This window comes from Lampetra planeri, chromosome 55 (genome assembly GCF_965212315.1).
Source record: "Lampetra planeri chromosome 55, kcLamPlan1.2.h2, whole genome shotgun sequence".
NCBI lineage: Eukaryota > Metazoa > Chordata > Hyperoartia > Petromyzontiformes > Petromyzontidae > Lampetra > Lampetra planeri.
The window spans coordinates 3,549,043-3,621,131 of NC_136161.1; the positions used below are offsets into that span (position 1 = coordinate 3,549,043).

At 50.3% G+C, this 72,089-nt stretch overlaps 1 protein-coding gene across 1 annotated transcript; it reads left to right on the top strand.

Moving 5' to 3' along the window:
• Positions 1–16,464: 16,464 nt before the first annotated feature.
• LOC144735434 (uncharacterized) lies at positions 16,465–22,173 on the top strand. Its single transcript, XM_078617838.1, has 3 exons — positions 16,465–17,047; positions 17,278–17,381; positions 20,223–22,173. Exons 1-3 carry the CDS (start codon positions 16,595–16,597, stop codon positions 20,242–20,244), a joined length of 579 nt encoding a protein of 192 aa, XP_078473964.1. The 5' UTR covers positions 16,465–16,594; the 3' UTR covers positions 20,245–22,173.
• The last annotated feature ends 49,916 nt before the right edge of the window (positions 22,174–72,089 follow it).

Here is a 72,089-nt window from a genome sequence, read left to right on the forward strand (position 1 = left end):
CTATGTAGTGAAAGGTTGATGGCACGCTGCACGGCTCTTGGGAATAGAATAACGATCGACCCCGATTGCGAAGTGGTGAAATGACATTTAGAACACGATACGTTTAAGGCGTTTTTGAGTACGACGTTTCGCCGGTAATTGCATCCAGCATCATCGGGAGATGACGAATTGCCCAATGATGCTGGATGCAATTACTGTATCAGCGAAACGTTGTACTACTCAGATTGCAAATGTTATTGTTTCACTCTTAAACACACCGGCGGGCAAAAAGTAGTGAACTATTTGTCTTTTGTCAACGTGACACTTTTTTGCTGATTGGCCGTGTCGGGTGGTAGAGGGTTATGACACATTAATAAATAACGCGATCTAACCCAAAAACGTTTATTATGAATATTGGTCGCGAAAGCCTATGTGTTAAACTGAATATAGATTAAAGTTATCAGGCTACACTCTGTACTTCAAACAAACATGGCTTAACTGTTTTTGAAATCACCAAAATAAAGCTATAAAAAATGTAACAGTGATCATAGAAACTGTGATTCAAATTTAAGAATAAACGATATACATAACATATAAATTTGCAGCCATAGTTGGCAGCATGAGTCACTCCATAACAGCAGGAGTATCAGTAGGAGTATCAGCATTTTTCAATGCACCTTTAAAGATCAGCACACTATAATCAAAACTCAAGGTCATACTTTACTTGTATGATATGCCTTTGTCTTTTATTGAATCCGATGAGTCATAAGCATATGGTTAATGGTAGAAAAACACGTATTTATTTGTACATAGTAAGGCACTTCACAAAACACAGACGGTATATCATTTCTAATAGGAAAAAGGGGGAAATGGGGAGAAGGGAGGTAGGGCAAGTAAGATCCGGGGCGAAAGAACAACAGCGTGCGGGCGGTGCCGCAAACAACCGCTGGCAGCCAAATCGCTGACAGGACACTTGGTAGGCGCAGGTGAAACTTGCACTTTTTGCTGACCAACACCCCCCTATCAAAGAGCCTCTTTGTAAACGATGTTTCTGGTCCTGCCTGCTGGTGCAAAGTAATGTAAATATTTGTCACTGTCTACACGAGAGCATCCAACATAAAGTTGGCCATGAGCAAAGCACTGAGTTGCCAAATTCAGTCCCACCACTTTTAAAGATTGTCCTTGCGCCTTGTTAATGGACATCGCAAAGCTTGTCGAGATGCACGATGTTCAGGGTTTTCTTCAACCCGTGCTGCTGCAGTGCGGTTTCTGGCTTGTCGAGATGTACTGTTCAGGATTGACCTCAGCATTGGCTGCTGCAGTGGCTGTGCAGTCAGCAGCTTGTTTTAGTGCACGCTGCTCTTCAGTTTACTCAGCCTGTGCTACTGATGCGCCTTCGTTGTTTGTTGGAGAACGTTGCTGCTGCTGCAGTGTTTGTTTTGCGTGGTACAGCGCCACTCTCTTTTGTGTGTCTTTTTTTCTTGGAGAGGATTTATTTCTTTTTGGCATTTTTGCCGCGAAAGAAAACCTCACTCCCTCCCGTCACCACTCAGCAAGCTTGTTAGCGTAATCGGCCTGGCCTATCTCTCTCCTCCTGTGATTTTTACTTCCAAGTGTTCCTCAGAGGAGAATTCATGCATCTGTAAATATGAGCAGATGCGCACCAATCAAAGCCAATTCACATCACCGCACTGCTCAACCACTGGACGGGATAGAGTGCAAATATTTTAGAACCATGACGAAAACAATTTATGTCTGAAATGATAAAAATCGTGTTTAAATGTCAAACTCTTAACTCTGAATATATTTACTAACATAAAAATTAATCAAAAAAATAACATTGCTTAATCCCTGTCAGTTAATATGAAAATAGCAATAATATAAATTAAAAAGGTAATAGTTATCTATGTTTTAAAGAAGCTGTACATCTGTGTGTTGCCTGTCGTGTCTACCTGAATTCTCAATAATAAGACCAGCTAATCAGATGAAATACACATTCAACATATGACATCTGAAAGATGTAATATAAAACAAACATCTTAAATATGTAACATTTAGCAAAACTATCTTCTAGAAACATGTAGAGTATTTTCAAAACACTCTATAAAAGTCAAGCACTGATAACAAAACACAAAGGAAGTAATATAATAATGCGATATATTAGCATACAATATATCTAAAATGATGTATTCTGCAATGAATGATAATTAGCATAAATATATATAAAAAATATATTCTTAGGTTTTTTCGGTAAAGTCACGTAGGTAAAACATCAAAATTAATGAAAATAAAATAAAATAAAAACAAAAATCACGACGTTTCGGAGGCAACACAAGTCTCCGTCATCAGGTGGGACCGTCACAGCCGAATTAGCTGCATCAAAGGAGCTAATTCGGCTGTGACGGTCCCTGTGACGGTCCCACCTGATGACGGAGACTTGTGTTGCCTCCGAAACGTCGTGATTTTTTTTAATTTTATTTTATTTTCATTAATTTTGATGTTTTACCTACGTGACTTTACCGAAAAAAACCTAAGAATATGATTCCTTGCAGTCACGAAAGCTTCAAATCTAGAAATAAAAAATATATATATCTGAATTAAAACAAACTCTTCCACAAATAAAAATGTAATTGTGCTCTATCCACCAGCTCAATGTTGAAATTAAAGCTGCTGGACGGCCATTTAGTAATGGTTAATTTAGCAAACAATATAACGAAATAAAGCACTAAATGTAATCAACTATCATAAAAAAACGTTCTGTTTAGAATCACTATCTTACATGTAAATCACCCTCGCAGTACTATATAAAAAATAAGCCTGAACCAAGCAAACCCAACAAGTTAAATGCAATTGTTAATAAAAAAGAAAAGAAGGTAAAATATATTTCAGCCACCATTTTTTTAAATAAATTTGCCGCAAGCAAAATGATTAAATAAAAAAAATCAAACTCATAAATAAATAACTAAATAAATAAGTTTTCTTACCTGTAAATGTGTAGATGCACAGCAATCAAACGGAATGAATATCACCTAACAAATCAATTTCTGCATTGACGGGATTGAGTAGAAGTGTTAATATTAGAGAAAGATGTCCGATTAACAATTAATCTAATTTAAACAATAGTGTATAAAATAAATCAAACTCTTTACTCTGAATATATTTATATCATGAAATATAGTTTAATCCCTAGCAGTGTATGTAAAAGAACAGAAAAACGATTTATTAAACTTAAACATCAATACGTGTCGATTTAAAGCTTTCGTGACTGCAGGGATTCATCTTCTTGGTTCTTTCGGTAAAGTCACGTAGAAGGGAAGTAATAAAATAATAAAAATAAAACATAATAAAATCAAATAATTCTCACGACGTTTCGGCTACAACGCAAGCAGCCGTCTTCAGGTGAAGAATGAGACACTGCCAAGCTAGGAGCTTATATATAAGCTGAGTTGGAGGTGGAAGAAGAAGAGAGCCTTAACAAAAGAATGTGCATATCAAGAGGAATTTAGCATATTCATGGGAAATGCGTAGGAGGTGGGCGGGGGGGTTTCAAAGTCATATTATGCCCATGCATTATGCATGATCAGCAGCACCAAAGGGAGGGGGGTAGCATTAACAAAGGGAGGGCATGTTAATAGTATGTAGAAGCAATGAAACATGTGAATGGGAAAACGGAGCTGTTAATGCGCGCGACTCACCTTGTAGCTTGCCCACTGCGCGTCTGTGCACGTTGCCAAGGGCAACCCCCGGTCAGCATTTCGCGCATGCGCAACGGCGTGCTTTGTCGCGCGCCGGTCGGCAAAAGTAAATAAATAAATTAAGAGAAATCGCACTAAATCGATAATTAAACCACTTTAAAGGTGACGGATGAAAAAACGGAAATGCCTATTCCCACCGCGGGGTTCGGGGCGTGCCGCCCAGATACATTTGTAGTAGGTTCAAGGAGACTTGGACGACGTAGTCGGAGGCACACTTATTTATTAACCACAGTTCTATATTACAGGCCGAGATGTACAACACTCGAAGGGGTATCGGCCCCGCCACCCGTCTAACAGGGAGATCCCACAATCTCTGTCCCGGCTAGCCTACTCCCAGGTCCTCCACTACAGGGCTAGGGGAGGCTAGCTGACCCAGCTCTGGTTAAGCTGGGATCACGGCACCCTGAGTCACCAGACCGGCTCTTAGAAGAACATCGGCTCTGGGCTCTCGGGGCCACACCACTGGCTTGCCCTGGTCGCTCCTGAGAAGGACAGCGATCCAGGGGAGTCCCAGAGCCTATCTAGCCGGTCTTCTTGCTTCGCTGGTTTAAGCTGAACACTGAACCCCGAGCCCTCCGGCTCACCGCCTTATATAGCAACTCCCCCACCGAGGGGTGGGGTCGTGGGGAATCCCAGCTCCGTGTCAGCCCCCCAGGCTCAACGGTGCGGACGTGGATGTAAGCATCTCCTCGCGTACGGGCGTAACCACGCCCGGTGTGTTTGTTTGCCCTCCGTAACACCTCTACACATTTCTTCCACGTAAACCCCATGGTCCGAGCGCCAAATTCCTCGCAAGCGAGCGTACACAGAGGGACGGACAGACAGACAAAGAATGACGTTATTAGGTAAGAGAAGAAGAAAAGAAGATGCGTACGCGATACCGTTCCCCCTTTAATCCCGTTCAGTTACAGGGCGGGTAAGTGAACCGGGTCGTGTTAGTCAACATGGGATCATTCAACCCATATTGCGTACGCACCTAAAGCTGTGACGTTTTAATACATTTTCAATAAACTTGTACTTTGTGTACTTATCTATCTAGAGTGACTGGGGTGGGAGCGTGGCTAGATGTTCACTCCCTCGCCTGGTACGCAGGAGGTCGTAAGTTAGATTCCCAGCCCCTGACGATGCCTGCTGCTGCTGTGTATTTTGGAATTGCGTCTTCCCTGACCAACCTCGCCTTTCTCCATCCACCCCACACGATCTCTCCCAAATTTGTGTGCACACCGCACAGTCGGCTAAGCCGTTTCCGTATTAATACTAAAATTTACCATTTGTAGCTTCTCATCTGAGCTATAAATAACCCTGAGTGCATTGTTCCTCGTGTAATAACGCTCGTTGAGGCGACTTCTGGAATCAACTTTGCATTACAGCTTTCCTTCACGCTGCTGACAGGCAGCGTGAGAGGGACAGATAGAGAGAGAGACACACTGCCACGTGGCAACCCAGAGCCCCGCTCCCGCGTGGCCCCCTTCCTCTGTTCATTCCCGTTCTGACCACGTGTCGTACGTCTCCACCCCTATTTAATACCCGGGTCACGTGGTACGTTTCCACCAATCCTGGTTAGCCTCTATGGAATATTCCAGAGGCTCCCGAGACCACGCCCCTGACTCGTCTCCCCATTGGCTGTGGCTAAAGCCAGCAGAACCAATCCTCTACAATCAGCTGTCACCTTTCCATTACGTCAGGGCCACACCCCTAGGCTTCCCCCCATTGGCTATGAACCAGGACCGGCAGAGCCAATTGTCGTGACGAGTTGTAATCCGTCAACGACCCGGATATAACCTCACATTACATCACCCCCCCCCCCCCCCGGTATAAAAAGTCAGCCGTCTCGGCTGGGAAAAGGGGTGACAGGCCGAATCCCTGTGAATAATCTTACAACAAGGTAAGGGGGAGTAGGCGTCAACGCGCCGAGGAATGTAAAGCATTAAACAACAGACATACATTAGGGCACCCCTGGAGCGCAGTAACACCAGGGTAACAGACCGCAAGGCAAGCAGTATTAGCGAAACGGGAAAGACTTCGACCGCGTACGCGACGCCGGACCCTCTCCTTTCGTTCGTGGTTGCCTCGCCGATTGTTCAGCAAGAGGTGGTTGCCGTGGAGAAGAAGAAGTTTTGGTTTCCGTTGTGTCTGGGACAGGCCCCTTTGGAGGTGGAACGTCCGGGGTCTCGTCGTCCTTCAAAACCTGTGCGTCTGCGGGGGGTAGAACACAGCCTCGCTGGGGATCAATCGGCTCAATCGGCGAGGCAAGTGGCACATTCGATACGCCAGACCCTGGCAGGTCAACAAGTGGAGATGAAGGACCAGCACGCGGGTCAACATAAGGTTTGAGTCGCGACGAATAGACATACCAACGACGTTGGCCGTACTGGATGCGAACACTCTGGGGATTCCGAATGTCCACCAGCCTCACAGGCCCCCGCCAAGGCTTGTGCAGTTTAGGGGACGTGCCCACTGGCACCTGAGGGCAATTGAGCCATGCCCGATCACCCACCGACTAGGGCATGTCAGTTCGCGATCGACGCGCATACCTCTCGTTCCTTGCCTGCGTACGGGCCGTCGCACATCTGGAGGCCTCTCGCGCCTCCGTAACCTGTTTAAGCGAGTCCCGTACGTGATCAGGCAAGGAAGGGGACGGTTGTTTACCCGCCGCACCCAGTTGCACATCAATCGGGGGTACATTCTCACGACCATACATCAGGAAAAATGGCGAATATCCTGTGGACGCGTGCGGAACCATGCAGTATGCCGCCAGGACGCTCGGTATGTGCAAGTCCCAATCGGTTTGTTTTCACTCACCGTGTGACAAAGCATGGCCGAAAGGGTGCGGTTAAAGCGTTCCACCATGCCATCCATTTGCAGATGGTAAGGGAAAGTATGGATTTTCTTTGTGCCTAGCGCAGCGCATACATCCTTGAGCAATTTGGAGGAGAAGTTACATCCTTGATCCGTGAGCAGCCCTTCGGGTGCTCCTTTATCCATGACGTAACCATTCAAGAAAGCCTCGGTGATGGACGAGGCCGTCTGGTCAGGCAGAGGCCAGGCCATAGGCCAGCGAGAAAAATATTCGACCCCGACCAAAAGGTATTTGTTTACCCTAGCCGATGGAGGGAACGGGCCCAGGATGTCCAGAGCAACTAGCTCATTAATACGGGACACCTCAATTGAACGTAGTGGCGGAACATAATTTTGACGAGGCGATTTCCTCTTTGCACAATCATGGCATGACCGGATAAAGTCAGTGACATCTGCCGTCATGCTGGGCCAAAAGAAATCCTGCTGCATCACGGCCAACGTTTTCTGCACACCGAGGTGCATCAGTTTGTCGGCGTGCAGAGCGCGGAGCAGGTCGTGGCGAAGGGATGTCGGCACAACCAGGCGTGAACGGTCAGACAATCCATCCGTACACATCAATAGTCCCGCCTGGCCCCAGAACATCTGCCATTTCCATCCCGCCAAATGAGATCTCGGTTTCCCGATCAGTTTCCGCAGCGGAGCCAGAGAGGCATCGGCCTCCTGCTCGCATAGCCACACCGAGTGCGGCAAATGCAGTGTATTGTCGGCGCCAACGGGTACATCCTGGCCTTCATCGTTCGACATCGCCCCCATAACCGGACAGGGCGAGGTAGGCAGCACTGCACAGCAGTGCGTACCCATCAGACAGGCACAGAGAGGAGTCGGGGGCAACCTGGAGAGAGCGTCCGCGTTGCCATGGCAAGTACCCTTGCGGTACGTGATCTCGAAGGAAAATTCCTGTAATGATTCCAACCACTGAGCCAATTGACCCGATGGTTGTTCCAATTTCAACGAATATTGCAAGGCAGCGTGGTCAGTGCGCACGAGGAATTTCCTTCCATACAGGTATGGCCGGTACTGGCGAACAAAATGTATGATTGCTAACAGTTCCCGTCGCGTCACGCAATATCGCGTTTCGGCAGGGGACAGAACCCTGCTGCCGTATGCCACCACTCGCTCGACCCCGTCTTTCCGTTGCGACAAAACGGCTCCTATGCCGATATCGCTAGCATCCGTGTCAAGGATGAACGGCTGGGAAAATTCCGGGTAGTCGAGCGTCGGCGCGGTGGGGAGGTGATCCCGAAGGGATTGAAAAGAGCGCTCCTCTTCCGGGCCCCATTTAAATCGCTGATTTTTACCCGTCAGAACATGCAGTGGCTTAGCCAGCGTCGCGAAGTTCTTAACAAAACGGCGATAGTAGGATGCGAACCCAATAAACCGCCGTACGTCGCCCACTGAAGTGGGCGTGGGCCACTCTCGGACACACGCCGTTTTCTGAGGGTCCGTGGACACACTGTCCGAGCTGACGATGTGACCCAAGTATCGGACGGACCGTTGCAAAAGGTAGCACTTTTTTGGTTTAAATTTTAGGTCAGCCGAGCGCATCCTCTGAAAGACAGTCTCCAGGCGTTGGAGGTGTTCTTCGAACGTGCAGCTGAATACGATGATATCGTCCAAATATATGAGGCATGTTTCCCACTGCAGCCCCGCTAGCACCAGTTTCATCAAACGTTGGAACGTCGCCGGTGCCGCATTCAAGCCCATAGGTAAGCGGTTAAACTCAAAGAGGCCTTGTGGTGTGCGGAACGCCGTTTTTGGTTTGGACGCGTCGTCGAGGGGAAGCTGCCAAAACCCAGACGACAGGTCGAGGGTGGAGAAAAAATTTGCCCCTGACAAAGCGTCCAAAGAGTCGTCCATCCGTGGCAAGGGGTATGCGTCTGCCACGGATATCTTATGCAATCGGCGGAAATCTACACTAAACCTCGTCCCACCATCCTTTTTCTTAACCAGCACCACCGGCGCGCCCCAAGGACTGTTGGACGGTGAAGTTATGTCTTCCACTGCGCCGTGCACGTGTTCCCTTTCAGCAGGGCTCATGCGATGCGGGTGCATACAAATCGGTCCTGCCCCACCGGTGTCAATATGGTGCGACAAGAGCGAGGTATGGCCCAGATCCAAATCGTTTTTACTGAAAACGTCAGCGTACTCCAACAATAATGAATGCAAAGCACTCCTTTGCATGGCTGACAACGATGTATTTTCCCCGCACAAATCTGCGATTCATCGATCGTGTGAACGATCATATCGAGGCCCGCCAACGGCCCTTTTAGTGGGTGGTTTACCCTCAAAGCTGGTGAAATCGGTAGTGGTGTGAGCCAATACCGATCCAGCCGGGACGACGACCCGGTTTGGGCCCCCATTTAACACTTGTATAAATGGGGCCTGACCAGGCCGAACGATAGTTTGAGCCGCTACTAGGTAAAAGGATCTTGCCACCGAGTTCGACGGGGACAACAGCACACCCGTCGCACCGTCCGCAGCATCCAACCGCTTTCGGTAATGCAGTGGAACAAGCATTTGCGAGCCCGACGGCACCTCCACCATGGCAGAAACAATCGCGTTAACTGCGTTACCCGGGGGCGAACGGCCCAGCAGGGAAGGCAGGAACGACATCCTACGGCCCCCTGGCATTTCTAAGCAACCTTGGTCGACGAGTATCTTAATTAGATGCGGCGCAAGAAATTTGTGCCGAATAGGCATGTGACGGCCAGTGAACGAGAAATCAACACTGGTCCCTCCGCGGTGATATTCCCAATAGCAATGCGCACATCAACTTGCCCCAAAATACCCATGCTACCCCCATTAGCAGCAACGCACGCGTCATTAACCGGTCGGATCCATGACGTAGGAATGGACAGGAGATGAAAAATTACATCGGAAATGATGGTGGCAGACGCGCCAGTGTCTACCAAAATACGAACATCGACGCCATCGACGGTACCCCATACCGTCGAGGACCCCGACGCGGCTGCCACCACCCTACGGGCCAATTTTTTCCATTGTGTCGCAGAGTGCAGCATCGACACAGGTACACGACAATTACCGTCCGGAGTGCAAACATGTGTGCGAGTGGATGGGTGATGTGACAAGACCTGCCGGGTATCTGATGTGTGCCGACTTGCCCGAGGGTGTCGTGGATCCGCGTCCGGTGGAGGAGATGGAAGCCGTCCCGACGGGAGCTGAGAAGGCAGAGGTCGGCAGCGGCAATTCCGGGCGAAATGGCGTCATCGGCCACACTTAAAACACGTGGCCGCCGTCGCCCGGCGGTCGCTCGTCCCGGTCTCTGCACGTGGTCGTCCGGCCCCATCACGCCGCTCGCACGGCCGGCGTTTCAGGACCCAGCGAGGAACAGCAGCCATCACCTCGTCGTCGCTGGAGTCATCGGAGCCGTGGACGACCCAATGTGGAGACCACCCCAACGGTGGACCGTCTATTTCAGGATTCCCCGTCCATGCCGCCATCTGATCCCAGCGTTTTAGGTTGAACTTGGCGTCCAAGCAGCGCGCCACCCATCGCGACGTCAGCAGTTCGTGGTCGCACACCGGCAACGAGATGATAAGTTTCTGGGCCAGCTCAATCATTCTGGAAAGGATGAGAGGATCCAGGAGATCAACTGACGAGTCGGGGTAGGCGGCCATGGCCAGCGCTAACAGCGCCCCTCGGTACGCCAAGGGCGATTCCTCTGGTCCTCGACGACGTGACATCAATTTCCTGGTAGCTGCCGTCGGCGGTTCGTAATTCTCCGCCATTTCCGTGAAAGCGTCACGAAGCGTCTACTTCTTGGTCGCCGGGATGGATCGAAAGACCGCCAGGGAGACATCATCTAGCAGCGTGGGTAGCACCTCCAGTGCCTACGCCTCCGTCCAATCATACGGATCAAAAGGCTGACTCGAACCGCCACGTGAACGCACTCCAATCGCCCCCGGCGACAAATTCCTTGATTTGAGGAAGGCGATGTCAGCGGTGAATGTTCGACGCCTCGAGCGTCTCCATTCCCGCTTCCCGCGTATTTCACGGCTCCGTCAAGATGGCGTCCGGCGGCCGCGTGGCAGCAACCCCGCCCAAGATGGTGTCCGGCGGCTTCATCGCAACAGCCCCGCCCAAGATGGAGGCTTCTCCCTGCGCGGCAGGAACAATGGCGGACGTCGATTCCCGCTGAAAATCCTGGTCATCGACACTTGGTTGAAATCCACGCAGCCGCACGAGGGCCGCTGAGGATGCGACCGCCATCACCAAATTCAGCAAAATCGCATGGAGCGAATAAATTTGCTCCGCCAGTCGCCGCCATCCCTCGTCCACAGTCGAGGACGTTGCTTCTCCAGCTTGTCGGCGATGAGCGGCGTCGGGGAGAGCAGCAGCCGGAGGCAGAGGACCCGCAGCTCCCAGCAGCTCGTCCTCGTCCACCTCAACTTCTTCCTCCGCCGGAGGGTCCGGTGGGTTCTTCTTCTTGAGGTGCTTGGGCATCTTAAAGGATCGTGCAAACGGTCTCAAGAGATACTTCTGACACCAATGTAATAACGCTCGTTGAGGCGACTTCTGGAATCCTGTCTTTTATTCAACTTTGCATTACAGCTTTCCTTCACGCTGCTAACAGGCAGCGTGAGAGGGACAGATAGAGAGAGAGACACACTGCCACGTGGCAACCCAGGGCCCCGCTCCTACGTGGCCCCCTTCCTCTGTTCATTCCCGTTCTGACCACGTGTCATACGTCTCCACCCCTATTTAATACCCGGGTCACGTGGTACATTTCCACCAATTCTGGTTAGCCTCTATGGAATATTGCAGAGGCTCCCGGGACCATGCCCCTGACTCGTCTCCCCATTGGCTGTGGCTAAAGCCAACAGAACCAATACTCTACAACCAGCTGTCACCTTTCCATTACGTCAGGGCCACGCCCCTAGGCTTCCCCCCATTGGCTATGAACCAGGACCGGCAGAGCCAATCGTCGTGACGAGTTGTAATCCGTCAACGACCCGGATATAACCTCACATTACACTTGTACTGTTCGCCTTATGGCCTTGTTCTTTGGTCTGACACTAACTAGGCCCTAAAGACGGATGCCGTCTGGTGCAGGCTAATCCGTTTCAAAGACAATGCCATATATAATTATAATTAACACGCTCTGATAATTATGAGAGCGTGTTTGTATTAACCACACACGGTAAACTTATGGTGAAGATGCAGTAACTTGATTCCTTGCAAAAGGACTTATTGCCAGGAAAGCGTAAATCCGATTCGTAACTCGCCATGAGGTACGGCGCCATTTTTTGATTTCCTGCGAAAAAACGACAACTCGTATAATGCAACTCCTAAGTGAACGTCTTGCACCTGCAGTAGCAATCAGAGATGCCCTCCATCGCAACACCACAGCTGAATTTCTGTCAATTATTTTTTGTTAACTAATTTGATATTAAAGTTGATTTCAATATTTAAAGTCTCGTGCAATATTTTCATTTCACCAATAACTCGAAAGTCTCTTAACATGACCGAGTTCCTGTTGGTCGAGTGACATAAAATTTATATAAAATTTAAGTTGAATATTGCCAGAAAGGTTACATGTTGGAGCTAATACTGGTAGGAACCTCCTGGTTACACTAGCCCAAAGGGGATTATTGTGTCCGTCCGTCGTGCATCCAAAAATGGGAGAGGTCGGGCTGGGTGGAGAGGGGAGGGTGGGGTGGGAGGGGTGGGGCTGCGTGGGGAGGGGCTGGTCACCCCGTGGTGCCCTTATATAACTCAACGTTTAACCTACTCACGCCGGCTTGTGCCCGCCCTCAGTCGGGCATATTTGCAGAATACACCACGCCGCTGTTGACCCTGGCCATTGACCGAGCAACCCAACGTTCCTACCATCTCCCTCTGCAGGAATGTGTTTTAACATACAGCTTACTGGTCCAGAAGATTGCCCCAAATTTATGTGGGGCGTGCCTCATACTCCACGTGGGGGCTCTGGGTCCAATCACCATTGCCCGATCATCATAATAATGAAAAGCACGTGGCTGTGCGTAGTGAGTCGCAGAGTGCACGTGATTCGTTGCAGGTAAGCTCACGCCTGATACGTTCACCCTCCAGACTCGTACTAATTGTAGCACTCCCATCCAAAAAAACCATTCTGGAGAATAGTTATCAGTCGTCTCAAGGAAATCGCCACAACTTTCCACTACAACACCGGAACGAGACAACTCGGCATCTAGACCTCGAAGTATACCTCAGATGGTACAGTGCACATTTATACTAGTGTAGTGGTTAATCGCAGGTGAGCTCACACTGGCTACAACTGTGAACATTGGCCATAATTCATCCACTGCTGGAATGTATGACGACATTGGCCTACCGTACGTAGCCCACTGTGCTAATCTGTGGGTGTCTATTGGTCCTCACGGCTGAGTCTGTGGGTCTCTGCGTAATGTGCGTACGTACTTGTTTCAGGGACGTGCGGTCAGGGGAGGCAGAGCCTCACCTACTGGAAGAGACGAGAGGTGAGGCAGCGACGAGCTCAGCCTCCCCTCTGATTGCGCAACCCCTCAGTAACTGGATGGAGCACGAGCAATAAGCGCGTGTCCGTTACTAGCTCAGTATGTAACCAATGTAATGTTTGTAGAACCCTTCATTTCATGTCCTCGCCTTCCATACGCCAGGTAACTTATTTCACGTGTGTGTAGAGGTGATCGCCACTCACCATTCAGTAACCTGCAGTACCACTGGGTGTCAGCAGGGTACAGCAGCGTTACCTCACTGGGGAAATGCCGTGGGTCAAATAGAGGTGAGAGCAGATTCAAACGACGGATCCTGAGGGGATGATGTCACCTCCCAGGGTCAACCAGAAGGTTCCAGAAAAGGGGCGTGGCTTGGTCGGAGCCAACCACGAACCGGTATAAAAGCCAGAGCGCTGAGAGCTCTGGCTCGGTTTATCTCCACATGAAAACTGAAGCCTGGGCTGGAGCTCAGTGAGGCCAGTGGTCAGGGGGAGAATAAGTCCCGGATAGATAGGACCCTGGACCCCAAGCTCTACATCCCATCTAAGGGCTGGAGCTCGGTGAAACCAGTGGTCCAGACCCACAGACCGAGTTGTCGGGTCAGTCGGCTTCCGCTATGTCCTCGCTGGAGGACGTTAGGCTAGCGGGTCACCAGTGATAGGTCCTGCCGAGTCCGGAGGCCGTACCTCCCCAGGTATCGGGTAAGGGGACCGTCATACCCCTTGTGTGTTAGGGACCGTGTCGCAAAGAAAGACAATAAATATAGAGTGCCTCGTAAAGAAGTTTGTCGCTGGCCGGGGAACGCCTGGGAATTTCCCAGGAAGAGCAACAGTCTGTGTAGTTGTGTATAGTGTATAGTAATGTAAAGTCGTGTATAGTGTATAGTAATGTAGTCGTGTACAGTAATGTAGTTGTGTATAGTGTATAGTAATGTAGTCGTGTATAGTAATGTAGTTGTGTATAGTGTATAGTAATGTAGTTGTGTATAGTGTGGTAGTGTATAGTAATGTAGTCGTGTATAGTGTAGTCGTGTGTAGTAGTGTATAGTTGTGTAGTAGTGTATAATGTAGTGTAGTGTGGTAGTGTATAGTAATGAAGTAGTGTATAGTGTATAGTAGTGTATAGTAATGTAGTAGTGTATAGTAATGTAGTAGTGTATAGTAATGTAGTAGTGTAGTAGTTTATAGTGTATAGTAGTGTAGTAGTGTATAGTAATGTTGTGCTGGAGTCTGTTGCCAGGTGAAGGGAGGTCTGGACTGCCCTACTCAACACGCTGCCGCCGTGACCCTGGCCAGGACAAGCGGATTGAGAAACGAGCAAATAGAAAAGAAGGTGAGCCTAAACATATAATGAGCGTAAATGTCTTCAACTACTTTGTGTTACTTTGATTATCATATCGGATGACACAGCTTTAACAGGATGCCGTTCATTTTCATAGATAACAAATTCAGTGTTCTGACGGGACAACCTCATGGCGAGCGCCATGTTTCTTTAGTTTAAACTTAGTGTCTTTGACTCTAATTTTAGGTGCAATCTTCCCCACACATAAAGAGTGAACGCCTCGTTACCACAACAAAGAAATTGCAACTTAAGTGGAAATAATAATGAATGAGATTGTGCGAAAAACGCAATTTTAATATGTTATCGATACTTTTGCAATGAAAAGAATCTCTTCTCAGGGGATAATTTATCTTACAACTTATGAAAATAAACAACTCTGTGGGCTCTCATGAAATTGTCTTTTCCGAGACCAAGGTGCTCTGCAAACCTCCTAGCTACCATCAAAGGTTTGTACACGAAGCCATACAAATATACAAACACAGACATAATTTCAACCGTGATGATGGTTACAAACTGAGTAATCATTGGAAAGATGTAATTAACCATGCAAAAAAGATTTAACTACACTTATTTGGACAATCTTATTTGACAGACAACTATTACAGGTTACTGATAGACAGCCAGTTTTGTTTTACCAGGTTTAGTTTTTCTTTTTTCACACTTTTGTTATTTAGGCTAGGCGTAGTCACAAACCGCACTTCTCCATAACAAAGGCTCAGTCTTTTGTTATGCAGTCTTTTCTTAGTCTTAAGCCTCACCTTACCATATTAATAAAAAAGTGTGCCGTTCCTGGCCCTTCCCCCCTCAACCATTATATATACGGAGTGGTATCTCTTGGAATCTCTCATTTACTTGATACAGCTGTCGTGGCTGTGACGGTTCCACCTGAAGACGGAAGCTTGTGTTGCCTCCGAAACGTCGTGATTTTTTATTTTTATTTTATTTTACTTTTATTAATTTTAATTTAATTTTTTTACCTACGTTACTTTACCGAAAAACCTAAGAATATGAATCCTTGCAGTCACGAAAGCTTCAAATCTAGAATTGACACGACTGCCCCTTTGTATTTATCCTTGCTATATACGTATATTCCAAAATATGTCTTTGTTAAAAAAATTTGTATCATACAAATCACAAAAAAACGTGGTCAACATTAGTTTCCGTAGGCCCTAGACACTGCCTACTGACCTATTGGATAATACCTCCCTGGTGGCTGGGTGCGGGGTGAGTGGGTGCTGGGTGAGTGGGTGGCTGAGTGAGTGGGTGGCTGGGTGAGTGGGTGGCTGGGTGAGTGGGTGACTGGGTGATTGGGTGGCTGGGTGAGTGGCTTGGTGGGTGATTGAGTGGGTGGCTGGGTGATTGGGTGGCTGGGTGAGTGGCTTGGTGGATGATTGAGTGGGTGGCTGGGTGAGTGGGTGGCTGGGTGAGTGGGTGAGTGGGGGAGTGAGTGGGTGGCTGGGTGATTGGGTGGCTGGGTAATTGGGTGAGTGGGTGGTTGGGTGAGTGGGTGGCTGGGTGAGTGGGTGGCTGGGTGAGTGGGTGAGTGAATGGGTGGCCGGGTGAGTGGGTGGCTGGGTGAGTGGGTGGCTGGGTGAGTGGGTGGCTGGGTGAGTGAATGGGTGGCTGGGTGAGTGAATGGGTGGCTGGGTGAGTGGGTGGCTGGGCGAGTGGGTGGCTGGATGAGTGGGGGAGTGAGTAGGCCCTCGTCACACTGCCTACTGTGGCCTATTGTATAATACTGCCCTGCGTTAATGACTAGATGTGGGAGGTGGAAAAAACCGGAGGACCCAGAGAAAAACTCCACGCGACCACGGGGAGAGAGACGCAGACTCAAAATATACAGCAGCAGCAAGCGTAATCAGGGTCGGTATCGAACCCACGATCTCCAGGCCACATCAAGGTGACGGCAGTTGACACCCCGCCACTATGCGGGCATTCCCTCCCTTCCCCCTTCCCTCCGTCCCTCACTCGCTCCGTCCCCACGTAACCTCAGAAGAGGAAATAGAAAATCCAACGGGGGGGGGGGGGGGTGGGCGTCCCAACCACCACGAATGATGCCGGCTGTCATTTAAGAGCCCGCGCCAACGGGAAGTGCTCCATCGCAACCCCTCTTGGTGACTCGCCATCAGCAGCATCAGCAGCATCGATAGTAACATCAGCATCGTCACGATCACCACCACCACCATGGCAGAACAGAGTCGGCCCGACATGGGTCAGCACCTGGGCACATTTTGGGAGGATATCGCGAAGAGCATCCCTCTGAGCAACGGCTTTGCCGCTCTGCTCATGACCGGACTTCAAGAAGTCTTCAACGAAATCACTGAATGCCCCTGTAACTATGGCAAGGAGTTTGGCTTGCTCACGCTCCTGGGTCCCATTGTCATCTTGGTCGTGTCCCTCCTCACCCTCACCTACGAGGCGCTCATAGATTGCTGTGGCCGCGACAAGAGGGCGCGTCTCGCGCGCAACTTCGCGCTCACGTTCGTGGCCTCCGTGGCGTGGCTGTCCATGGCGCTGCTCAACTCGGAGGCGTTGTGCTGCATCCAAGGCGGCTTCCCCAGCGACTCGCAGTGCCTCGTGGGGAGAAACGCAACGGCCAACGTGGTGCGATACGAGAAGTGCATCTCAGACTCTGAGGTACGGTGATCCACACACACCGCCTCTATTCCTATCATCAACTTCCCCCCTCCCGCTCCTCCAACTGAGATATCTCTGCAGTGTCTGTGCATCACCTGTGTCTGTGTGTGTGCATCGCCTGTGTCTGTCTATCTGCATAACTCTGTCTGTCTGTCCGCGCTGTCTGGGCACAACGAGGGAGGTGAAGAAGTGAATTTGCGATTTGTGACCTCGGCCATTTTGTTCCACAGCTCTATGGAGTGCGCATGATGACGATTGGTGGCGCCGCCTCCTCCATTGTCCTTAAGATCGTCCAAGTCAAATGCGGACATCAGGACCCATATGTCCCTCTGGAGTAAGTGGGTCCGTCGAGGAATCCGGGACCATCAAAATGACTACCGAGGGTTTGTCAAATCTACCCCTAAACGTCGCTAAATCTTCCTTCGAAAACAATATGACCCTGAAGAGAAACATTGGTGCAGGATACAACCGCATTTGCAAAATGTGATTTGTAACTCTTTGATCCTTAGCCGCGTAATATCCACAGTTTCATGTTCCATGCATTGAGGGACTACAACTGCTGTGTGTTGTTGTCTTGGTGTGGTCTGGAACTTGTTGTTGTCTTGGTGTGGTCTGGGACTTGTTGTTGTCTTGGTGTGGTCTGGGACTGTTGTTGTTGTTGTCTTGGTGTGGTCTGGAACTTGTTGTTGTCTTGGTGTGGTCTGGGACTTGTTGTTGTTGTTGTCTTGGTGTGGTCTGGGACTTGTTGTTGTTGTTGTCTTGGTGTGGTCTGGGACTGTTGTTGTCTTGGTGTGGTCTGGAACTTGTTGTTGTCTTGGTGTGGTCTGGGACTTGTTGTTGTTGTTGTCTTGGTGTGGTCTGGGACTTGTTGTTGCTGTTGTCTTGGTGTGGTCTGGGACTGTTGTTGTTGTTGTTGTTGTCTTGGTGTGGTCTGGGACTGTTGTTGTTGTTGTCTTGGTGTGGTCTGGGACTGTGGTTGTTGTTGTCTTGGTGTGGTCTGGGACTGTTGTTGTTGTTGTCTTGGTGTGGTCTGGGACTGTTGTTGTTGTTGTCTTGGTGTGGTCTGGGACTGTTGTTGTTGTTGTTGTCTTGGTGTGGTCTGGGACTGTTGTTGTTGTTGTCTTGGTGTGGTCTGGGACTGTGGTTGTTGTTGTCTTGGTGTGGTCTGGGACTGTTGTTGTTGTTGTCTTGGTGTGGTCTGGGACTGTTGTTGTTGTTGTCTTGGTGTGGTCTGGGACTGTTGTTGTTGTTGTCTTGGTGTGGTCTGGGACTGTTGTTGTTGTTGTCTTGGTGTGGTCTGGGACTGTTGTTGTTGTTGTCTTGGTGTGGTCTGGGACTGTTGTTGTTGTTGTCTTGGTGTGGTCTGGGACTGTTGTTGTTGTTGTCTTGGTGTGGTCTGGGACTTGTTGTTGTTGTTGTCTTGGTGTGGTCTGGGACTGTTGTTGTTGTTGTCTTGGTGTGGTCTGGGACTTGTTGTTGTCTTGGTGTGGTCTGGGACTGTTGTTGTCTTGGTGTGGTCTGGGACTGTTGTTGTCTTGGTGTGGTCTGGGACTGTTGTTGTCTTGGTGTGGTCTGGGACTGTTGTTGTCTTGGTGTGGTCTGGGACTTGTTGTTGTCTTGGTGTGGTCTGGGACTGTTGTTGTTGTTGTCTTGGTGTGGTCTGGGACTGTTGTTGTTGTTGTCTTGGTGTGGTCTGGGACTGTTGTTGTTGTTGTCTTGGTGTGGTCTGGGACTTGTTGTTGTTGTCTTGGTGTGGTCTGGGACTGTTGTTGTTGTTGTCTTGGTGTGGTCTGGGACTTGTTGTTGTCTTGGTGTGGTCTGGGACTGTTGTTGTCTTGGTGTGGTCTGGGACTGTTGTTGTCTACTGGTACCTGCTGTGTGTGGTTGTGGTGTCCAGGTAGCTCTGTGTGTAATGTGCCTCTCTCGAAATATTTTGGTCACAACAAAATGTATCTTTACATTTTGAAAGGATAAAAAAAGCATTCTGATTCTGGTTGAATGTGTGGGTAGGTGGGTGGGTGGGTAAGGAGAGGGCGCTGTGGTGGCTGGGAGATGTTGACTCTCTCGCCTGGTACGCAGGAGGTCCTGGGCTCGATCCCGACCCTGACGACGCCCCTACTGTGTATTTGGAGTTTACATCTCTCTCCCCCTGTGGTTGCGTCGATTTTTCTCCGCGTCTCCTGTTTTTCCCTCCACATTTAGAATCAACGTCACGCTTTTGGAGTATTGGGCTGACATAAATGTCCACGTGATGATGATGATGATAATCCACTTTCTTGAGCTATCATTTGTGCCCATGTCGCTTCTGAAAAAGAGCTCTATCGCTCGGTTGGCCTCACCTCTTCAAATTAAAATGTATTATAGTGTTGGGTAGGTAGCTTGTTGTGTGTATGTAGGTGGGTGGGTGAGTAGGTGGGTTAGTTTATGGGTGGGTGAGTAGGTAGTTGTATGGGTGAGTAGGTAGTTGGGTGAGTAGGTAGGGGTGAGAAGGTGGGTGGGTGAGTGGGGGGAGCGGGCAGCAGCAGGGATCCAGACCTCTAACCTCACCAAGGCTGCCAGCTGAAGCTTCTGTGCTGACCTCCCAGCTGAAGTTCAGTGCAGCAAATCTCCTGTGCAGACAACGCCTCTGTGGGCTGTGTGTAAGGATTGTGTAGAGCCATCGGCACGAGTCAAGTTCTCACTTTACACCACCTGCATATGGCTGTTATGCAGGGTGCTTCAAAAGAAAGTGAACACTTCTGAGAATTTGCAACATTACCCACGAGAAATTCGCCTCCGGGCTCTGGAGACCACCTGGAGACGATTCCAGGCACGTGTTGTTGACAATGATGGCGAACAAATGGAGTCTTTGACTTTTTGAAGCGATTAACATTACATTTGTTATCACTTTACAGTATAGTAGTATCATTGTCCGTTCTTTTTTCCATTAAAAACGATAGCCCCATCTAAGCGTTAACATTTTTTGAAGCACCCTGTATTTCTCAGAGGGGGGGGGGGGGGGGGTTACACTATTTGAGGTTCTGCTCACATCTCCCTTGTCGCGTGTTCGTCATTATTTGCTTTGGCAGTGGCTAGTCGTGATCCGTTGACCAAATAAAAAAAGTGCGCCGACTCCGTTTATTTTCTTCCAGAAATTAGCTTAACCTCGGATGTCCACGTGGTTCATCACCCGCAGGGTCAAGGTGAAGACGGAGTAGGACACCGCAAGAATGTAAACTGAATCGCGTCTATGGTTAAAATCGGACATTGGCATAACATTCATTTATAAGTATAGAAAATAAATTGGGTAAAAAACTAGTGGATAATCTATTATTTTGACCCCAGAAATTAATCAAATTTGATGTGCTGAATAAAAGTGGGTAAATTGCATAAAGTAAACATCGAAAAGAAGGCAGCCATTTTATTCAGCACATCAAATTGTATTAATTTCTGGGGTGAAAATAATGTATTTTCCACTTTAGAGTGCAAATAAAAGTGTGTGTATTCAAATACTTGTTTTATTTACCTAATTTATTTCTTATCAGGTAAGGCCCATGTAGCACTTTTTCAGAAGCTACCTGGCCACAAATGAGGCCAAACAAAGTGGCTTATCGTGTGGAAATGTATAGCAGCCAATGACTCGAAGCACATGTTTCTAAATGTGGAGGGAAAACCAGTATGACCCGGGAAAAAATCCACGCGACCACGTGGAGAACACGCGCACTCCAAATATGCAGGTGTGAAGGTCACCACGGAACCGACGACCTCCTGTATACAAGGCGAGGTAGTTAACATCTCACCACCGCGAGATATTAACTTTCAAGAACAGCTTCACAAGGACCCACGACGCCTATTAACAAATGACCGGGACTTGCAATGCGCCCGATCTGGTCGGTCAAGCCAAAGCAGATGTGACTGGAAAGTGCCTGGATGGGTGCTGACCATACACAAATTGATTTATCATCGGACTGCGGGGGCTCGTTGTGGTTATATCCAGTTGTATCCGGTCTATGCTACCCGCCTTTACCAATCCGCACTGACCAGCAGCGCGTGTAGAGGCGTCCGGCAGTGCGGCGCTCATCAATTTCCACTGGTGGAAATTCCCCATTCCCATGGCTGGGAGCATCTTTCACAACCATTGATGATTTCAAACAAAGTGGTACATATTGCACGGCCCTGTAGAGATGACAACGATGGCTTCGCCTTTGTCAACCCTAGCCCCTACAATAAATGAAAGAATGCGAATTGCAACACAACAGCAGTCTATGTAGTGAAAGGTTGATGGCACGCTGCACGGCTCTTGGGAATAGAATAACGATCGACCCCGATTGCGAAGTGGTGAAATGACATTTAGAACACGATACGTTTAAGGCGTTTTTGAGTACGACGTTTCGCCGGTAATTGCATCCAGCATCATCGGGAGATGACGAATTGCCCAATGATGCTGGATGCAATTACTGTACCAGCGAAACGTTGTACTACTCAAAAATTGTAAATGTTGTGGTTTCACTCAACACACCGGCGTGCTAAAGTAGTGAACTATTTGTATTTTGTCAACGTGACACTTTTTTGCTGATTGGCCGTGTCGGGTGGTGGACGATTACGACACATTTTTAAATAACGCGATCTAACCCAAAAACGTTTATTATTCATAATATTGGTCGCGAAAGCCTATGTGTTAAACTGAATATAGATTAAAGTTATCAGGCTACACTCTGTACTTCAAACAAACGTGGCTTAACTATATGTTTTTGAAATCACCAAAATAAAGCTATAAAAAACAATGAAACAGTGATCATAGGAACTGTGATTCAAATTTAAGAATAAACGATATACATAACATATCAATTTGCAGCCATAGTTGGCAGCATGAGTCACTCCATAACAGCAGGAGTATCAGTAGGAGTATCAGCATTTTTCAATGCACCTTTAAAGATCAGCACACTATAATCAAAACTCAAGGTCATACTTTACTTGTATGATATGCCTTTGTCTTTTATTGAATCCGATGAGTCATAAGCATATGGTTAATGGTAGAAAAACACGTATTTATTTGTACATAGTAAGGCACTTCACAAAACACAGACGGTATATCATTTCTAATAGGAAAAAGGGGGAAATGGGGAGAAGGGAGGTAGGGCAAGTAAGATCCGGGGCGAAAGAACAACAGCGTGCGGGCGGTGCCGCAAACAACCGCTGGCAGCCAAATCGCTGACAGGACACTTGGTAGGCGCAGGTGAAACTTGCACTTTTTGCTGACCAACACCCCCCTATCAAAGAGCCTCTTTGTAAACGATGTTTCTGGTCCTGCCTGCTGGTGCAAAGTAATGTAAATATTTGTCACTGTCTACACGAGAGCATCCAACATAAAGTTGGCCATGAGCAAAGCACTGAGTTGCCAAATTCAGTCCCACCACTTTTAAAGATTGTCCTTGCGCCTTGTTAATGGACATCGCAAAGCTGAGCTGGATGGGGAATTTAAGCCTTTTAAATTCAAAGACTGTGTCATTTGGGACGATAAGTATGCGAGGGATAAAGACGTCCCCACCTTTAGAATTGCCTGTAATGATTGTAGCTTTGATAACATCAGAATGTAATTCTTTCACAATTAACCTTGTGCCATTGCATAGTTTAGGTGGGTCCAAGTTTCTCAATAGCAATACAGGTGCCACAATTTTTAGTAGCAAGTTGTGTGGTGGAACACCCGGGAGCTGCAGAGAATTCAAGAATTCAACTGGATAGTGAACAATTGATCATGGTCCAACACTGAGTCAATAGATTTGTAGGACTTGCTCTCTGCAGATAATTTCTGCAGCAACATGGAATTTATTCTGTGAACAGCATCATTTTTTGGGCCAAAATGGCCCTCTCCTGTAGCCACACAACATATTGAAAGTGTTGTTGCATGTTTGGGTACACTTTATCCTCCAGTTCCTCTTCCGAAGTGGAAAGGATACCTTTAGACACGGCGATAAGTCCATCTGTGCTGTCAGCAAGAATTCTGCCATTTCCAATATCAAGAAGAGCTTCAGCAAAGTTTCCTGCCTCTTGGTCTCCATGGAGATATACACGCATGTTTGTAGTTAGTCTCAGTTTCATTACGTGCCTCCAGAGGAACGAAGACTTGATGCAGGCATTTAACTCATTAACTTTGGTTCCTCGAAGTACCACAGGTAAGGTTTATCGGAAGTCACCAGCCATGAGAAAAGTTACACCATCCATAATCCTGGAATTGTTGCGGAAGTCCTGCAAAGTTGTGTTGACAGCCTCAAATGCTCCCTTGTGGGACATGGTGCATTCGTCCCACACTATTAATTCACAATTAACCAGGACTTGTGCAAGGGCAGTCCCCTTTGAAATATTGCAAACAGGGTTTTTTTGTCGGGACAGATCTAATGGAAGCTTGAATGTGGAATGGGCAGTTCTTCATCCAGTAAGCAGAGTTGCCGCAATCCCTGATGATGCCACAGCCAGGGAAATTTTCTCCTTTCGGCGAACCTTAGCCAGGAGCAGGTTGAGAACAAAGGTCTTCCCAGTACCGTCAGGTGCATCAAGGAAAAATATGCTTCCATTTTTAGACTCAATGCCATCCAAGATTTTCGTGTAGGCTTCTCTTTATGCATCCATCAGCTTTGGCTCATTTTCGTCAATAAATTTAAGAAGCTCTAAACCATCATAGGATATTTCACATAGGATCTCTTGGGCAAGGGCATGCAGGTTGTCCCTGGAGGGTGTTGGTAGTCCGATAAATGTGAGGTATTTTCCACCAATGAAGTGAAGTTTGTCTTCAAGGAGGATGAGGGCCTGGTTAAAGATGACATCAGAAAAGTTCACCTCGAGGTTGGGATTTTGTTGTTGAGCTCTGTGGAGGATGTCCTCACTCATGCCTTCTTTGTATTTTCCCCAGAGTCCCATGGGGTTAGATGGGCTGCAAACTTGAAGAATTATGCGGAGGAGCAATCTCAGTTGAGAAGGGGACTGACTAACAGAAGCTTCTGTCATAGATTTATCAAGATGCTGATCATCCTCAAGAATTACACGAAGATTGCAAACTTCCCTGCATGTTTCACAAACAACTCCTTCCACTGTTTTGAGGTCTTGAAAAGATTTTGGCCCTTTCACAACATGGAGAAGCATTCGCAGAAAGTAGCACTCCTGCTTGTTGTGATGAACTGTGTAGACTCTTCCCCAGGCATCAGATTCACCGTTACCAGCACGTCGCTTCCATTTTTCTTTAGCAGTCCATGTATAGTAGGAGGGAACTTTATGGTAGAGCAGGTTGGCAGCAAATGGGTCACTTTGGCACAAAAAAACGCCATCAGGGTTGTATCTTGTGGAGCCAGGGCCTATTCTTGGGCATTTCCTTCGGTGAAGTCGATGCGTTGACCATTTTCGAGGTGAACTGTCAAATGCTCCAATGTGGGAGAACGCTCATGGATGGGGAATCCAAGAATTCTCCAAATGGCCTCATTGGTGCTGATGTATCTTCCTTTGACAAAAGCTGAACTTCATTCACACTTTGCCCCTCTTTTTGTAAGGCAAACACGGCCATGTTAGATCCCTTGTTGATGTATTTACAAACATATTTGATGGCTTTCACAGAATTACAGAATTACACATTAATGTGGGCCTCAAAGATCTTGCACAGAAGAGGGCAGTAGGGAACGATCCACTGGTTGTCAACCTTCATTTCAGAGTTAGTGCCAGGTCTGAGCTTTGTTTCAAATCCACCATCTTCTGTATTTCTGTGACGATATAGAGGTTAGCCATTATGCCCTTCCTGAGTTTCTTTCAAGAAGTTTATTGGAGACTTCTTGGTACACTTGCGGTCTTGCATATGTTGAGTGGGGTGCTGATGTCAGGTCACACTCACCTCGGGGGGAATGCCGTCAAGGAAAAGTGACATCATGCGACCCGGGGTATTTGAGGGAAGACCTGTGACGTAGACGGGGTCTTCGCGGGGAGCCAAGAGAGTGAGTAGTAGGGGAGTAGGGGGCTCCGGGATAGAGGGTTTGAGAGCCAGGCTAAAGGGCTGGTTTACTCGGCTGGCCGAGTTGGATGAACCCTCAGTTAGTGCTATGGGGAGAGCCTGATAGCCTGGTAGGGTGTAGGGAACTCCCAGTACCCTTCCCCTGGGGAATTAGTAATAACACTGTGTTAACCCCTTCCCCCGAGTTAGACGCGAGCCCTGAATAAACAGTTCGGCGTCAGCCCCTACACGACCGGATTCAGCGTCGTTCTTACCACACAATAACTGGTGTTGGAAGTGCCTTCTGTACGTGCGGAAATGTCAAAATCCGGTGCGAAACGGAAGACCATGCCTGGCGTACCTTCGGTGGGGGAGGACGAAGCTGCGGCTGGCCTGGCGGAGACCCCGGAGTTTGGGGCCAAGGAGACGCGCCCCAGAGGTGGCCCGGCTGGAGCCGGAGGAGGCGGCGACTGGGGGAGCCGCGGTGCCGCCAGCCGACGTCTGGCGCGGCTCCGCGTTCGGGTGCAGGGGCTGCGGCCGCCCTGACTCCGGCGGCCGCCGCTACGGGTGAGTGTGGTCAGGGGGATGGGGCGGTGCACCTGCGGCTGCGTAAGCAGCCCCCTGTTTGTGGCTACTACACCGTTGTCCAAAAGCCTCCCTGAGGTCTAGGACGAGCAAGTGAACACGTATTTGAGACTCTTTTTATAATGATTACACAAACCCCGCTTACCCCCCCTACACCCCCTCGTTATCGAGGGTGGAGGTGTGCATAAAGTGAACCAGGCTCCATAAATATTAATACATGAACGTCTGCTGAGTAATGTTTTTTTTTATCTTACTATGCGTACGCGATACCGTTCCCCCTTTAATCCCGTTCAGTTACAGGGTGGGTAAGTGAACCGGGTCGTGTTAGTCAACATGGGGATGGTTAAACCCGTTTTGCGTACGCACCTAAAGCTGTGACGTTTTAAGATTTTTAATAAACTTGTACTTTGTGTACTTATCTATCTCGAGTGACTGGGGTGGCGGCGTGGCTAGATGTTCACTCCCTCGCCTGGTACGCAAGAGGTCGTGAGTTAGATTCCCAGCCCCTGACGATGCCTGCTGCTGCTGTGTATTTTGGAATTTGCGTCTTCCCCGACCAACCTCGCCTTTCGCCATCCACCCCACACGATCTCTCCCAGATTTGTGTGCACACCGTACAGTCGGTTAAGTCGTTTCCGTTGTTCCACTCTTAATACTAAAATTTACCATTTGTAGCTTCTCACCCCGAGCTATGAATAACCCTGAGTGCAATATCCCTTGTATTATTCGCCTTTTGGCCTTGTACTCTGGTCGACACTGACTAGGCCCTAAAGACGGATGCCGTCTGGTGCAGGCCAATCCGTTTCAAAGACAATGCCATATATAATTATAATTAACACTTTCTGATAATTATGAGAGCGTGTTTGTATTAACCACACGCGGTAAACTTGTGGTGAAGATGCAGTAACTTGATTCCTTGCAAAAGGTTTCTGTTTGGCGTTTGAACATGTAACACAACTCCTGACTTATTGCCAGGAAAGCGTAAATCCGATTCGTAACTCGCCACGAGGTACGGCGCCATTTTTAGATTTCCTGCGAAAAAACGACAACTCGTATAATGCAACTCCTAAGTGAACGTCTTGCACCTGCGGTAGCAATCACAGATGCCCTCCATCGCAACACCACAGCTGCATTTATTTCAATTCTTTTTAAGTAACTAATATGATATTAAAGTTGATTTCAATATTTAAAGTCTCGTGCAATATTTTCATTTCACCAATAACTCGAAAGTCTCTTAACATGACCGAGTTCCTGTTGGTCGAGTGACGTAAAATTTATATAAAATTTAAGTTGAATATTGCCAGAAAGGGTACATGTTGGAGCTAATACTGGTAGGAACCTCCTAGTTACACTAACCCACAGGGGATTATTGTGTCCGTCCGTCGTGCATCCAAAATGGGAGGGGTGGAGCTGGGTGGAGAGGGGAGGGTGGGGAGGGAGGGTGGGGAGGGAGGGGCTGGGAGGGGTGGGGCTGGGTGGGGAGGGGTTGGTCACCCCGTGGAGCCCTTATAAAACTCAACGTTTAACCTACTCATGCTGGCTGGTGCCTGCCCTCAGTCGGGCATATTTGCGGAATACACCACACCGCCATTGACCCTGGCCATTGACCGAGCAACCCAACGTTCCTACCATCTCCCTCTGCAGGAATGTGTTTTAACATACAGCTTACCGGTCCAGAATATTCCCCCAAATTTATGTGGGGCATGCCAGATACTCCACGTGGGGGCTCTGGGTCCATTTACCATCGCCCGATCATCATAATAATGAAACGCACGTGGCTCTGCATAGTGATTCGCTGAGGTCACGTGATTCGTTGCAGATAAGCTCACACCAGATACGTTCACCCTCCAGACTCGTACTAATTGTAGCCCTCCCATCCAAAAAAAACATTCTGGAAAGGGGTTATCAGTCTCCTACGAAGGAAATTGCCACAACTTTCCACTACAACACTGGAACGAGACGACCCAGCATCTAGACCTCAAAGTATACCTCAAGATTCTGCGTCCAGATGCTACAGTGCACAATTATACATGTGTAGTGGGTCAATAAGCAGAGGAGAGTCTCTCTGAGGCCACACGTATTTTTATTAACAAATAATCCCTAACACAAAGGGGTAACGGCCCCTTACACCCGATACACTAATATGCCTTTCACTGACTATTCTAACCCTTCTTGAGTGAAGCTTGTTGGTCTTCACTGGTATATAAGCTGGAGCCGACCCTTGCCAGGGGTACGGCTCTGCCCGTGGGCTCTTCTCTTCAGGAGGCTCTTGATCTTCGGGTGGACAATGACTGTTGGGACCGTTCAGAGGACCGGCTTTTATACAGAGTCGTGGCTCGCTCCGCCCCGGCCACGCCTTCGTTCCAAATCCTTCCACCAGGTCTTGGGAAGGTGACGTCATCCCCCAGCCTCCTCCTGGGGTCTGCGTCCCTGGATCCGCTATCGGCTATCCCATAGGGGTTACCGTTGGTCCCTTGGGCCATAGTCACTCTTCCGCCCCCTATTGACAGGTGTGGGGTACTACCAGCTGACAGCATGGGAAGTGCACAATAATACCTCACCTCTGCACGTGTGTGGTTAATCGGAGGTGAGCTCACACTGGCTACAACTGTGAACATTGGCCATGATTCATCCACTGCTGGAATGTCTGACTTCTTTGGCTGACCGTACGTAGCCCACTGTGCTAATCTGTGGGTGTCTGTTGGTCCTCATGAGTCTGAGTGTCTGTGGGTCTAATGTGCGTACGTACTTGTTTCAGGGACGTGTGGTCAGGGGATGCAGATCCTCACCTATCATATGCCAATTAAAATAGCTGTTGGAAAAAAGGATTAATCAAAAATAAATATTCAGATTTTGCCACTGATCTGTGTTATAGATATAATTTCTGTACGATTCCAATCATTTTTTATCGTCAAAATCGCCATTTTTGCGGAGTTCTGCAGCAAATACAGCAAGAAACGAGAAGGGAGGCAGCGTCGAGCTCAGCCTCCCCTCTGATTACGCAACCCCTCAATAACTGTATGGGGCGCGGGAAATAAGCACGTGCCTGTTACTATCTCAGTATGGCATCAATGTAATGTTTGTAAACCCCTTAATTGAAGTCCTTGCCTTCCATACTCCAGGTAACTTATTTCACGTATGTGTATAAAGATACTAGCTGTAAGTACCCGGCAGACACACACATGGACTTACACACAGACATCGACCCACACACATAGAAACACATCGACTTAGACGAACACACACATATGGTTAAACCCAGGATGGATCGTTAGCAGGCCAGCCTAAATGTTTTTAACCGTTGAAGATGTTCCATTAGGGGAGTGCACGTTTCACAAGTGTAGTGGCGATAACTACTCGCTGTTCGCAAGCTGTGAGAGAGCAGTTAGTAAACAAGGTTTTCCCGCTCAATCTAACGGTTAGGGTCAAATGGGGTGAGGTAGGATCCAAACGCCAGATTGGAAAGGATCAATCGGAGGGGTCCAAGAGGTGGCCAGGGATTGGTAAACCCGGCCACGAACAGGTATAAAAGCCGGAGCGCTGAGAGCTCTTGTTAAGTTCTGCTACACGAAGACTCAAGTCGGCTGAAGACAGTTAGGACCCTGGACCAAGCCTTCCAGCCCTTGTCAGGGCTGGGGCTCAGTGTAACCAGTGATCAGGGGAGATAGGTCCTGGATAGGACCCTGGCTCCCAGCCTTCCCGCCCTTGTGAGGGCGAAGGTCTTGAGCGACCAGAGGTCAGGGACCCGCCGGGCCAGCGGCGAGTCAGTGTGCCTCCCCTAGGTCCCAGCCGGAGGACGCTAGGCTAGCGGGAATATTAGATAGACAGCAAGTCCGAAGGCTGTACCTTCGTAGAATAGGAGCGAAGAGTGAGTGTGAGCTGTGCAGGGCCAGGAGGCTGTACCTTCCCAGGGTAACGGGTGAGGGGACCATATACCACTTTGTATGAGAGGGACTGTGTATTAAGACATTAAACAGTGTGTGCCATTAACAAGTTTACAAGTCCGTCCCTTTACAACACTACACAAGCGTAGAAAAGGGAGGGAATTACCGTGGCCGGGAAGACCTGGAGCTCCATGCAGAGCGAGAGACCAGGTAGCTTCCACACAGCGTAATGCAGCCGAGGAAAAGATAACAGCTCTCGACTGATTTGGAGTGAGACCTCTGCTGTTAAACCAGAGCCGGTCATGAGCACACTGGCCAGGTATGGGAATCTCTCCAATATCTCCACAACTGCCGCATCAGCAATTGTGAATAGTGGGGGTCATTGTCCGATGATACAAAATACCCAGGCAGGTGCTTAGTTTTGATGGGGCTGATGGTAAGGCCCCAGCTCTTAGTGGCAAGCTCCAGGTTCAGCAACAGTGCCTCCAACTCCTGCTCTGAGTGAGCAGCAATCACCAGAGCATCGGCATACATAACGTGGTTGGGCAATAGGGAGCCATCCCTTGACTACACCCGGGCATCGATCAGCTTCCCATTGTATCTGTACCATATGGTAATTCCCCCGGTACAGGCATTGAAGGCTTAACGAATCCATAACAGCCAGATTAACAGTAGCAGTAGCAGTACACTATAATCAAAATACATAATAAGTTCATGCGTCGGTCATCTATAGCTATATTTTTGATTTCAGGCCACAGGATAGCAGTGGCAGCTATGGTTGTACGACTCCTTCAGAGCATTTTTGAGTGATCGTCTTGTTGGTAACGATCCAAGTTGGAGTTTATTTGCGATAGCATTCCAGACCCTGGGGGCATCTGTAGCACAGGCCCTTTCTCCAGTGTTTGTACGGCAATTCGGAATGCGAAGCTGGTAAATGAGCGAAGATCTTAGCTCATATTTGTTTTCCGAAACAATAAGGTGATCCATGACGTAATCTGCGGATTTTTTTGTAAGTACATCGTAAATAAATTATATCTGATGCATAAGACGTCGATCATTAAGAGATGTTAAGTTTCACCCAATGTAGAGATCGCAGTGGTGCATGATCTGTGTCTTTGGTTATATGTGAAAATCTCTCCCGTCTGCGCGTCTCTTGCGAGATAATAAACAGAACAAAGGCCCTCTGTCACCGTTCTTCTTCCATGGCCGCAGCCTCCTGGTTGCCCCCCCCCCCTTTTTGACCTTTGACTGGCTGTTTTCCATCACAGTTTAAGTTTTTGTTTGCATTCTCTTCTCTTTCTTAGCGGTGTTTGTTTTCTCGAATGAAGACACCATTCATAGGTATTTTATGACTACAATGTGTTGTGTCAAAATTTTGGAAGACAAAGGCGGCCGGGGAGACTCCGATTCCATGTAATACATATAATCTGGTAGCGGGTAGTGACGACCCTGCCTTGCGCGAGTCCCAGGCACAGCTGGCCCTGCTGTCAGCACCTGGTAAGGGCCCCTCCCAGGGCCAAGCGGTTTTCTCACTGCCTTGTGAGTGTCTCGGGAGAGTCAATGGCTGAGGGAGTAAACCCCGACAGAAAATCACGAGTGGGGCCCCTCAGGCGGTTTTGTGACGCACTGCGGCACATTCCCGGCAGCCATTGCAGGCAAACTGGTACCAAACGTCGTGCTACGCACTCATTTGGACATCACTGGCAAGGCCGAGGGGGGAGATCCTGACGCATGGGCAACCCAGGATTTCCAGAATAACCTGCCCGGGCTTTGCGCCAACAAGAGGTGCAAAAATGGACACTCCTCGGCCACCTAATCGTGACCAAGAAACACGGATGGCAGCAGTCATGGGTTATAAGCTCATTTTTGATTGGCGTAAAAAATGGGCGCCACGGGTTGCCATCGTCGGTGGAGGGGTCATTGCACCCCAATGGATAGCTACCGCAACCCGCCTCAAGCTGGACAGCCCCCGGCCAATCAGGTGCTTTCCCGCCACGGCTCACCTGCTCCAATAATGTATAGTAAAGTGGTAGTTTATAGTAGTGTAGTAGTGTATAGTAGTGTATAGTAATGTAGTAGTGTAAAGTGTATAGTAGTGTGTAGTAGAGTGGTAGTGTATAGTAGTGTAGTAGTGTATAGTGTAATAATGTGTAGTAGTGTATAGTCGTATAGTAGTGTGGTAGTTTAGTAATGTATAGTAGAGTGGTAGTGTTGTAGTGTATAGTCGTATAGTAGTGTATAGTAGTGTGGTAGTGTAATAAGAGAGTTCACCGACGATCGCCGATCAGTGTTATAGGCTCCGCCGCCTGGGCCATCACCCAATCAGAGGGGCGAGCCGAAGTTAGGGGCGGAGCTTAACGGCTCTGGGGAGTAACCATCTAGAAGGTTTGTGAGGGGGGCGTGGCTATAGGCGGGGCGTGGTGACGTAGGTCGGGGGATATAAGGGAAAGCGGAAGAGAGCTCGAGGTCAGTGTGTGGAGTCAGAGAGCGGGACCACGTCGCTCGCCTCCGTAACGCCAGCGGCCACGTGGCGGGCTGGAGGCTTCCTCCTTGCGAGCCGCCTATCAGCAAAGGTCGCAACCGGGTACCCGATACCCGTACCCTACCCGATACCCGGCTACCCGTACCCGGCCAGGTACAGGTTCCCGTTTGCGACCCTGGTGCGGCCGGGTACGGGTAGGCCGTGAGTCACTGGTGAGTCACCGTTTGTCACTCATTTCCCAACGTCTTGTCTCTTCTCACAATTCAAGTTCCTAGAATTAACCCACCCGCGCCTGAAAAATGTCTTTATCCCAGAGGTCGCAATCGGGTACCCGATACCAGTACCCTACCCGTACCCGGCCGGGTACGGGTACGGCCGGGTACGGGTACCCGTTTGCGACCCTGGTGCGGCCGGGTACGGGTAAGGAATCAAAACCCGTTTGCGATCTCTGGCTGTCAGCGGCGCGCGGGAGCGGGAGAGGTCGTGAGCGAGCCGGCGCGAGCGACAATATCTAACCGCTCGGGAACGGGAGTGCAGCCGTGTCAGAGTGAAGAGCGCGGAGCTGTCAAGCTGTGAATGACTGAATAAACAATGAAGAAGACAAAAGTTCCAGATTGTCGTCGCAGTGGTTTATTACACATTTACACACGATAAGCCACTTGGTTGGCCTCATTTGTGGTTAGGTAGCTTCTGACAAAGCGATACAGAGCTCGAGTGGGCCTTACGTGATGAGAAATCAGTTAGATATTAAAATAGTTTTCCCGGTTAACATAGGTTAGGTAAAAAAACAAGTCTTTGAATACACACACTTTTATTTGCACTCTAAAGTGGAAAATAAAAAAATTCCCCCCAAAGGTCGCAACCGGGTACCCCAGAAATTAATACAATTTGATGTGCTGAATAAAATGGCTGGCTTCCTATCGATGTTAACTTTATGCAAATTAACCCACTTTTATTCAGCACATCAAATTTGATAAATTTCTGGGGACAAATACATTGATTTTCCACTAGTTTTTTACCCAATTTATTTTCTATACTTATAAATCAATGTTATGCCAATGTCCGATTTTTGTCATAGCCGCGATTCAGTTTACATTCTTGCGGTGTCCTACTCCGTCTTCACCTTGACCCTGCGGGTGATGAACCACGTGGACATCCGAGGTTAAGCTAATTTCTGGAAGAAAATAAACGGAGTCGGCGCACTTTTTTTATTTGGTCAACGCATCACGACGAGCCACTGCCAAAGCAAATAATGACGAGCACGCGACAAGGGAGATGCGAGCAGCACCTCAAATAGTGTCACCCCCCCCCCCCCCTCTGAGAAAGACAAGGTGCTTCAAAAAATGTTAACGCTTATATGGGACTATCGTTTTTAATGGAAAAAAGAACGGACAATGATACTACATTACTGTATCGTGATAACAAATGTAATGTTAATCGCTTCAAAAAGTCAGAGTCTCCACTTGTTCGCCATCATTGTCAACAACACGTGCCTGGAATCTTCTCCAGGTGGTCTCCAGAGCCCGGAGGCGAATTTCTCGTGGGTAATGTTGCAAATTCTCAGAAGTGTTAACATTTTTTTGAAGCACCCTGCATAACAGCCATATGCAGGTGGTGTAAAGTAAGAACTTGACTTGTGCCGATGGCTCTACACAATCCTTACACACACAGCCCACAGAGGCGTTGTCTGCACGGCAGATCTGCTCTGCTGAACTTCAGCTGGGAGGTCAGCACAGAAGCTTCAGCTGGCAGCCTTGGTGAGGGTAGAGGCCTGGGCTGGATCCCCGCTCCTGTCCGCTCCCTCTGGTCCCCCCTACTCACCCACCCACCCACTCACCCAGCCACCTACTCACCCACTCACCCACCTACTCAACCAGCCATTTATCTACTCACCCACCTACCCACTCACCCACCTACTCAACCAGCCACTTATCTACTCACCCACCCACCTACCTACTCACCCACTCACCCACCTACTCACCCAGCCACCTACCCACTCACCCACCTACCCACTCACCCACCTACTCAACCAGCCACTTATCTACTCACCCACCCACCTACCTACTCACCCACCCACCTACTCACCCACCTATCTACTTAGCCACCCACCTACCTTCCCAAAACTATAGCTCTTTTTCAGAAGCAACCTGGCCACAAATGAGAGCTCAACGAAGTCGCTTATCATCATCACGTGGACATTTATGTCAGCCCAATACTCTAAACGTGTGCCGTTTATTCTAAATGTGGAGGAAAAAACCGGTGGACCCGGAGAAAAATCGACGCGACCATGGGAAGTGAGAGAAATAAAGCACACAAACTCCAGATATTGAGTAACAGGCGTCGTCAGGGTCGGGATCGAACCTACGACGTCCTGCGTACCAGGCGAGGGAGTCAACATCTCCCAGCCACCAGTCGTTGGACTTGTTTGCCATTTGGTCAACGGATCACGACCTGCCACTGCCAAAGCAAACACCGCGGCGCCCTCTACTTACCCACCCACCTACCTACCCTCTACTTACCCACCCACCCACCTACCCATCCATCGAAGCAGAATCAGATTTTTTTTAAATTTATCCTTGAAAAGGTAAAGATACATTTTGTTGTGATTTTGTCTTTGACCAAAATATTTCGAGAGAGCCACATTACACACAGAGCTACCTGTACACCACAAACACACAGCAGGTACCCGCAGACAACAACAACAAACCCAGACCACACCAAGACAACAACACACAGCAGTTGTAGTCGCTCATTGCATGGAACATGAAACTGTCGACATTACGTGGGTAAGGATCAAAGAATTACAAATCGCATTTTGCAAATGCGGTTGTATCCTGCACCAAAGTTCCGCTTCAGGATAATAATTTTGTCGAAGGAAGATTTGGCGACATTTACGGATAAGGAATGAGGTCGACCTGAGAAACCCTCGGTAGTCATTGCGATGGTCCCCAATTACTCTATGCACCAATTGACTGCATTGGGATATTTGGGTCCTTGATGGAGTCGAGATGTCCGCATTTGATGTGGACGAACGTAAGGATGATGGAGGAGAGGATGCCACCAATCGTCATCATGGTCGCTCCAGCGATCTGTGGAACAAAAGGTCCGTGTTCACAAACTGCAAATTAACTTCAGCATCTCCCTCGCTGTGCCCAGACAGCACAGACAAACAGAGTTATGCAGACAGACGGAGTGATGCACACAGACACAGGTGATGCACACAGACACAGGTGATGCACACAGACAGACACAGGTGATGCACAGGCACTGCAGGGATATCTCAGTTGGAGGAGCGGGGGGGAGGTTGATGATAGGAATAGAGGCGGTGTGTTGGGATCACCGTACCCAAGAGTCCGAGATGCACTTCTCGTATAGCAACACGTTGTTCGTTGCGTTTCCTCCCGCGAGGCACGGCGAGTCGCTGGGGAAGCCGCCTTGGATGCAGCACAACGCCTCCGAGTTGAGCAGCGCCACGGACACCCAAGCCACGGAGGCCACGAACGTGAGCGCGCCGTAGTACGCGAGACGCGCCTTCCTGTCGGAGTCACGTGGAGCTTTGCACACCGCGTAGACGGGGTGGCGAGGGACACGACCAAGATGACGATGGGACCCATGATGGTGAGCCAGCCGAACGGCACCCCAAAGTTGCAGGGGCAGTCGGTGATTTGGTTGAAGATCTCTTGAAGTCCGATCATGAGCAGAGTGGCCAAGCCGTTGCTCAGAGGAATGCTCTTCGCTACATTTTTCCCAAAATGTGCCCAGGTGCTGACCCATGGTGGACTGGCGAGGCTGTTTGGCCATTGTGGTGGTGGTGATCGTGACGATGCTGATGCTACAACCGATGCTGCTGATGCTGCTGTTGATGGTGATGATGGCGAGTCACCAAGAGGGGTTGCGATGGAGTCCTTCCCGTTGGCGCGGGCTCTTAAATAACAGCCGGCATCATTCGTGGTGGTTGGGACGCCACCCCCCCCCCCCCCCCCGTCGGATTTTCTAGTTCCTCTTCTGAGGTTACGTGGGGAATGCTCGCGGAGCGGCGGGGCGTCAACTGCCGTCACCTTGAACGGGGTCACCGCTCTCGCATGGAGAGCGGTGACCCCTGAGGTGGCCTGGAGATCGTGGGTTCAATACCGACCCAGATGACGCCTGCTGCTGCTGCTGTATAGTTGGAGTCTGCGTCTCTCTCCCCGTGGTCGCGTGGATATTTTCTCCGGGTCATCCGTTTTTTCCCTTCTCCCACATTTAGTCATCAACGCAGGGCCGTATTATACAATAGACCACAGTAGGCAGTGTGACGAGGGCCTATTCACTCTCCCACTCACCCAGCCAACCACTCACCCAGCCACCCACTCACCCAGCCACCCACTCACCCAGCCACCCACTCACTCCTCCACTCACCCAGCCACCCACTCACCCAGCCACCCAGCCACCCACTCACTCAGCCACCCACTCACTCCCCCACTCACCCAGCCACCCACTCACCCAGCCAACCAGCCCACCCACTCACCCAGCCACCCACTCACTCCCCCACTCACCCAGCCACCCACTCACCCAGCCACCCAGCCACCCACTCACCCAGCCACCCACTCACTCCCCCACTCACCCAGCCACCCACTCACCCAGCCACCCAGCCACCCACTCACCCAGCCACCCACTCACTCCCCCACTCACCCAGCCACTCACTCACCCAGCCACCCACTCCCCCAATCACTCACTCACTCAGCCACCCACTGTATATAGCAAGGATAAATACAAAGGGGCAGAGTCGTGCAAATGGTAATCGATTATTTTCATAAGTTGAAAGAGAAATTATCACTCGAGATGAACTTTGAGATTTTCTTTTCATTGCAAAGTTATCAATAACATCTTACAATTTCCTTTTCGCACAATCTCAGCAATTATTTTTGCCACTTGATTTGCTGGCTGCTCGTTGCAATTTCTTTGCAGTGGTAGCAATGTGTTGACTCTACGTGTTGTTGTATATGTTGGTTATGAAAATTTTGATATGTTGTATGCGTGCGTGGGTGAAATTATTATGTTGTATATGTGGGTTATGAATATTCAGTGAAAATAATAATAATCAACTGAAATTTTGCCAAATGTGTAATTATCCGGAAATATATTAATTTATGTAATTATGCACATTTAATTATGCCAATTCGAGAGGTAATCGTAGTAATTATGCGAGTGGGTGTAATTATGATAATGCAAGTCGTTATGATAACCAGACCCCGCCTCGGTGACGAGGGTGGGTTATCGATCGGAATAAGGCAATTAATCGTATGCAGTTATGCAGGTGTGGTGTAAGTATGCAAGATTAACTTAGATTAACTCGGCATCGTTGTCTAGGTTCGTCTCATTCTCGCTTATATTTTAGGTCCCCGGTTCACCCCGTTATCGCTTTAACATTTATTGAGTATGTATTAGTGTGTTTATTAAGGTCACCAAGTTCAGATCTCAACGCAGAAGCAGATCTTATGCATAGATTTCAGGAAGGAATCACACAACCACTTCTGTATTAATCAATTTATTACTAATTCAACCTCAACTATGATATAGTATGCGAACTCTCAATCCCGGAACGTCAACACGGCATCAATACAGTATCATCAATGATTGTCTGATTTCACTTTGACAACGGCACATGGATCCCGCATAACGCGATGGTTGTTAGTGAGAGAGAGTCGTTAAAACATGCAAATACTATGCTAAGAAAAACCTTAACTTTAATGAATGATTATACTCAATATTGTTCACGCAGTACCGCCCTCCTTATTGATCATACGCAACCCTTATCACGTTGTTAGCACCTTGGGTCACGGGACAGTTGAATATTCTGTAGAGGATGCGAGTACGTGCGGCGATTATGACTGAAAGATACTTGAAAGATTATACGGCGATAAAAAAACACAATCAAAAACAGTTATTATTCTTAAAGGCACCAATCTCAACAGATACATCGGCAGGTTATCTGACAACAGAATAGCTCGGAGTAAGGGCCTGCGACGGTGCTCCTTTTCCGAAGATCGTTATCTTATCAAGTTTACTAATTGGGGACCAGATCACCTGATAAGGATCTGGTGGGCCACCACTCCCCACGTGAGCGTGGCTCGGCGGAAGGAGGTGCCAAGAATCAATTCGTATTGATGGATCTGTTGGGAATTTATGCGATTAAGAGTACAGCCCACTAAATATTAAAGATAAAAATTACGAATACTCTTATAAACGACGGATGGCCATCACTCGGTCTCGAGTGTTTTCTTCACAGCCACGGATGGCTTATGGGTTCGAGTGTGTTTGAGTGGTAAGAGTGGTCTTGAATAGTCAATGTTCGGAGTCGGTTCTTTATGTCAATCAGACGCCTGGTGGTCGTGTGGTGAGGGGGCGGTGCGCGTCATACGTATCAGTCGCTCTCCTGTCGCCGTGTTGAATTGGTTTGGATGCCTGTTGATACGCTGTCGTAGTTCGGAACCCGGTCGGTAGGTGGCGCCCACAGCTCGCTCGCAGCGTGCAGTGTTGGGTCGTCGCCTCGTCGCCAAACCGCGATTATCAGCTGCAGCAGAGACCTCCGACTCGGCAGAGGTTGACCCACGCAGGCCGAGTTGAGCTGTCAAGCGGGTCTTGCCCGCCTGCAGAGGAGATGGGGAGCCGCTTGAGTCGAGCCCCGAGAGCCGGCTGAACTCGGCTGAGTCCCAGACGAGCTGAAGAGTCGAGCCGACCCGCTGGTCGCAGCTCGCTCCTGAGTCGACCCTCCCGGTCGAGCTGAAGATGAGTCGAGCCGACCCGCTGGTCGCAGCTCGCTCCTGAGTCGACCCTCCCGGTCGAACTCCTGAGCCGACCCTCCCGGTCGAGCTCCTGAGCCGACCCACTGGTCGAACTCGGCTGATGAGTTGACCCTCCTGGTCGAACTGATTTCCAATGCTCAGGGTCCTTTCTTTTATGCCGAAAAATCCCTTTGGACCCTGCCCACAAGGCGGGGTTTCTTTTGATTTACTGTGTCAGGATCTGTCCGTAGGTAGGTGTGTTCATGTGTGTGTCCGTACGTCCGTATGTCCTTGTGTGCTTCACCCACGGTATATTCCGTTGTCATATTCCCTCCATAAAATCCACGAGCAAACAATCAGGTGTTACAAATTGCCTCGAGGTCGTCTCTCTGTCTGGGTGCGATATTATCTCTTGTTTGGCCTTCTTCATGAACCAAAACACAGACGTTACAAATCGTCTCATAGGCACCTTTGTCCGTGTTGCACCACCTGGAGGGAGGGGCACACTCCCTCCGACCCTCGCTGACGCACAAAGAAATGATTAAAAGTTTTAACATTTGTCCCTTACCATTTCACAGTTATGATTCTGTATGTAACCTAAGGTCTGTCATTTCCCATCGTGGTGCTTGACTCAAGTGGAGGTGTTTCCCCGAGCGTATACACTCCTATCCCGCGCTGCGGGGATACAAAGACGGCCGGGATCCCCCTTTCTCTCCGACCCTGGGTTTAACATCGCTCTTTTATTATGTATTTTATATTCGACCTGGTGGTGATTCATCCCGTTATGCTTCGGGTCGAGTTGTATCAATAACTTTAGCCTACCCTGTTGTTAAATTCCGACTTTAACGTGACTTTAATAGCAATACAGAATTATTGAGCTTTTTGACTTAACTAGGCGAACACGAACTTCTGGTGACCCCCGCAGCCTCGCTGTTCAGCTGAGCCCGCATCCTTGAGAGATGCACAACACTCTTATTCGTCTCACTGTGGTCATCCAACCTTCTGCTCTGGGAGTGTGATTAATTTCAGGACAAGGCCCCCTCACGTGTGTACACAGCCTTGAGCTGACCCACTTATTTAATAATTTAATTCCTTGGCTTTATTTTTTGGTTTGCTCCCTCAGCTGCAGGAGAACAAGGCGTATTTCTCCTCCCTGTGTGCACGTGTTCCAATTAGCTCGAAATCCCTAACACACAATCAGTGATGACCCCCGGCCTTCTGTGGCCGTGATCCAGACAAAGGCGCCTCTGCTTCCTTTATTGCCTTCGAGTCGACACTGCCCCATTATTCGCCCATGTGCTGAGGTCATAGATGGTTGGGCTTTTTGCCTTAACTGTCTGGCTGACTCTCCCACTGTCTCTGCCCTTGCACGGGTGACGTATGCCCGTTCATTAGGCCTTATCTTTCCTTGAAGCAAGGTTGCAAATTCTGCCATCCTAGCCCTCCTCCCGTTCATTACTCAACAACACCTGGTGTTTTGCAGCCTGCTGCTTCTTGGTGTGTTTTCATTCATTATATATCAATGATGGAAGAAGGCTTAGGATACAACAGTGTGTAGCATATTGCACCTAAAGAGCCAAGCACTCACCCAGCCACCCACTCACCCAGCCACCCACTCACTTCCCCACTCACCCAGCCACCCACTCACCCAGCCACCCACTCACCCAGCCACCCACTCACCCAGCCACCCACTCACCCAGCCACCCACTCACTCCCCCACTCACCAAAATAAACTTTAAGTTTATTTGACGGTGACAGCGAGGTCCTCGGGCTGTAGGTTTTACATCAGAGTTCCCTTCTCCTAGGTAGACGGCCTTCCAAGGCTGAAGAGATCCACCTTCCCTGCTATTTCAAACCACGGCTGGTAGGCCACAGCCGCAGTCCACAGTAACGAAGTGGCGCGCCTTAGTCCCGAACACTTGGCCGTTGGGTCCTAACGAGACCCTTCCGCCCTGGCCGGTGACTCCGTCGTGGGAGTTCATTCGCCCAGCGATGCAGTGTTGACATCACCCCCTCACGTTGTTTAGCCCGCCAGCTGAAGCGGTTTACCGGGGTGTGGCACTAGGAGCCAAACGTGAGAGATTTAGGAGATGGATGAGGACCAGTGTTTCCGTCCACTGAAAAATTGAGTGCAGCTACCAGAAAACTAAGGTACTACCTCTACCCTTTTGAGTTACCCTAGGTCTACACAGTGCAGTCTGTGACACTGGATCAGTGTCACAGACTGCACTGTGGTAGCTGCGTGTGATGAGAACGGAGTTGAGGAGGACTCGTCGGGTGATGATGAGGTCCAGTCTTTGCCAATTAAGATATCTTGGATGTCTCCATGATACTTTATGGCAAGGTTTAGTGAGAAAAAATGAAGATGTCATACAGAGATTATGGTATGATCAACGCTCCAGTAGTCTTTGGCTAATGGCATTCATCTTTCCAATGCCATGATAGCCAAGGCATGCGGGCCACGCGTCCTGGTCAGCCCCAACCCTTGCATTGAAGTCTCCCAACAGAAACACTTGCTCAGAGCTGGGGATTTTGATAATAACATTGTGAAGCTCTTGATAGAGTGTTGGGGCGTAGACACTCAGGATGTTTACATGGCCAGAAACAGTGAGCAGTCTCATGAGCAGAATCCGCTCGGAGCCTGAAGTCGGTGGTTCTATCATGCCAAGGAGTGTGTTTTTGATGGCGAACCCCGTGTTGCCTTGGTTCGTTCTGCTGTATTCCTTGCCAGTAGAAAGTGTAATCTCCCCATTTTTGCACCTCTTGTTGGCGCAAAGCCCGGGCAGGTTATTCTGGAAATCCTGGGTTGCCCATGCGTCAGGATCTCCCCCCTCGGCCTTGCCAGTGATGTCCAAACGAGTGCGTAGCACGACGTTTGGTACCAGTTTGCCTGCAATGGCTGCCGGGAATGTGCCGCAGTGCGTCACAAAACCGCCTGAGGGGCCCCACTCGTGATTTTCTGTCGGGGTTTACTCCCTCAGCCATTGACTCTCCCGAGACACTCACAAGGCAGTGAGAAAACCGCTTGGCCCTGGGAGGGGCCCTTACCAGGTGCTGACAGCCGGGCCAGCTGTGCCTGGGACTCGCGTAAGGCAGGGTCGTCACTACCCGCTACCAGATTATATGTATTACATGGAATCAGAGCCTCCCCGGCCGCCTTTGTCTTCCAAAAATTTGACACAACACATGGTAGCCATAAAATACCTATGAAAGGTGTCTCTATTCGAGAAAACAAACACCACTAAGAAAGGGAGGAGAATGCAAACAAAAACTTAAACTGTGATGGAAAACAGCCAGCCAAAGGTCACAAAGGGGGGGGGGGCAACCAGGAGACTGCGGCCATGGAAGAAGAACGGTGACAGAGGGCCTTTGTTCTGTTTATTATCTCGCAAGAGACGCGTAGAGGGGAGAGAATTTCACATATAACCAAAGACACAGATCATGCACCACTGCGATCTCTACATTGGGTGAAACTTAACATCTCTTAATGATCGACGTCTTATGCATCAGATATTATTTATTTACGATGTACTTACAAAAAAATCCGCAGATTACCTCATGGATCTTCTTATTTTTTAGGAAAACAAATATGAGCCAAGATCTTCGCTCATTTACCAACTTCGCATTCCGAATTGCCTTACAAATACTGGATGAAGGGCTTTTGCTATAGATGCCTCCACCGCGAGAAGCCGCCATCTTGTCGCCTCCACTGCGGGGAGCCGCCATCTTGTCGCCTCCACCGCGAGAAGCCGCCATCTTGTCGCCTCCACTGCGGGAAGCCGCCATCTTGTCGCCTCCACCGCGGGAAGCCGCCATCTTGTCGCCTCCACCGCGGGAAGCCGCCATCTTGTCGCCTCCACCGCGGGAAGCCGCCATCTTGTCGCCTCCACCGCGGGAAGCCGCCATCTTGTCGCCTCCACCGCGGGAAGCCGCCATCTTGTCGCCTCCACCGCGGGAAGCCGCCATCTTGTCGCCTCCACCGCAAGAAGCCGCCATCTTGTCGCCTCCACCGCAAGAAGCCGCCATCTTGTCGCCTCCACCGCAGGAAGCCGCCATCTTGTCGCCTCCACCGCGGGAAGCCGCCATCTTGTCGCCTCCACCGCGGGAAGCCGCCATCTTGTCGCCTCCACCGCGGGAAGCCGCCATCTTGTCGCCTCCACCGCAGGAAGCCGCCATCTTGTCGCCTCCACCGCAGGAAGCCGCCATCTTGTCGCCTCCACCGCAGGAAGCCGCCATCTTGTCGCCTCCACCGCGGGAAGCCGCCATCTTGTCGCCTCCACCGCGGGAAGCCGCCATCTTGTCGCCTCCACCGCGGGAAGCCGCCATCTTGTCGCCTCCACCGCGGGAAGCCGCCATCTTGTCGTTTCGGAGGCAACACAAGTCTCCGTCATCAGGTGGGACCGTCACAGCTAAATTTACTATATCAAGTGAGGAAAAATCCAAGAGTCAAGCCCTTAAATACAAGTTAAGGGGGGAGGAAGGGGGAGGGGGTTATCTGAATGAGCTTCAAATCTAGAATGAATGTGGAAGGCAATGAATGGAACGTGTTGGGGGGGGGGGGGCGGGCTAAAAGAGAATAATAGGTGCACTTGTTGATGTTTTACCCTATGTTGGTTGACAATCCAAATACAAAAAAGGAGAGGAGAGTGCAGTTAAACGCTGGGGATGTCAACACTCGGTAAAGTAGAATATTACTTGTCAAATAAGATGGTCCAAATGTGTAGTTAAATCTTTTTTGTATAGTGAATAACATCTTTCCAATGATTACTCAGTTTGTACCCATCATCACGGTTGAAGTTATGTCTGTGTTTGTATATCTGGATGGCTCTGTGTACAAACCTTTGATGGTAGCCAGAAGGTTTGCAGAGCAAATTGGTCTCGGACAAGACAATCTCATGAGAACCCACAGCGTTGTAGCAATGATCGGCAATGGCGGAAGACTCAATTTTGCCGTGTTTCAGATCTGACTTGTGCTCGCGGACACGATCAGAGACATGACGTTTGGTTTCCCCAATGTAACAATCACCACAGATGCAACTCAATTTATAGACTCCAGTGTATTGCAAGTCAGGGATGACATCCTTCACAGATGGAATTAGATCACGGATTTTATGTACTGTACTGAATCGGACTTGGATCTTATTGTTGTTTAGAATTTTGGAGATCTTTTTGGTCACGCCTGCTATGTATGGCAACGTGATAGTTTTGATCGGAGTTTCAAGTGGCTGTTTCTGTATGGTGGGAGAAACAGCTTGGCGGATGGTGCGGTCAGAGTATCCGTTCATCCTGAGGGCCCGATGCACATGTCTTAATTCACTGGCCAATGGTAGTTTGCCATCTTTCTCAACTTCCATGGTGAATCTGATGGATGGGTGTCTGGAATTGATGTGGTCCAGGAAATGGTTCAATGCTGGGAGGCCATGTGGCCAAATGACGAAAGTGTCATCCACACACCTCTTCCACAAGGAAGGATGCAGGGTGGACGTCTGGATGGCGTCTGATTCAAACTTTTCCATGAATACATTGGCTATCACTGGTGACAAGGGAGAGCACATAGGGGTACCCTCATTCTGTTTGTAGAAGGTGCCATTCCAGGTAAAATAAGTGTTGGTGAGGCAATGCCTAACCAGCGCAGGTACAGTGAGGGCAAAAAGTATTTGATCCCCTGCTGATTTTGTACGTTTGCCCACTGACAAAGAAATGATCAGTCTATAATTTTAATGGTAGGTTTATTTGAACAGTGAGAGACAGAATAACAACAACAAAATTCAGAAAAACGCATGTCAAAAATGTTATAAATTGATTTGCATTTTAATGAGGGAAATAAGTATTTGACCCCTCTGCAAAACATGACTTAGTACTTGGTGGCAAAACCCTTGTTGGCAATCACAGAGGTCAGACGTTTCTTGTAGTTGGCCACCAGGTGTGCACACATCTCAGGAGGGATTTTGTCCCACTCCTCTTTGCAGATCTTCTCCAAGTCATTAAGGTTTCGAGGCTGACGTTTGGCAACTCGAACCTTCAGCTCCCTCACTGTACATCCGAATGCAATCCATGTTGGACAAAGTCTTCAATTATTGTTAGGGTGTCAGGTACTGGGACTTTGGTAAACAGAAATACCACATCAAAACTGACGAGGATATCGTCAGGAGATAGTGTCATGTCCTTGACCATAGAGACCAATAAGTAACACGTAACTGGTATATATATGAACAGTTTTAGCACTAGTATATTGCGCACTGCGCAGATAATAGCAGCACTATGGGAATACCGTTGCCTCGCCCCCAACCAACCCCCACCTCTCCCTCCCCCCAGCTGCCCCACCTCCCAACCCCCACACTTCAAACATTGTCGTTTAATTGTACAAACAATTTATTTAAAACGTGGTAACATGTGCAATTTAAGTGTGAGTGGTTTATTCAGAAGTGCTTTAGTCAAAGGTAAGTGTTGCATAGTGGATAGTCCTACCATGAAGAAATTTAACGAGTTATGACATCATTCGACCTCCTTTGCCAGTAACAAAATATAATAATAGGGTTTTCCCCCTTTTTTCTGGCAACAAAACTGAAACCTTTATACGAGGATTCATGTCTGCATTAACCACAATACCTGCAGTCAAATGTGTGATAATGAAAATATCGTACAAGATTTTGATATTAAAGTCGATTTCGATACCATCAAGTGGTGGTAATGTCACCACGGCGCCCGTGCCAGGCCCGGTGCACTGAGGCCACGTGAAGTGTCAAAGTCTCACAGATGTCGGCAGGAGGTCACGGGACAGGCCCAGCAGGTGGCACGGGTCGATTGACGGAGACGAGTGGCCGATGCACCACCAGCGCCCCCTACAGTGCCAAATCGCTGCGGTTTATCCGCCCGGCGCTCCGCTCGTTGTTGTGAGCGCCGCTCCTCTGCCAGTGACTTGCCGTGAGGTCAATGGTTGGGGAGGCGCTGGCTCGTATCAGAGCCAGATTCACACACATATGAACCCGATAGAGGCAGCTTAAATCCACCATTCAATTGGCAGGTTGCACAATGACTATTGGTTAGGCGGTCGTATGTTTCATATTGTATATCAGCATTCTTTATAACACACGCATACAGGTCAGTTACGTATTCGATTCACGTTTTATAGGCGAATGCAGTTCCACTATTTATACTCATTAAACACAAATGAAAATATATATTGCATGGTCTTACCTTTACTTGTAGATGAAGTCCATTCGCCTATCCTTCTGGACAAATATGTCAGTGACTTTGTTGTAGAAGTCCTCTCTGTTCTCTTTTAGTTTTAAAAGTCTCTCCGTCTCAATAGATATGATTGCCAGGGATGAAAGTCGTCCTTGGTCAGTCCGATTCCGACCGTATGTTTTGAGTCGTTTCAAAGCAGAGAACCACGACCTTTCAACGGACGCTGTTGTAGCTGGTATCGCGAGCACCACCAGCTGGAGTAACTTTGTCGCCTCGCGCCACAAAGTTGAGGAGCTGTCCGGGTGATTTGCATTCGTCCCTCACCATTTGTGAACTATACAATCCGATAAGGTCAGCCTTTAGTCTAACAAAGTCAAAGTACCTTGCATATTTTGATAGGCTCTGCAGTTTGGTGTCATCGAAATGTTGTGACGTTTCATAAAATTTCGTGCAATCAACCAAACCAAGGAAAGTTAGCTCACCGAAATGATCAAACCTAGCTTTCATTTGAACACTGATATTGTCCAGAATGTTGTAAAACATTATTTTCCTCTTCTCTCTGATCGGCTGTTATCTTCGGGCATTGTCGGTCAGGCCAAGAGTGACTCTTCTGCCTCACGGCAAGTGTCTTGCCTCACGGCAGATGTGGGGCGTGTGTACGCAGGAATTTCCTGTTTTTGAACCAGGGGGTGGTCACGTGACCAGGAAGTTGCGATTTTAGGTTTCCGCTGAACCACGCGGGAGTCGGCCATTACAGACATAATTCAAGATGGCGGCACACATCGCGGCCCCGTGAAGCCAGCCGCAGTTGTCCGTTGTGGGACTTTGGGAAGCATTGTCTGTAAGTTCGTTTGTGTTCTTATAATATTGGCAATATTGCTATAATGTTAGAAGGACCTTTATAATACTGTTATAATGTTAGGACCTTTATAATGCTGTTAAATTGTTATGATGAATGCGGGGCCTAGTTGACAATAAAGCCTGCAGCTTGCCTTGTTGTGACTGTTACCCTTAATCGAGTAAGTGGATTCCACTTGTAATAACAAAATGTCTCATTCATAAGACAATGTTATGATGCTGTGGTGTTTATTCATTGTGTTGGTGTTTCTGGGTATTAACAGATGCTGTATCTGTGCTGTTTTCTTACCAGTTTTACCTCTCGTTCAATTTCAATAAATGACGTTCGGAGTCAGATGTTCACCCTGGCTCTGATGGTTTATTGGAGACGCGAGGTTATCTACTCAGCTAGCTCTGCAACGCATCGCACAGCGAGGCCGAGATAGTGACGCATTTCTGCTCGAATCGATCATAGAAACTGTCAAACTCTTGTCTCTGGCGTTCCACAACCACCATTGTGTCGCGGATTTGCGCACAGCAGAATCCAATGTCCATTACTATATTCGGCAGCACACGAAAGAGTGCATCGGTTTCATTGAAAATGCCCTCATATGCCATTATGAAGAAGCAGGTTGATGCTTTTTTGACAGCCAGAGATCATATCCGGCGGCCATCATCAGGGTGTCATTGTCCCAACCATCGGGATTTCCGCTCATAATTTGGAACACAGCACGCAGATCAGATTGGTACATGCTGATCGGCTGAACTAGTCTAGAATTTGATTTCCATTTCGTAAATGTCGCTTCACAACATCGTCCAGTAGGTGGGTGCGCTTGGTCGACTTATTGAAAAACGTCGCGAGTCCCTCAACTGTTTTAAAAAACGTTTTACACTCAGGCATACATTTGGTGATTGCGAGTGCACCAGGTTAAATTTGTGTGCATAATATGGCTTCAGGTACCTTTTATTTAATCTTGGCCTGCACCCCACTAAGATCTGATGCCATCACAGAGGCTCCGTCATAAGTCTGAGCTACCAGCTTTTCAACGCAATTGTGTTTCCCCAACACTCCCAAAATATAATCAGCAATAGCCGGTGCTTGTCTGTCATCACTGACATCATCAAATCCCAAGAACGCCTCCCTCACCTCACAAGTCACCTCACTTTTAGCCACATAACGCACCATTACAGAGACCTGGGCTTTGTTTGTGATGTCCGTTGTCTTGTCTACTTCGACTGCAACAAATGGGGCTGCATTAATCTCCTCTTTGATATCACTTCTAATTAATTCACCGACTGCTTCGATTAAATCGTTCTGTAATCTGTTTGATAAGCCAGAAAACAGTGGATGTCTCCAAATGTCTAGCTAACTTTTCATCTTTCTCAGCAAAACCAGGCAATAGCTCCACATAGTTGCCACGATTAGAAGAGCTTGCACTCTCATCGTTACCACGAAATGCTAATTCCTGTTTGGCTAGGAAGCAGGTTGCATTAATAAGGTATTTTAAAACCTCACGGTTTTCCTTTACCTTAGCATTGTGGATGCTGATATTTATTCTCCGCTGTTCATTCGAAGCCAGATCTATCCTTGAAGCTCCAAAAGTTTTTCAGCAATTTCGCTTTGAATGTGAGTTGTCGATTTTTCATAATTGTTGAGGCTCCTTGGTACATTTTTCAAGTCACAAAATCCCGCGTTAGTCCAATCGTTGTCGGTAGTGGAGAACAGAAGGCAGAGGAATCAGTAAAGGCGATTGTTCATAGCACGGCCACACAGCCAGTCTTTTCGTTGGTACCACTCCATTTGAAACGACCGTGTTATTTTCTGTCCCTTCTTCTGAAGTAGGTAATTCAGCTCAGGCATTGGTCTTCCATTGTATATCACTCCCTGTTTTGAAAGTCCAATTTTGAGAAATGTTTAAGGTTAGATATAACGTTTTCCATTTTTGCAGCCGCTGGAATTTTTTTGCTAGAGCTGGCTAGCGTGGAGGGAGAGCGAGCGTCAATAACGTGGGCTCAAGACACGCCCCCCTCGGTGAGGCAGATGTGATAGCTGCCTCCCCTGGTGCTTTTTCATTGCAGTTTTATGACGAGACCAGGAGCCTAAATATCTTCATACACAGACACGTGAAATAAGTTACCTGGCGTCTGGAAGGCGAGGACATGAAATGAAGGGGTCTACAAACATTACATTGGTGACACACTGAGATAGTAACAGGCACGCGCTTATTGCCCGCGTTCCATCCAGTTACTGAGGGGTTGCGCAATCAGAGGGGAGGCTGAGCTCGTCGCTGCCTCACCTCTCGTCTCTTCCTGTATTTGCAGCGAAGCTCTGCAAATTTGGTAATTTTGACTAGAAAAATGTATTGGAATCGTACAGAAATGACATTTATAACACAGATCAGTCGGAAAATCTTAATATTTATTTTATTAATTACTTTCGTAACAGCTATTTTCATTGGAGTATAACAGGTGAGGCTCTGCCTCCCCTGTCTCCCCTGACCGCACGTCCCTGTCCTCTGCCCCCTCCATTGTTGCTGGAGGGCGAATGTCTCCAACCTGACTAGCGGCAGCGTCCTTCACGAGTACTGTCAGTGCCGGCCTTCATTCGGGTCCTACTCGCTAACAGCACTTGCCCCTTCAGCCTGTTACAGGCTACACGGGGGACCTTTCCCTTTGTAGGTCCTACTCGCTAACAGCACTTGCCCCTTCAGCCTGTTACAGGCTACACGGGGGTTGGGGGTCTTAGTCCACACCGCCACCGATTCAACGAACCCAGAGGACACCACAGCCGGCAATCGATCCAGAGCTGAACATTTTCCGAGGCACTTTTTTTTATAAAGCCGTCCCCCGTTTTTATTCTTGGGAATTGTCGACGCACAACGTCTTCAGATCTGCAAAGCCTCGCGAGGTGGCGTTCCCTGCACGGACTCTCCGCTGCGCGCAACAATTCACGATTTCATTTAAACCAGTCCAGGTCCCGCCGATCCTGGCCCTATTTGTGTTTTTTTTACTTAATTTCACTCATCAATACTAATCAATACTAATCAATACTAATGTAATGACGATTTGACACACTTCTCTTGAAATGGCACTTTATTGAAAACGTGTTCACTTGACATCAGGCGGAGACCCCACCGCAAGAGCCCCGAGTCTCCCGCGCATCTCCCCCTTTTATACCAACACGAGGCCACGCTCCCTTCTCGATCATTCTCGCCGACTTTGGACATTCGCCGGCAGACTCCACCATCCTCTTCCGTCACCTGACCACGCTCCCTTCTCGATCATTCCAGTAGCCACCAGTCCCTTCACACTCACAACTGACACCCCTGTCATTACCTCCCGTGGCCACCAGTCCCCTCACACCGCATGCAGGTTCTATTGTCATTACCCAAATGTTGTCCCCTATTTTAAATTTTGAATAGTCGCGCCCAGCTACGAGGGGAGAACATCTCGTCCAATCAGAGCCGCTGTTGTTGGGGAAGCCCCTGGCCAATGGGAGGCGCGCAAACACCGCCGGTCGTCATGGCGCCGGAGTGGCCCTGTGTTCCCCCTTCCTTAGCGCGAGACCAACAATTACAACAACAATTATTACTACCGTCGCTAAAATAACTACCTACAGGGCCGTACCTATTTGTACTCTTTGTACGAAATTATCAATGGTTGTTAAAGAAGCTCTGAGCCATGGGAATATGGGGAATTTCCACCAGTGGAAATTGATGAGCGCCACACTGCCAGACGAGGGCCTCCACACGCCCTGCTGGTCAGTGCGGATTGGTGAAGGCGGGTAGCATAGACCTACAGTACAACTGAATATAACCACAACGAGCCCCCGCAGTCCGATGACAACCAGTTTGTGCATGGTCAGCACCCATCCCAGGCACTCTCAAAGGTCACTTCTGCTTTGGCTTGACCGACCAGATTGGGCGCATTCCAAGTCCCGTTCATTTGTTCATAGGCGTCGTGGGCAGTGGCGGCTCCTGCAAAATCTCTCAGGGGGGGCAAATGTTTGGATGATTGATAAGGATAAGGTCCACCCATGCAATGGATAAATTAACAGCTTAAGCATGTAAAGGCAACTTCACTTCTTTAATATTGATGAAAAATAAAGTGACTCTTACAATACATCTTGTTTGTTTCTATACTCACTATTATTACAATCCACTCAGTTTATTTTATTAAAGATTCCACTAGATGGCGACAAATAATATTGTTGACTGAAACGTGCTTACGTATGATGACGTAAACACGTTAGTGCGAGCCCTCCCGGAAGCCATAGAGAAGCATTGCAGCGCCCGCCGTTCGAAAAAAATCATCTTTGAATGTAAGTCTATGGGACCACTCGGGGCGATTCTCAGCCAGAGTGAAATCGCCCAAAAAGAGGCGGTACTCCACAGAACGTGACATGACGCTGATTGGACTATATCCAGAGGCACAGTAACGGCTCGCATAACTATGTGGTTGAATGAGATTGGTGGTGCGTCGCCCAATCGCCCTAATGAAGAAACCGCCCCTGGTCGTGGGTCATTGTGAAGCTGTTCTTAACAGTTAATATCTCATGGTGGTGAAATGTTAACTACCTCGCCTTGTATGGAGGTCGTTGGTTCCATGGTGACCCTCACACCTGCATGTTTGGAGTTTGCGTGTTCTCCCCGTGGTCGCGTGGATTTTTCCCCGGGTCATACCGGTTTTTCCCTCCACATTTCGAAACATTTGCTTCGAGTCTTTGGCTGCGATACATTTCCACACGATAAGCCACTTTGGTTGGCCTCATTTGTGGCCAGGTAGCTTCTGAAAAAGCTCTACATAGCTCGAGTGGGCCTTACCTGATATAATGAAACATCAGTTAAATATTTAAAATAGTTTTCACGTTTGAGATAAATTAGGTAAAAACAAGTCTTTCAATGCACACACTTTTATTTGCACTCTAAAGTGGAAAATTTTAAAAAATTCACCCCAGAAATTAATACAATTTGATGTGCTGAATAAAATGGCTGGCTTCCTTTCGATAAACTCTTTGGTTCATTCCGTAAAGTCACGTAGGTAGAAACATAAAACCTACGTGACTTTACCGAAAGAACCAAAGAGTATGGATTCCTGCAGCCACGAGAGCTTCAAATCAAGATTCCTTTCCATATGTTTAATTTAGTTTATGCAATTAACATACTTTTATTCAGCACATCAAATTTGAATAATTTCTGGGGTCAAAAGAATTGATTTTCCACTTTAGAGTGCAAATAAAAGTGTGCATTGAAAACTATATTTTTACCCAATTTATTCTCTATACTTATAAAACCCATTCCTGCGGAGGGAGCTGGTAGGAACGTTGGGTTGCTCGGTCAATGGCCAGGGTCAACGGCGGCGTGGTGTATTCCGCAAATATGCCCGACTGTGAGGGCGGGCACAAGCCGGCGTGAGTAGGTTAAACGTTGATATAAGGGCACCACGGGGTGACCAGCCCCTCCCCACCCAGCCCCTCCCCACCCAGCCCCTCCCTGCACGACGGACGGACGGACACAATAATCCCCTGTGGACTGGTGTAACCAGGAGGTTCCAACCAGTATCAATGGCAATGTCCGATATTATTAGAGCCGCGATTCAGTGTACAGTGTTGCGGTGTCCTACTCCGTCTTCACCTTGACCCTGCGAGTGTCAGGTTTGGTGTTAAACTTTACTCAGCGAGTGCAGGCAGCAAGCAGTCTGCGTGATGAACCACGTGGACATTCAAGGTTACGCTAATTTTTGAAAGAAAACAAACGAAAGTCGGCGCACTTTTTTTTATTTGGTCAACGGATCACGAGCCACTGCCCAAGCAAACGACGACGAAAATCTTCTCCAGGTGGTCTCCAGAGCCCGAGGCGCATTTCTTGTGGGTAATGTTGCAAATTCTCAGAAGTGTTCACTTTCTTTTTAAGCACCCTGTCTAACAGCCATATGCAAGTGGTGTCAAGTAAGAACTTGACTAGTGCCGATGGCTCTACACAATCCTTACACACACAGCCCACATAGGCGTTGTCTGCACGGCAGATCTGCTGCACTGAACTTCAGCTGGGAGGTCAGCACAGAAGTTTCAGCTGGCAGCCTTGGTGAGGGTCGAGGTCTGGATCCCTGATCCTGCCCGCTCCCCCCACTCACCTACCTCACCCCTACCTACTCACCCACCCATCTACTAACCCACCTACTCACCCACCCACCTACACACATACCCAGCTACCTACCCAACACTATAATATATTTGTATTTGACCAGGTGAGGCCCACCGAGCTATGGAGCTCTTTCTCAGAAGCGACATGGCCACAAATGACGGCTCAACGAATTGGCTTATGATCATCATCACGTGGACATTTATTGCAGCCCAATACTCTAAACGCGTGACGTTGATTCTAAATGTGGAGGAAAAAACAGGAGGGACCGCTGAAAAATCGACGCAACCACAGGGAGAGAGAGATGTACACTCCAAATACACAGTAGGGCGTCGTCAGGGTCGGGATCGAGCCCAGGACCTCCTGCGTACCAGGCGAGAATGTAAACATATCACAGCCACCACAGCGCCCTTTCCTTACCCACTCACCTACCCACCCATTCAACCAGAATCAGAATCCTTTTTTTATCCTTTCAAAAGGTGAAGAGACATTTTGTTGTTACCAACATATTTCGAGAGAGCCACAAACACACACAGCACGTACCAGCAGACAACGACCACAGCCCCAGACCACACCAAGACAACAACACACAGCAGTAGTAGTCCCTCAATGCACGGAACATGAAACTGTCGATATTACGCGGGTAAGGATCAAATAGTTACAAATCACATTTTGCAAATGCGGTTGGATCCTGCACCAAAGTTCCGCTTCAGGGTAAGACGTTTTTTCGAAGGAAGATTTAGCGGCGTCTAGGGGTAGGGAACGAGGTCGATCTGAGAAACCCTCGGTAGTCATGGAGATGGTCCCCGATTCCTGTGCTGATCCACTGACTGCAGAGAGACATTTGGGTCCTCAACGGGAATTTCCGCATTTGGCGCAGACAATTCCAAAGAAGATGACGGAGATGAAGCCACCAATCGTAACCACGCACACTCCAGCGATCTGTGGAACGAAAGGAACGGAATCACAAACCGCAAATTCACTTCTGCACCTCCCTCGTTGCGCCCAGACAACTCCGACAGACACACAGACACAGGTGATGCACACAGACACAGGTGATGCACAGACACAGGTGATGCACACAGACACAGGCGAGGCACAGACACAGGTGATGCACACAGACACAGGCGATGCACACAGACACACACAGGTGATACACACAGACACAGGTGATATAGACAGACACAGGTGATGCAGACACACAGACACAGGCGATGCACACAGACACAGGTGATGTAAACACACAGACACAGGTGATGCACAGACACTGCAGGGATATCTCAGTTGGAGGAGCGGGGGGTGGGGAGGTTGATGATAGGAACAGAGGCGGTGTGTGTGGGAATCACCGTACCCGCGAGTCTGAGGTGCACTTCTCGTATCGCACCGCGTTGACCGTTGCGTTTACTCCCTCGAGGCACGTCGAGTTGCTGGGGAAGCCGCCTTGGATGCAGCAGACCGCCTCCGAGTTGAACAGCGCCACGGACAGCCACGACACGGAGGCCACGAGCGTGAGCAGGAACACGTGCGCGAGATGCTTTCCCTCGCAAAATTTGATGGCCGCGTACATGAGGGACCCGAACACGATGACCATGGGAGCCAGGAGCGTGAGCCAGCCGGCCCTCACGCTAGAGTCGCAGGGGCAGTCGGTGAAATAGGTGATGACCGCCTCAAGCCCGCCCGTGATCAGACCGACCAAGCTGTTGCTCACAGGGATGCTCCGCACTATTTCAAGCCAAATTTTTTTGGTGCACAAACCCATGATGAGAATGGTGGTGGTGGATGGTGGTGACCGTGACGATGCTGCTGATGCTGCTGATGATGGTGATGATGGCGAGTCACCAAGATGGGTTGCGATGGAGCACTTCCCGTTGGCGCGGGCTCTTAAATTCGTGGTGGTTGGGACGCCCCCCCCCCCCCCCACATCGGATTTTCTAGTTCCTCTTCTGAGGTTACGTGGGGAATGCTCGCATAGCGGTGGGGCGTCAACTGCTGTCACCTTGAACGGGGTCACCGCTCTCGCATGGAGAGCGGTGACCTCTGAGGTGGCCTGGAGATCGTGGGTTCGATACCGACCCAGATGACGCCTGTTGCTGCTGCTGTATATTTGGAGTCTGCGTCTTTCTCTCTCTCCCCGTGGTCGCGTGGATTTTTTTTCTCCGGGTCCTCCGGTTTTTTCCTTCTCCCACATATAGTCGACAACGCAGGGCCGTATTATACTATAGGCCACAGGAGGCAGTGTGACTAGGGCCGACTCACTCCCCCACTCACCCAGCCACCCACTCACCCAGACACCCACTCACCCAGCCACCCACTCACCCAGCCAACCACTCACTCAGCCACCCACTCACCCAGCCACCCACTCACCCAGCCAACCACTCACCCAGCCACCCACTCACCCAGCCAACCACTCACTCAGCCACCCACTCACCCAGACACCCACTCACTCAGCCACCCACTCACCCAGACACCCACTCACCCAGCCACCCACTCACCCAGCCAACCACTCACCCAGCCACCCACTCACCCAGACACCCACTCTCCCAGCCACCCACTCACCCAGCCAACCACTCACCCAGACACCCACTCACTCTCCCACTCACCCAGACACCCACTCACTCAGCCACCCACTCACCCAGACACCCACTCACCCAGCCACCCACCCTGGCTCTGAGGGTTTATTGGAGACGCGAGGTTATCTACTCAGCTAGCTCTGCAACGCATCGCACAGCGAGGCCGAGATAGTGACGCATTTCTGCTCGAATCGATCATAGAAACTGTCAAACTTTTGTCTCTGGCGTTCCACAACCACCATTGTGTCGCGGATTTGCGCACAGCAGAATCCAATGTCCATTACTATATTCTGCAGCACACGAAAGAGTGCATCGGTTTCATTGAAAATGCCCTCATATGCCATTATGAAGAAGCAGGTTGATGCTTTTTTGACAGCCAGAGATCATATCCGGCGGCCATCATCAGGGTGTCATTGTCCCAACCATCGGGATTTCCGCTCATAATTTGGAACACAGCACGCAGATCAGATTGGTACATGCTGATCGGCTGAACTAGTCTAGAATTTGATTTCCATTTCGTAAATGTCGCTTCACAACATCGTCCAGTAGGTGGGTGCGCTTGGTCGACTTATTGAAAAACGTCGCGAGTCCCTCAACTGTTTTAAAAAACGTTTTACACTCAGGCATACATTTGGTGATTGCGAGTGCACCAGGTTAAATTTGTGTGCATAATATGGCTTCAGGTACCTTTTATTTAATCTTGGCCTGCACCCCACTAAGATCTGATGCCATCACAGAGGCTCCGTCATAAGTCTGAGCTACCAGCTTTTCAACGCAATTGTGTTTCCCCAACACTCCCAAAATATAATCAGCAATAGCCGGTGCTTGTCTGTCATCACTGACATCATCAAATCCCAAGAACGCCTCCCTCACCTCACAAGTCACCTCACTTTTAGCCACATAACGCACCATTACAGAGACCTGGGCTTTGTTTGTGATGTCCGTTGTCTTGTCTACTTCGACTGCAACAAATGGGGCTGCATTAATCTCCTCTTTGATATCACTTCTAATTAATTCACCGACTGCTTCGATTAAATCGTTCTGTAATCTGTTTGATAAGCCAGAAAACAGTGGATGTCTCCAAATGTCTAGCTAACTTTTCATCTTTCTCAGCAAAACCAGGCAATAGCTCCACATAGTTGCCACGATTAGAAGAGCTTGCACTCTCATCGTTACCACGAAATGCTAATTCCTGTTTGGCTAGGAAGCAGGTTGCATTAATAAGGTATTTTAAAACCTCACGGTTTTCCTTTACCTTAGCATTGTGGATGCTGATATTTATTCTCCGCTGTTCATTCGAAGCCAGATCTATCCTTGAAGCTCCAAAAGTTTTTCAGCAATTTCGCTTTGAATGTGAGTTGTCGATTTTTCATAATTGTTGAGGCTCCTTGGTACATTTTTCAAGTCACAAAATCCCGCGTTAGTCCAATCGTTGTCGGTAGTGGAGAACAGAAGGCAGAGGAATCAGTAAAGGCGATTGTTCATAGCACGGCCACACAGCCAGTCTTTTCGTTGGTACCACTCCATTTGAAACGACCGTGTTATTTTCTGTCCCTTCTTCTGAAGTAGGTAATTCAGCTCAGGCATTGGTCTTCCATTGTATATCACTCCCTGTTTTGAAAGTCCAATTTTGAGAAATGTTTAAGGTTAGATATAACGTTTTCCATTTTTGCAGCCGCTGGAATTTTTTTGCTAGAGCTGGCTAGCGTGGAGGGAGAGCGAGCGTCAATAACGTGGGCTCAAGACACGCCCCCCTCGGTGAGGCAGATGTGATAGCTGCCTCCCCTGGTGCTTTTTCATTGCAGTTTTATGACGAGACCAGGAGCCTAAATATCTTCATACACAGACACGTGAAATAAGTTACCTGGCGTCTGGAAGGCGAGGACATGAAATGAAGGGGTCTACAAACATTACATTGGTGACACACTGAGATAGTAACAGGCACGCGCTTATTGCCCGCGTTCCATCCAGTTACTGAGGGGTTGCGCAATCAGAGGGGAGGCTGAGCTCGTCGCTGCCTCACCTCTCGTCTCTTCCTGTATTTGCAGCGAAGCTCTGCAAATTTGGTAATTTTGACTAGAAAAATGTATTGGAATCGTACAGAAATGACATTTATAACACAGATCAGTCGGAAAATCTTAATATTTATTTTATTAATTACTTTCGTAACAGCTATTTTCATTGGAGTATAACAGGTGAGGCTCTGCCTCCCCTGTCTCCCCTGACCGCACGTCCCTGTCCTCTGCCCCCTCCATTGTTGCTGGAGGGCGAATGTCTCCAACCTGACTAGCGGCAGCGTCCTTCACGAGTACTGTCAGTGCCGGCCTTCATTCGGGTCCTACTCGCTAACAGCACTTGCCCCTTCAGCCTGTTACAGGCTACACGGGGGACCTTTCCCTTTGTAGGTCCTACTCGCTAACAGCACTTGCCCCTTCAGCCTGTTACAGGCTACACGGGGGTTGGGGGTCTTAGTCCACACCGCCACCGATTCAACGAACCCAGAGGACACCACAGCCGGCAATCGATCCAGAGCTGAACATTTTCCGAGGCACTTTTTTTTATAAAGCCGTCCCCCGTTTTTATTCTTGGGAATTGTCGACGCACAACGTCTTCAGATCTGCGAAGCCTCGCGAGGTGGCGTTCCCTGCACGGACTCTCCGCTGCGCGCAACAATTCACGATTTCATTTAAACCAGTCCAGGTCCCGCCGATCCTGGCCCTATTTGTGTTTTTTTTACTTAATTTCACTCATCAATACTAATCAATACTAATCAATACTAATGTAATGACGATTTGACACACTTCTCTTGAAATGGCACTTTATTGAAAACGTGTTCACTTGACATCAGGCGGAGACCCCACCGCAAGAGCCCCGAGTCTCCCGCGCATCTCCCCCTTTTATACCAACACGAGGCCACGCTCCCTTCTCGATCATTCTCGCCGACTTTGGACATTCGCCGGCAGACTCCACCATCCTCTTCCGTCACCTGACCACGCTCCCTTCTCGATCATTCCAGTAGCCACCAGTCCCTTCACACTCACAACTGACACCCCTGTCATTACCTCCCGTGGCCACCAGTCCCCTCACACCGCATGCAGGTTCTATTGTCATTACCCAAATGTTGTCCCCTATTTTAAATTTTGAATAGTCGCGCCCAGCTACGAGGGGAGAACATCTCGTCCAATCAGAGCCGCTGTTGTTGGGGAAGCCCCTGGCCAATGGGAGGCGCGCAAACACCGCCGGTCGTCATGGCGCCGGAGTGGCCCTGTGTTCCCCCTTCCTTAGCGCGAGACCAACAATTACAACAACAATTATTACTACCGTCGCTAAAATAACTACCTACAGGGCCGTACCTATTTGTACTCTTTGTACGAAATTATCAATGGTTGTTAAAGAAGCTCTGAGCCATGGGAATATGGGGAATTTCCACCAGTGGAAATTGATGAGCGCCACACTGCCAGACGAGGGCCTCCACACGCCCTGCTGGTCAGTGCGGATTGGTGAAGGCGGGTAGCATAGACCTACAGTACAACTGGATATAACCACAACGAGCCCCCGCAGTCCGATGACAACCAGTTTGTGCATGGTCAGCACCCATCCCAGGCACTCTCAAAGGTCACTTCTGCTTTGGCTTGACCGACCAGATTGGGCGCATTCCAAGTCCCGTTCATTTGTTCATAGGCGTCGTGGGCAGTGGCGGCTCCTGCAAAATCTCTCAGGGGGGGCAAATGTTTGGATGATTGATAAGGATAAGGTCCACCCATGCAATGGATAAATTAACAGCTTAAGCATGTAAAGGCAACTTCACTTCTTTAATATTAATGAAAAATAAAGTGACTCTTACAATACATCTTGTTTGTTTCTATACTCACTATTATTACAATCCACTCAGTTTCTTTTATTAAAGATTCCACTAGGTGGCGACAAATAATATTGTTGACTGAAACGTGCTTACGTATGATGACGTAAACACGTTAGTGCGAGCCCTCCCGGAAGCCATAGAGAAGCATTGCAGCGCCCGCCGTTCGAAAAAAATCATCTTTGAATGTAAGTCTATGGGACCACTCGGGGCGATTCTCAGCCGGAGTGAAATCGCCCAAAAAGAGGCGGTACTCCACAGAACGTGACATGACGCTGATTGGACTATATCCAGAGGCACAGTAACGGCTCGCATAACTATGTGGTTGAATGAGATTGGTGGTGCGTCGCCCAATCGCCCTAATGAAGAAACCGCCCCTGGTCGTGGGTTATTGTGAAGCTGTTCTTAACAGTTAATATCTCATGGTGGTGAAATGTTAACTACCTCGCCTTGTATGGAGGTCGTTGGTTCCATGGTGACCCTCACACCTGCATGTTTGGAGTTTGCGTGTTCTCCCCGTGGTCGCGTGGATTTTTCCCCGGGTCATACCGGTTTTTCCCTCCACATTTCGAAACATGCGCTTCGAGTCTTTGGCTGCGATACATTTCCACACGATAAGCTACTTTGGTTGGCCTCATTTGTGGCCAGGTAGCTTCTGAAAAAGCTCTACATAGCTCGAGTGGGCCTTACCTGATATAATGAAACATCAGTTAAATATTTAAAATAGTTTTCACGTTTGAGATAAATTAGGTAAAAAACAAGTCTTTCAATGCACACACTTTTACGTGCACTCTAAAGTGGAAAATTTTAAAAAATTCACCCCAGAAATTAATACAATTTGATGTGCTGAATAAAATGGCTGGCTTCCTTTCGATAAACTCTTTGGTTCATTCCGTAAAGTCACGTAGGTAGAAACATAAAACCTACGTGACTTTACCGAAAGAACCAAAGAGTATGGATTCCTGCAGCCACGAGAGCTTCAAATCAAGATTCCTTTCCATATGTTTAATTTAGTTTATGCAATTAACATACTTTTATTCAGCACATCAAATTTGAATAATTTCTGGGGTCAAAAGAATTGATTTTCCACTTTAGAGTGCAAATAAAAGTGTGCATTGAAAACTATATTTTTACCCAATTTATTCTCGAAACTTATAAAACCCATTCCTGCGGAGGGAGCTGGTAGGAACGTTGGGTTGCTCGGTCAATGGCCAGGGTCAACGGCGGCGTGGTTTATTCCGCAAATATGCCCGACTGTGAGGGCGGGCACAAGCCGGCGTGAGTAGGTTAAACGTTGATATAAGGGCACCACGGGGTGACCAGCCCCTCCCCACCCAGCCCCTCCCCACCCAGCCCCTCCCTGCACGACGGACGGACGGACACAATAATCCCCTGTGGACTGGTGTAACCAGGAGGTTCCAACCAGTATCAATGGCAATGTCCGATATTATTAGAGCCGCGATTCAGTGTACAGTGTTGCGGTGTCCTACTCCGTCTTCACCTTGACCCTGCGAGTGTCAGGTTTGGTGTTAAACTTTACTCAGCGAGTGCAGGCAGCAAGCAGTCTGCGTGATGAACCACGTGGACATTCAAGGTTACGCTAATTTTTGTAAGAAAACAAACGAAAGTCGGCGCACTTTTTTTTTTTATTTGGTCAACGGATCACGAGCCACTGCCCAAGCAAACGACGACGAAAATCTTCTCCAGGTGGTCTCCAGAGCCCGAGGCGCATTTCTTGTGGGTAATGTTGCAAATTCTCAGAAGTGTTCACTTTCTTTTTAAGCACCCTGTCTAACAGCCATATGCAGGTGGTGTCAAGTAAGAACTTGACTAGTGCCGATGGCTCTACACAATCCTTACACACACAGCCCACATAGGCGTTGTCTGCACGGCAGATCTGCTGCACTGAACTTCAGCTGGGAGGTCAGCACAGAAGTTTCAGCTGGCAGCCTTGGTGAGGGTCGAGGTCTGGATCCCTGATCCTGCCCGCTCCCCCCACTCACCTACCTCACCCCTACCTACTCACCCACCCATCTACTAACCCACCTACTCACCCACCCACCTACACACATACCCAGCTACCTACCCAACACTATAATATTTGACCAGGTGAGGCCCACCGAGCTATGGAGCTCTTTCTCAGAAGCGACATGGCCACAAATGACGGCTCAACGAATTGGCTTATGATCATCATCACGTGGACATTTATTGCAGCCCAATACTCTAAACGCGTGACGTTGATTCTAAATGTGGAGGAAAAAACAGGAGGGACCGCTGAAAAATCGACGCAACCACAGGGAGAGAGAGATGTACACTCCAAATACACAGTAGGGCGTCGTCAGGGTCGGGATCGAGCCCAGGACCTCCTGCGTACCAGGCGAGAATGTAAACATATCACAGCCACCACAGCGCCCTTTCCTTACCCACTCACCTACCCACCCATTCAACCAGAATCAGAATCCTTTTTTTATCCTTTCAAAAGGTGAAGAGACATTTTGTTGTTACCAACATATTTCGAGAGAGCCACAAACACACACAGCACGTACCAGCAGACAACGACCACAGCCCCAGACCACACCAAGACAACAACACACAGCAGTAGTAGTCCCTCAATGCACGGAACATGAAACTGTCGATATTACGCGGGTAAAGATCAAAGAGTTACAAATCACATTTTGCAAATGCGGTTGGATCCTGCACCAAAGTTCCGCTTCAGGGTAAGACGTTTTTTCGAAGGAAGATTTAGCGGCGTCTAGGGGTAGGGAACGAGGTCGATCTGAGAAACCCTCGGTAGTCATGGAGATGGTCCCCGATTCCTGTGCTGATCCACTGACTGCAGAGAGACATTTGGGTCCTCAACGGGAATTTCCGCATTTGGCGCAGACAATTCCAAAGACGATGAAGGAGATGAAGCCACCAATCGTAACCACGCACACTCCAGCGATCTGTGGAACGAAAGGAACGGAATCACAAACCGCAAATTCACTTCTGCACCTCCCTCGTTGCGCCCAGACAACTCCGACAGACACACAGACACAGGTGATGCACACAGACACAGGTGATGCACAGACACAGGTGATGCACACAGACACAGGCGAGGCACAGACACAGGTGATGCACACAGACACAGGCGATGCACACAGACACACACAGGTGATACACACAGACACAGGTGATATAGACAGACACAGACACAGGTGATGCAGACACACAGACACAGGCGATGCACACAGACACAGGTGATGTAAACACACAGACACAGGTGATGCACAGACACTGCAGGGATATCTCAGTTGGAGGAGCGGGGGGTGGGGAGGTTGATGATAGGAACAGAGGCGGTGTGTGGGGATCACCGTACCCGCGAGTCTGAGGTGCACTTCTCGTATCGCACCGCGTTGACCGTTGCGTTTACTCCATCGAGGCACGTCGAGTTGCTGGGGAAGCCGCCTTGGATGCAGCAGACCGCCTCCGAGTTGAACAGCGCCACGGACAGCCACGACACGGAGGCCACGAGCGTGAGCAGGAACACGTGCGCGAGATGCTTTCCCTTGCAATATTTGATGGCCGCGTACATGAGGGACCCGAACACGATGACCATGGGAGCCAGGAGCGTGAGCCAGCCGGCCCTCACGCTCGAGTCGCAGGGGCAGTCGGTGAAGTAGGTGATGATCTCCTCAAGCCCGCCCATGATCAGACCGACCAAGCCGTTGCTCACAGGGATGCTCCGCACTATTTCACGCCAAATTTTTTTGGTGCACAAACCCATGATGAGAATGGTGGTGGTGGATGGTGGTGACCGTGACGATGCTGCTGATGCTGCTGATGATGGTGATGATGGCGAGTCACCAAGATGGGTTGCGATGGAGCACTTCCCGTTGGCGCGGGCTCTTAAATTCGTGGTGGTTGGGACGCCCCCCCCACATCGGATTTCCTAGTTCCTCTTCTGAGGTTACGTGGGGAATGCTCGCATAGTGGTAGGGCGTCAACTGCGGTCACCTTCAACGGGGTCACTGCTCTCGCATGGAGAGCGGTGACCCCTGAGGTGGCCTGGAGATCGTGGGTTCGATACCGACCCAGATGACGCCTGTTGCTGCTGCTGCTGCTGTATATTTGGAGTCTGCGTCTCTCTCCCCGTGGTCGCGTGGATTTTTTTCTCCGGGTCATCCGGTTTTTTCATTCTCCCACATTTAGTTGACAACGCAGGGCCGTATTATACAATAGGTCACAGGAGGCAGTGTGACTAGGGCCGACTCACTCCCCCACTCACCCAGCCACCCACTCACTCCCCCACTCACCCAGCCACCCACTCACCCCCCCACTCACTCACCCAGCCACCCACTCACCCAGCCACCCACTCACCCCCTCACTCACCCAGCCACCCACTCACCCAGCCACCCACTCACCCCCTCACTCACCCAGCCACCCACTCACCCAGCCACCCACTCACCCAGCCACCCACTCACCCAGCCACCCACTCACTCAGCCACCCACCCAATCATCCACCCAGCTACCCACTCACCCAGCCACCCACTCACCCATCCATCCACCCAGCCACCCACTCACCCAGCCACCCACTCGCCCAGACACCCACTCACCCACCCACCCACTCACCCAGACACCCACTCACTCAGCCACCCACTCACCCAGCCACCCACTCACCCAGCCAACCACTCACCCAGCCACCCACTCACCCAGCCAACCACTCACCCAGCCAACCACTCACTCAGCCACCCACTCACCCAGCCACCCACTCACCCAGCCACCCACTCACCCAGCCAACCACTCACTCAGCCACCCACTCACCCAGCCACCCACTCACCCAGCCACCCACTCACCCAGCCACCCACTCACTCAGCCACCCACCCAATCATCCACCCAGCTACCCACTCACCCAGCCACCCACTCACCCATCCATCCACCCAGCCACCCACTCACCCAGCCACCCACTTGCCCAGACACCCACTCACCCACCCACCCACTCACCCAGAGACCCACTCACTCAGCCACCCACTCACCCAGCCACCCACTCACCCAGCCAACCACTCACCCAGCCACCCACTCACCCAGCCAACCACTCACCCAGCCAACCACTCACTCAGCCACCCACTCACCCAGCCACCCACTCACCCAGCCACCCACTCACCCAGCCAACCACTCACTCAGCCACCCACTCACCCAGCCACCCACTCACCCAGCCACCCACTCACCCAGCCAACCACTCACTCAGCCACCCACTCACCCAGCCACCCACTCACCCAGCCAACCACTCACCCAGCCACCCACTCACCCAGCCAACCACTCACCCAGCCAACCACTCACTCAGCCACCCACTCACCCAGCCACCCACTCACCCAGCCACCCACTCACCCATCCATCCACCCAGCCACCCACTCACCCAGCCACCCACTCGCCCAAACACCCACTCACCCACCCACCCACTCACCCAGAGACCCACTCACTCAGCCACCCACTCACCCAGCCACCCACTCACCCAGCCAACCACTCACCCAGCCACCCACTCACCCAGCCAACCACTCACCCAGCCAACCACTCACTCAGCCACCCACTCACCCAGCCACCCACTCACCCAGCCACCCACTCACCCAGCCAACCACTCACTCAGCCACCCACTCACCCAGCCACCCACTCACCCAGCCACCCACTCACCCAGCCAACCACTCACTCAGCCACCCACTCACCCAGCCACCCACTCACCCAGCCAACCACTCACCCAGCCACCCACTCACCCAGCCAACCACTCACCCAGCCAACCACTCACTCAGCCACCCACTCACCCAGCCACCCACTCACCCAGCCACCCACTCACCCAGCCAACCACTCACTCAGCCACCCACTCACCCAGCCAACCACTCACCCAGCCAACCACTCACTCAACCACCCACTCAGCCAGCCACCCACTCACCCAGCCACCCACTCACCCAGCCAACCACTCACCCAGCCACCCACTCACCCAGCCAACCACTCACCCAGCCAACCACTCACCCAGCCACCCACTCACCCAGCCAACCACTCACCCAGCCAACCACTCACCCAGCCACCCACTCACCCAGCCACCCACTCACCCAGCCAACCACTCATCCAGCCACCCACTCACCCAGCCAACCACTCACTCAGCCACCCACTCACCCAGACACCCACTCACCCAGCCACCCACTCACCCAGCCACCCACTCACCCAGCCAACCACTCACTCTCCCACTCACCCAGCCACCCACTCACTCAGCCACCCACTCACCCAGCCACCCACTCACCCAGCCAACCACTCACTCAGCCAACCACTCACTCTCCCACTCACCCAGCCACCCACTCACCCAGCCACCCACTCACCCAGCCACCCACTCACCCAGCCACCCACTCACCCAGCCAACCACTCACTCTTTCACTCACCCAGCCACCCACTCACTCAGCCACCCACTCACCCAGCCAACCACTCACTCCCCCACTCACCCAGCCACCCACTCACCCAGCCACCCACTCACCCAGCCACCCACTCACCCAGCCAACCACTCACCCAGTCACTCAGTCACCCACTCAGTCACCCACTCACTTCCCCACTCACCCAGCCAACCACTCACTCATCCACCCACTTACTGAGCCACCCACTCACTCCCCCACTCACCCAGCCACCCACTCACTCAGCCACCCACTCACTGAGCCACCCACTCACTCCCCCACTCACCCAGCCACCCACTCACCCAGCCACCCACTCACCCAGCCACCCACTCACCCAGCCACCCACTCACCCAGCCAACCACTCACTCCCCCACTCACCCAGCCAACCACTCACTCAGCCACCCACTCACTGAGCCACCCACTCACTCAGCCACCCACTCACTCAGCCACCCACTCACTGAGCCACCCACTCACTCCCCCACTCACCCAGCCGCCCACTCACTCAGCCACCCACTCACTCAATCACCCAGCCACCCACTCACCAAGCAACCCACTCACCAAGCCACCCATTCACCCAGCCAAAGTAACACAAAGTAGTTGAAAACAATACACGCGAGATGCTTTCCCTCGCAATATTCGATGGCCCCGTACATGAGGGACCCGAATACGATGACCATGGGAGCCAGGAGCGTGAGCCAGCCGGCCAGCACGCTAGAGCTGCAGGGGCAGTCGGTGACGTGGGTGATGACCTCCGCAAGCACGACCATGAGCAGAGCGACAGGGATGGTCGTCGCTATTTTCTTCCAACATTTTTTGGTGCACTCAACCATGTCAGGAATGGTGGTGGTGGTGATCGTAACGATGCTGCCGATGCTGCTGCTGTTGATGGTGATGGCGAGTCACCAAGAGGGGTTACGATGGAGCACTTCCCGTTGGCGCGGGCTCTTAAATGTCAGCCGGCATCATTCGTGGTGGTTGGGACGCCACTACCCCCCCCCCCCCCACATCGGATTTTCTAGTTCCTCTTCTGAGGTTACGTGGGGAATGCTCGCATAGTGGTAGGGCGTCAACTGCGGTCACCTTCAACGGGGTCACTGCTCTCCAAGTGAGAGCGGTGACCCCTGAAGTGGCCTGGAGATCGTGGATTCGATAACGACCCAGATGACGCCTGCTGCTGCTGCTGTATATTTGGAGTCTGCGTCTCTCTCCCCGTGGTCGCGTGGAGTTTTTCTCTGGGTCCTTTGTTTTTTCCCCCTCCCGCATTTAGTCATCAACGCAGGGCCGTATTATACTATAGGCCAAGGTAGGCAGTGTGACTAGGGCCTACTCACTCCCCCACTCACCCAGCCAACCACTCACCCAGCCACCCACTCACCACCCAGCCACCCACTAACCCACTCACCCAGCCACCCACTCACCCAGCCACCCACTCCCGCAGTTATCCACTCACCCAGCCACCCACTCACCCAGCCACCCACCCACTCACTCACCCAGCCACCCACTCACCCAGCCATCCACTCACTCCTCCACTCACCCAGCCACCCACTCACCCAGCCACCCACTCACCCACTCACCCAGCCACCCACTCACCCAGCCACCCACTCACCCAGCCACCCACTCACCCAGCCACCCACCCACTCACTCACCCAGCCACCCACTCACCCAGCCATCCACTCACTCCTCCACTCACCCAGCCACCCACTCACCCAGCCACCCAATCACCCACTCACCCACTTACCCACTCACCCAGCCACCCACTCACCCACTTACCCACTCACCCAGCCACCCACTCCCCCAGCCACCCACTCACCCACTCACCCACTCACCCACTTACCCACTCACCCAGCCACCCACTCACCCACTCACCCAGCCACCCACTCCCCCAGCCACCCACTCACCAAGCCACCCACTCACTCCCCCACTCACCCACTCACCCAGCCACCCACTCCCCCAGCCACCCACTCACACAGCCACCCACTCACTCCCCCACTCACCCAGTCACCCACTCACCCAGCCACCCACTCACCCAGCCACCCAGCCACCCACTCACTCCCTCACTCACACAGCCACCCACTCACCCAGCCACCCACTCACCCAGTCACCCACTCACCCAGCCACCCACTCACTCCCTCACTCACTCAGCCACCCACTCACCCAGCCACCTACTCACCCAGCCACCCACTCACTCCCTCACTCACTCAGCCACCCACTCACCCAGCCACCCACTCACCCAGCCACCCACTCACCAAGCCACCTACTCACCCAGCCACCCACTCACCCAGCCACCCACTCACCCAGCCACCTACTCACCCAGCCACACACTCACCCCCCACTCACCCGGCCACCCACTCACCCAGCCACCGACTCACCCAGCCAAAGTAACACAAAGTAGTTGAAGACATTTTCGCTCATAATACTTTTAGACTTACCTTGATTTTCGTTTCTCAATCTGCTTGTCCTGGCGAGGGCGACCCTGGTGCGGCCGGGTACGGGTAAGCCGTGAGTCACTGGTGAGTAACCGTTTGTCACTCATTTCGGGTAGGATACAGGTACCCGTTCCTGGCCGGGTACGGGTACCCATTTGCGACCCTGGTGCGGCCGGGTACGGGTAAGGAATCAAAGCCCGTTTGCGACCTCTGCCCCACGCTCCTTGCACTCCTTGACCCTCCCGTCCGCGCCCGAGGTTCCTGGACGAGCTGCCGCGCTTCGTGGTGCTGTCTGACTACTCGCCGCCCCGGCCCGCCTTCGTGGACCGCTACGGCGTGGGCAGAACCCTGCCGGGCTTCTCCGTGGCCCTCTGGGACTTCCGCCCTCGGCCGAACTCCTCCAACGATGTCCTGGAACGTGGCCTGCGTGCGCGCAGGGAGGGCACAGAGGACTCGACCCGCGACTTCAACCGCAGGCGCGAGCTCTTCGCCGCTTACTTCCCCATCGGGGTGAGTGGTGTGTGTGTGTGGGGCAGAGGTCGCAAACGGGTTTTGATTCCTTACCCGTAGCCGGCCGCACCAGGGTCGCAAATGGGTACCCGTACCCAGCCGTACCCAGCCGGGTATCGGGTACTCGTTCCCTACCCGTACCCTACCTGAAATGAGTGACAAACGGCTACTCGCCAGTGACGCACGGCAAACATGATGCCTTGTATAAAGGTGTCAGTTTTTGTACCAGTTGAAAGGGTAAAAACCTATTACTACGATATTGGCCTTGCTGAGGACTTCCGTGTCAGGGATTCTGTTCGCCACTTGATCATCAGCAGTTTCCTCAGACAGCTCAAGTGGAGATGATGCAATTTCTTGGCATGGCGCTGGAAGACAACAGCCCAGCAGATCTTCGGTTTTGTCTCCTGCTTGATGCCAGTCCTGTCCCATACCGAGTCACGTAGACGTCCAAAGGCTGCACTGGCCTTGACAATACTGATGTTAACTTCATTATGTGCACAGCGCGAGACAGAGTACTACCAAGGTAGGTAAACTTGTCAACGGCTGAAAGCTGTTGCCCATTCACAAAGATGGTGGGCTCAGTGTAGGGTTTCCCAGGAGCAGGTTGGTATAGAACTTCAGTTTTCTTTGTGCCGATTGTTAGGCCGAAGTTGGTACAAACTGAGGAGAAGTGGTCCATACTTTCCTGTAGATCTTTATTTGAGCCAGCAGCCAGAGCACAGTCATCAGCAAACAAAATTTCTCGGAGCGTGACTTCCTCCACTCATGTTTTGGCTTGCATCCTCCGCAGATTGAATAGCCCACCGTCAAAACGGTAGATGAAGCTAATCCCAGTGTTGTGGTTCTGGAATGAGTCTTGCAGCTTGGCAGAAGACGCCGTGCTGAAGAGCGTTGGCGCTAAAACGCAGCCTTGCTTCATTATTAAATAAGATACATTACAATTCCTTATAAGGGAAACAAACACTAACTGATTACTAATGTAGCATAATCACAATAAAACACATTCCAAATGATTACTAATCTACAACTCGCATCGTAACAATAGCCTGATTACTAATCTAGTATATAATTACAATAACCCCCCCCACTCAAATCTCTGCACCTGATGAGTTAATGAGTTAATGATGACGTCACCCTGCTGCTGTATATAAGAACGGGAGACACAGCAGAGCCTCACCATTCTGGCGAATTGCCCGATGAGGGCCCCGACCGCGGCTGGTTTGTATCTACCGTGTCTCTGCTGGTGTCGTGTCTAGTCTCGGCTCCCTGGCTGCCTGGCCAGTGGCAGCCTCGCAGGTCCTCGGGGCCATGGCGACCAAGCGCTCTGGGGTGGTGAGCCAAGAGGCGGAGGATGGTGCGATGAGACGGCCTGGAGGAGGGAGACCCGCAGAGGAGAGGGACGAGGCGCGAGCGTCGACCTCGAGGCGAGCGGAGGAGGACGCCTGGTGGCAGCGGGCGAGGAAGGGAGAGGAGCCGACGAGGAGTGGGATGGTGTCGGCCAGCCCAGGAGAGGAGGCGGAGGAAGCACCGAGCTCGGCGGGCCTGCAGGCGCAAGGTGCCCAAAGCGACGCTGTCCAGGCAAGTCCTGGACCTGTGGGGGCAGGGCGGCCCCAGGAGCGCGCAGGGCGGTGGCGCGGAGGTTCGGCAGGGAACTTCACCCCGCTACACGCTAAGAGGCATAACTGCGTGCGGGTGTCCTTTAAGGAGGACGTGCCAGAGGAGGTCACGATCGACAGACCGAGGTTCGTGCGGTCAGTGATGGTCGAAACTCTGAAGGTGGATCCGGCAGATCTGTTTTGCTTGATAGCCTTGCCAGGTGGCAGGGCTTTTGACGTGAGCTTTAAGACAAGCAACTTACTGCAGCGTTTTATGACTTTGTTCGAGGAGAAGGCGGGGGAACGGCCACTGTCACTGCTGAAGCTCCAACTGCTCTCTGAGCTCGATACAAAAGTGGTCACCATATTTTTGTACAACGAGGCTCTGCCAGACCACGACGTCGAGGTGTGGCTGAGGCAGCACTGCCTGGTGCTTTCGGACAGTAAGCGGGTCCAAGACTCTTTAGGGATCTGGACGGGCGCCAGGCAATGGCGAGTGAGGTTGGGAACGGCAGAAGGGGCTCTGCAACACATCCCGAGCGCCCTGAACATTGGTGGCAATAGGGGCTACGTGGTGTATGCGGGGCAGCCGAAGCTCTGCAGGCGATGTGGGGGGAGTGGCCATCTGGCTGCAGCGTGCGATGCACGGATATGTTACCGATGCAAGGCACGAGACCACGTTGTGGCAGAATGCTGTGCCCCGGCATTGTGCAACCTATGCGGGAATAAAGACCACCTGTACAGGGACTGCCCGCTGTCATACGCAAATAAGGTCCGCGCACATAGGAGCAGGGTGGCGGATGGAGAAGGGGAGGTGGCCGAGGACGGGCTGAAGCCAACGCAGCCCGGCGGGAAGATGGAGGACGGGGGTGGAGAGGTGGGCAGGGAGGGTACGCCACTGCAGGACGAGAGGGAGGAGGGGGAGATGACGTCGGAGGAAGACGCGGATCCCACGGGCCGGCAGGTGGAGCACCCTGGGGACAAGGACGAGGAGCCCGTGGGAAAACCCCCCGACCCAACGGTGGTTGACTGGGCGGAGGCGGTGGAGGCGGGGGAGGACGGAGAGGAGCAGCAGAGGGAGAGCACCAGGAGGGAAAAATTCAAGAGGTTGGTGAAAAGGAAGCAGAAAGCGCCGCGTGGCCCAGCGAGGTCGACCCGCAAACGGGACCTGGAGGCAACTGACTCCTCGATAGACGCGAGGTCGTCGGAAGATGGTGCTGTGGCGGCTAAGACCAACCAGGGAAGAGGGCTGCCCAAGGAGCCTAGGAGAGGGGAACAATTGCAGGGATTGGCTGACACAAACCTGTATGAACTATTGGACGACGGGTCTGGGTAGGGAGAGACAATTCTGGGTATGGACCTTACCGTAGCATCAGTAAACGTGAGGGGAATGTGGGGCAGGGCTAGGAGGGGGGCCATTCTACATTATCTACGGTCCCTGAAAAAGGACGTTTACTTTTTACAGGAGTGCCACTTGCCATACTCCCTTGGTCGAGAGGATCTGGCTAGGGACTGGGAGGGACACTGCTTCTGGTCCGGAAGCAATGTTAATAGGTGCTCAGGAGTGGTTATCCTCCTAGGTAGAAAGAACATAGAGGTGCAGGAGGCCCGAGAAGTGGTCCCGGGACGACTCCACTATGTCGATGTTGCATATGGTGGGGCGGCGGTCCGGCTGATCAATGTGTACGCCCCCACAGGCTCTCCGGAACGTGTGGAGTTGCTAGAGAACGTGGCAGCCTTGCTGCTAACACGAAGACACATCGTCATGGGGGGTGATTTTAATTGCCCTCTAACCCTGGCGGACACGCGGCCAGTCGCCGGATGTCGAAAGTTGGACCCCT

Bases quoted from the DNA above. Each gene is read 5' to 3' on its own strand.
- LOC144735434 (XM_078617838.1), top strand. From the start codon at position 16,595: ATGGCAGAACAGAGTCGGCCCGACATGGGTCAGCACCTGGGCACATTT. The intron at 17,048-17,277 runs GTACGGTGATCC...TTTGTTCCACAG, and splicing joins AGTGCATCTCAGACTCTGAG to CTCTATGGAGTGCGCATGAT. The intron at 17,382-20,222 runs GTAAGTGGGTCC...CATCACCCGCAG, and splicing joins GACCCATATGTCCCTCTGGA to GGTCAAGGTGAAGACGGAGT.